This window comes from Euphorbia lathyris, chromosome 7 (assembly GCF_963576675.1).
Source record: "Euphorbia lathyris chromosome 7, ddEupLath1.1, whole genome shotgun sequence".
Classification (NCBI taxonomy): domain Eukaryota; kingdom Viridiplantae; phylum Streptophyta; class Magnoliopsida; order Malpighiales; family Euphorbiaceae; genus Euphorbia; species Euphorbia lathyris.
Window position 1 is genome coordinate 7,674,468 of NC_088916.1, and position 72,089 is coordinate 7,746,556.

The window sequence follows — 72,089 nt, forward strand, 5'->3', positions numbered from 1 at the left end:
TTCAACAAGTACTAAATACGTAAACAAATAAAAGCAAAAGGACCAAATATTGGAAAATAAAATTTCAAGGGCTTAAGTGACAAAATGTTCAAAGTAAAGGGTACAAATACTTTTTCCCCGAAAAAAGTGAATAGATGACAATGGCTTTTCTCATAGTCATAGAAAAGCAACAGCATAATAGTGATAGAAGAAGAAATCAAATGGAGCAGTTTCTACCATTAAAGATGTCCACACCTGGTAAATACGTTCTTGCTCTTAAAGTTAGGACCTATGTGGCACGGACTCTGAAACGGACATGGACACAGGAAACATAAAATGGCCTTCAAACGAAAATGGATACGGACAAGAAACAGACACAAAATGCACGCTAGAGGAGTGTCCGTGCAACATAGGTTGGAACTTGGGATGGACAATATCCAACGTAAATCAAATACATTGAAACAGTATAGCTTCAGTCACTAACAGTTAGAAATTAGGCATTGAGACGGTGCAGAGGGCAGCAGTAGTTCATCTAATAAGCAACCATGACCAACAACTTCTATGGTTAGAAGAAGTAACATATGAACATTCACATATTAGGATGTAGATGGGATGCATGAATATTGAACAGCAGCGAAAAGGGGAAAATTGAACGAATTGTCTGGGATGAAAGAAGTGTGATGAAAGGGAGATAATCATTTCAAAATACAGGTAATTCACATTTTCAATACTTGATGAGAAGGCTTAAAATACCCTTAACGCGTTTGGGCGCGCTTAATCAAATACTCAATGTTTTCCTTGGTGCAATAATGTCACAAAGATTAAAGATAAGAGTAAGCATAAGAAATAGCTACCTGAGCTATGACGGAATTTTCCGCATAGATTGTGAAGGATCTCTGGAAAACACAACCTTTCACCTTCAAATCTGAAGTAAATTCTCCTGAACTTTCTTTGACAAAAGAGACTTCAAGCTCAGTTCTACAAAACTCATTCACTGTTCTTTGAACTTTGAATACCAGTTCCTTCTCCCCTTCACTATCCCCTTTATAACAATGCCAATTTCCATTCTACAAACAACAAATACATATCATCACTTATGTCCAAAGCTATTGAATCATATCTATTGTTTTGCACTTAATCGGTCATGGAAACTCTTCTTCAGTAGCGTTAGTGTTTTCGAGTTTCATGTCCGTTTCTGTTTCCGTTCCTATTTTCTAGCTATATTTTTTTAGAAATAACATTTCCGAGTGTCCGTTTCCATTTCTGTTTCTATGCAAAATAGATCAACCACACAGGTAGATGGTTGCTTTGGCCCTTCAACTTGGTTCCAGGATTAATTTGCCACCAAATCAACTCAGGATATGAATTTACCTTAAATTGAACTTCAACTATCAATTTAGTCCACAAATTGGCAAATTTTATCAGAATTAATCCAAAATGACAGGGCTATTTCTTGCCAAATTGATGTGTAAATCACACAAAGGTCACACATGTTTGGACAATGTTTCGGTAAGATCACAAAAGTTCATTTTGTATCAATAAAATAACACATCTTTGATATTGTACCAATAAAGTCACATTGAACATTTTCTGGATACTATTTCACCAAAATTGCAGACATGAACGCTTATTCAAATCATTCGTTCCATATGGATACTCCATTTAACCCTAAAAGCTAACTCCGACTATTAAAATTATATATTTTCTTAGAGAGATAGGGATGGAACAAATTGTATACTACTTTAAGTGAATTTATGTAGCGGTTACGTGGAATGGATCACTTAATTTAAGTATCAAGCCAACAACAATTCTAGTGAGAGGGTGGCTGGAAAAGTTCAATCTACGTTGCACAGAAACGACAACTGAAACAGACACCACGAAACTTTAATTCCATAAAAATAGGGATAAGATACCAAAATAGCCTCAAGGTTTTTAGAGAAGAGGCAATTTAGTCTACACTTACAAAACATTACAATTTCAGTCTCAACGTATGTCAATGTTACAATTAAATCCCTCAATAATGGAAACTTTAGTTGTAGCATTTGACAAACATTGAGACTGAAATTGTGTTGTTTTATAAGTGGGAGCTCAGAGACTATTTTGGTACCTTATCCCGTAAACATATAAACTGAAACAGAAACACACGAGAAGCGAAAACCCTACTGAAGAAGAGGGAGTTGCAGAGAACATAGGTTCAATGTGATTATGAAAGATTTTATTGACACAAACTAACATTATTGAACATTGCCTCATATATATGACCATCTGTGCGATTTACTCCCAAATTGATACCCTATACACCAATCAGCCAAGTTGAAACCCCAAATTGACCAGCTTAATCCTCAAATCACACATATCAAGTCAATTCAAATTCTGGATAACAAGCAAAACTTTTGAAAAAGTCACTCTAAAACTGAATTTGCTAACTATCCAGCAAACATGATTACAAGTACTCAATATTCAACAAGCGTAGTTCAAACAAGTAAAAATTGAAGTTAAGATATAATAAAGAGAAACAGAATAACTCACAGGTCGGCGATGAATGGAGATGAGAGTGGTTCCCAATTGATTAATCACTGCCCACTTACGAGATGAGGAGTGCCTTGATGAGATGATTTTAACCCTGAAAAGTAAATTCCCACAGGAATCAGCGAAACCAAGATCACCGCGTGAGAGGCCTGGATGCTTTTTGGAGACGAAGAGGTCGATAGGGATTTGATTAGAGGTTGGATCACATAGAGACGAAGCATCCATTATTAATACATACCCAGTATTATGATTGACCTTCAATTCTCGAAATATTTTCTAGTGGAGACTGCTATGGAATGGACTCATTCGAAATGAATGACGGTCGATCGAATCGACTCAGGAGGCCGGCTTTGTTTGGACTTTGGACTTTTTGAAACAAGTTTTACCAAAACAAATTACAAATTAGCCAATACAGTAAAACCTCTTTATAGAAATACTCTATATAGGAATAATCTCTATTTTGTTATAAAAAAACTCGGTCCCAACTTGGGTCCGGTTATAAATAGGAATAACCTCTCAAATGTTATTTGTTATACACTTTTCAAGTCACACATTTAGAAACTATGCCTCTATATAGTAATATATATTAAGAATTCAAACTAAATTATAAAATATTAAAAAAAAACTATTGAAATTATCTATGAGTGGGAAACACCCTATTATTATTTAAGAAATATATTATTGATTGATTTGTATTAGGCATAATTATAGGGCTTGATTATAGGCATAATTATAAGGCTTGATTTTGTAAACTTAGGCATAATTATAAGACTTGATTTTGTCTTCTCTCTCTCAGATCTGTTGTCATGGTGAAGAATTTTTATGAAGATTGAGAGTTTTGAGATCTATCTCTTCTCTTTTAGATCTTTCTTTCTCTTTTAGATCTATCTTCTCTTTTTCAGATCTGGCTTCTCTCTCTCAGATCTGTTGTCATGGTGAAGAATTTTTATGAAGATGGAGAATTTTGAGATCTATCTTCTCTCTCTCAGATCTATTTCTCTCTTTTAGATCTTTTTTCTCTCTTTTAGATCTATCCTCTCTCTCTCAGATCTATTTCTCTCTTTTATATCTTTTTCTCTCTTTTAGATCTTTTTCTCTCTTTTAGATCTATCTCCTCTCTCTCTCTCTCTCTCTCTCGGCTAGGGTTCATGGTAAAGCGTGTTAGGGATAGATCTAGGGAGAGGGGGGCTGTGGCCGGCGAGGGGGGGTCGGATCTGGAGGGGATTTGCGGCAAGGAAGGGGGCGGTGGCCTGGTGGTTTGGGGCGAGAAGGGTGAGGCAAGTTTTGTTGGCGGCGAGCGTGCACCTGGTGTAGATCGGGGCGGGGCGCTTGGCGGGGTGGAGGCAGGGGAATCCAGGGGCGTCGGTAGGGATCTCGTGGGCATGGATGGTGCGTCGGCAGGGTTCTCGCGGGCGCCGCCCGTGCGGCTGGGGACGGATCTTTGCGATCCACAAGCGGCAGATTCGACAAGGTTGTCGCGGCTGGGTGCGGATCAATGGGAGATACGGGCGGCTGGGTTTTCTGATGCCGGGGGCAAGGCTCCCCCAATCTCGAGGGGAGAAGTGGGGCCGGGGGTGCCTGGCGCAGGGCTATGCGCCGATAGTGCCGGGCACTGCCCAGGCGCTGCCGGCTCCTCGGTCGGGCAGTGGGCTGGGGCTGTCGGCGCAGTGCCTTGCACGGGATCCTCTCCTCCGGGCTGTGAGGGGCAGGCAGGGGCTACGACGGGGAGGCAGGCTGCCTCGGGTCTGGATGTTTCTAATAATTCGGGAAGGGTGGGTGTTGTAGGAGTAGCTCATGGGAAGACGGTCTCCCCCAGACGTAGGGTTCAGATGAGCGAGATTGGTAAAAACTCTTGGAAGGACACGGTCATGGGGGTGGCTGAGGAAGAGCCGGTTTTAGAGGAAGTTTTAATGGTGGGAGATTCTGATGATATGTTCTCGGATTCTGATGAGGAAGATAATGGCCAGGAGGATCCTCTCTGTCCGGTCATTAGACTTTCCGCTGCAGAGAAGCGTGAGCTTAGAGAGAAGTGGAAGGTGTCTTTGATTGTTACTGTCCTGGGTAAGCGAATTAGTTTTAACTATTTTGCCCAAAGAATACAAGCGCAGTGGGCAAGGAAAGGTAAAGTCAGTATTACTGACCTGGAAAATGACTACTATGTCATTAAATTTACTAGGGTTAAGGATTATAATTCGGTTATCAAGGGAGGCCCATATATCATTTCCAATCATGTTTTGGCCTTAAGGCCTTGGGTTCCTAATTTTAATCCTCACGACTGTTCGGTTAACAGGATCTTGACTTGGGTAAGATTCCCGGGCCTTCCCATTGAGTACTACAGTGAAAACTTTCTGAGTAAAATAGGAGGTTTGGTTGGTAAGGTCCACCATGTGGACAAGACTACAATTGGGGCCATTAGGGGTAAGTTTGCTAGGGTATGTATAGATGTTGATCTGGCTAAACCTTTACTTTCTAAGTTCTATGTTCAGGATAAAGTGTTCTTTATTGAGTATGAAGGTTTACATAACATATGTTATGATTGTGGCATGTATGGTCATTCTCAGGAGGGTTGCCCTAAAAGGGAGAGGGTTGTTATAGAGAGGGTTGAGAGTAGTGTGCGGATTACTGGAGGGAACCAGGGGTATGAAGGGAACTTTGGTCCCTGGATGGTGGCAAAGAGGCCCGCTAGACGTAGGAATCAACATGCAGTGGTTCACAATCGTCCTCCTGATATCAACACAAATTCTAAGTCCCTTTCTCCTAAAGCTACTGTTATTCCAAATGTCAAGGAGAAGCCTGTCCTCAAAGCTAGAAAGGAGGCTGGGGTTTCTTCAGTAGCCTTGCCTGGGTCCAGATTTGGGGCCCTGATGATTGAGGAAGTTCAAGAGTCAGACCAAGATGAGAATCATATGGATGAGAGTAATCCAGGATTAGAGTCTGTAGATCCAGTCGAGAAGGTGGTTGAATCTGTGAACCCGCTTTTTGTCTCTAAGGATGAAGCCCAGGGGGGGACCCTGACCCTTGCAGCTAGAAGGATGAAGAATTCAAATGAGGTTAGTATTCCTGTTCATGGTATTGATCCTGGGATTGGGAAATCTATGGGAGTTAACAAAACTAATATGAAAAAGCTTAAAGGAAAACAAAAAAGTGGCCTTAACACTTTGGCGTTTCCAGATAAGAGGGGGCCCGGGGGTACCTCGGTAAGGCTCTCAGGAGCCCCTAGTAAATACCTAGCTTAGGGTAGGGGTGTGGTCAGTTGTCCTCCTTTCTATGGATTTGTTATTTTGGAATGTTAGGGGTGCGGCTAGCAAGGCTACCCGTATCCATATTAATGATCTTATTAAGCAGTTTAATCCATCTTGTTTTGCTCTTTTGGAAACTAAGATTAGTGGTGAGAAAGCAGATGAGGTGGTTAAGAAGTTTAAGAACTGGCACTGTGTTAGATCGGAGGCAACTGGCCGGGCTGGGGGGATTTGGCTTTTTTGGAGGCCAGATCGGATTCATTTTGATATTCTTAGCATGGATAAGCAGTTCATTCATTGTAAAGTGAGTATTTCCGGCAATACTTCCTTTTTTATTACCCTTGTGTATGCTGACCCTATCTTGTCTAATCGAAAACGGCTCTGGGAGGTTCTCTATTCTATGAGTGTCAGCATTTCGGAGCCCTGGTTTGTGGCGGGTGACTTCAATGATATCGCCTTTATGAGTGATCAGAGAGGGGGATCCAATCATTATGTTAATCGCTGTCTGCATCACAAGAATAGTATGGATTTATGTGGGCTTTCCGATCTGGGGGCTTCTGGTCATAAATTCACTTGGAAGCGTAATAATACTTTTGTTCGATTGGACAAAGTCTACGCTAATGTTTTAGCTCTAACTTCCTTCCCCGAGTGCTCTGTGTTGAACCTCCCGTTCCGTCATTCGGATCATTGTCCTATTTTGTTTAGACTTTTGAGAGGTAAGCATCCTAGGGGTAAGAGACCGTTCCGGTATCAGTTAGCTTGGGAGTCCCATCCTAAGTTTAAAGAGTTCGTTCATGAGAGTTGGAGACCTCATTCGTATGTACTGCAAGCTGCTGAAGGGTTCAGGAATAAGGTGCAGGGGTGGAATAGGAATGTGTTTGGGCATATTATCAGAAGGAAGAACAAGTTATTAAAGAGGATGGAGGGCATTCAACGCAGGTTGGAGGGGAGGTTTGATCATAGCCTTGAGGGCCTCCTCAGAACCCTTCAGAAGGAGCTGGAGGCTGTGCTTAGGCAGGAGGAGTTCCTTTGGTTCCAGAAGTCTCGGAAGTCCTGGATTAGAGATGGGGATCGTAATACCAAATACTTCCATCTCTCTACCCTGATCAGAAGGCAGAGAAATAGAATTGAGGCCATTAAGGATTCTAATGGTGATTGGGTTTATGAAGATGAGGTTATTCGGAACTTAGCCCTGGATTTCTACAGAGAGCTGTTCAAAGAGGAACCTGTTCTTTTGGAGAGGGCTCACTCTATTGCTACATTTCCTTTAATCAGTGAGGATTGTAGTCAGGAGGCCTTTCAACCTATTTCCCGAAAAGAGATTGACCAAGCTATCTTCAGCATTGGGGCTTCTAAAGCTCCTGGGATTGATGGTCTTCCGGCGGGCTTTTACCATAAGCATTGGGATGTAGTGAAGGAAGGCATCTATAATTTTGTCTTGGGGGTGTTCAGTGGTTCGAAGGATATTGAGCTGGTTAATAGAACCCTCCTGGTTCTGATTCCTAAGATTGATAAGCCTTCTTCCTTTTTGCATATGAGACCTATCAGTCTTTGTAATGTTCTTTACAAAACTGTTACAAAGATTGTGGCTAATAGAATCCGTGGCATTCTTCCTGCGATCATTTGTCAGAATCAGGGTAGCTTTGTGCCTGGTAGACAAATGATGGATAATGTGGTGATCGCCCAAGAGATGGTCCACACGATGAAGATTAGGAAGGGGAGGAAAGGCATTGTGGCTCTGAAGCTGGATTTAGAGAAGGCCTATGATCGAATTAATTGGGATTTCTTGATGGAGAGCCTTGAGAGAGCTAGAATCCCGGACAGCTGGAGAAGTTTAATTAAGGTATGTATTTCTTCTCCTGTGTTTCAAGTTATGGTCAATGGGGATATGTCGGAGGAATTTTCCCCGGGCAGAGGAATCCGTCAGGGGGATCCTATGAGCCCTTTCCTTTTTGTTATTGCTATGGAGAGGCTCTCTCACCTGATTCAGGATGCGATTGATAATGGGAGTTTCCACCCTGTGGCGATCAACAGCTTCTGTCCCCAGGTGACTCACTTATTCTTTGCAGATGATGTCCTTATCTTTCTTGAGGGTAATGAGGAGCAGTTGAGAGTCATTATGGATATTCTGGATTGTTTTTGTTCGGCCTCTGGGCAGAAGCTTAATATCCAGAAATCTAGGATGATGTGCTCTAAGAATATGAATCAGAGAGTCTGTAAGAGATTAAGTGATCTCTCAAGTATTCCTCTTACTGATTCTCTTGGGAAGTATCTGGGCGTTCCCCTCCATAGTGAGCATGTGTCTAAAGGCTCCTTCAAAGAGACTTTGGATAAAGCTAATTCGAAGTGTGCCACTTGGAAAGCCAAGACTCTGTCTCTCGCTGGCCGCCTCACGTTAATTCAATCTGTTAATTGTGCTGCTCCCAATCACATCATGCAGGCTTGTAAGCTTCCGGATCCTGTGCTTAATGATCTTGACAAGATTAACCGTAGGTTCCTGTGGGGGGAAGCTGCGGAGGGCAGGAAGATCCATCTTGTGCCTTGGAGTGAGGTTTGCCAGCCTAAAGATTCTGGGGGTCTGGGTATTAGGAAAGCAAAGGACAATAATAAAGTTTTATTAATGAAACTCCTTTGGCGTATGTGGCAAAACCCTTCCTCTCTTTGGGTTCGCCTCCTTTGTGGTAAGTATCGGAAAGACAAAATCTTCGGGGGCCCGAAAGAGAGAGTTGCTAATTGTTCCTTCCTCTGGAAAGGACTTAGTGCTGTGTTTGATGAGTTCTGCTCGGGAGTTGGCCTGGAGGTGGGGAATGGTAAGTCCATTAGTTTCTGGTTTGATAACTGGATTGGGGATAAACCGTTAATTGAGGTGTGTTCTTCCCCCCCCCCCCCCCCCCCCCCCCCCCCCGCCTAGTGATATACGCAACTGGAGGATTGCCGATGTGGTTGACTCGGAAGGGGACTGGATCTGGTCAAAGTTTGATACTTTCTTTAGCCTTGAGACTCTCCTTAGAATGCGGGGAGTGAAGGTGAGTAATCAAGAGGAAGACTTGGATAGGCACTGTTGGGCGCTGACTAACAATGGAGTTTATTCTTGCAAATCGGCCTTTGAAGCTTTCTCTCTCTTTAGATCTGATCCTCCCTCGGATGTGTGGAAGTCGATTTGGACCCTTAAAGTTCCTTTCCGTATTAGGAGTTTCCTGTGGCTGGGTGTTAAGTACAGGCTTCTTACTAATTCGGATAGGCACAGAAGGCACTTGACTGATTCTGGAGCTTGCAGTAGATGCAGAGGTCATGTTGAGACTTTGTGCCATGCTCTTAGAGATTGCTCTAATAGTAAAGAGGTTTGGAGGAAAATTCTCCCACACCATATTTTCTCTTCCTTCATGGCACATTCTGAGGTCGACTGGTTCTCTGATGGTGTTAGAGGAAAGTTGCTTCCATACATGGAGCATGGTGACATTTTCTTTGCTATTATCTGTCACCAAGTTTGGAAATGGAGAAACGAGGAGATTTTTGGAGATAAAACTGTTTTTATGACAAACTTAGCTGATTTCTTCTCGAAAAAACTTTTCTCTATTATCGATAGTTTCAAAGGAGAGTCCCTTGCCAGAGCCTCTCAGTGTTGTGATGTCCATCTCGTGGGATGGAGCAGGCCAAGAGAGGGGGTTGTGAAGCTGAATACTGATGGTTCCTGCCTCAGTAACGGTAAGATTGCGGCTGGAGGTGTGCTTAGAGATGTAGGGGGCGTCTGGCTTTCTGGGTTCTCCCAGAATTTAGGGTTGGGTTCTTCCTTTTCTGCGGAGCTCTGGGCTATTCTTACTGGAATCAATCTTGCTAAAAGGCTGGGTGTTAAGAGGCTCTCTGTGGAGTCTGATAATTTGGAAGCAATCAAAATGATTTCTGAGAATCATTCTATGGGTCTTAACAGTCGCAACCTCATCAAAGCTATTATAAGGCTTTGCTCCTCCTTTGAGTTCGTAGAGTTCAGACACATTTTTAGAGAGCAGAATCGTGTTGCTGATCGCTTGGCGGCGGCGGGCCATGAAGGGACGTTAGGCGTTACTACCCTTCCTGTTTCCCCTAGTTTCATCTCTCATCTTCTCTTAGAAGATAGGATTGGGGTTAGCTTCCCTAGGCTAATTCCTGGGTAGTTTGTTGTTATTCGTTTTTCTTTTCCTTTTCTACCAAAAAAAAAAAAATAAGACTTGATTTTGTAAACTTTTGGGTATTGATTATAGATATAATTATAGGAATAATTATACCAACCTCTATTTAGTAATAACCTCCCAATTGTTATATAAATAGTCCGGTCCCAAATGTATTCCTATATAGAGGTTTTACTGTACAACTTTTTTTATATATAATTTATTCCACTTTTCAGTCTGAGGTCGTTGGGCACACTTTCTCTTTACGTTAAAACTCGAACTCAATATAATTAGTTTTAATATTTGATTTATCCGTTGTTGTTTATATTTTTTTTATTAATAAAATGAAACTTTATTAATTAGAATCAGAAAGAATAACATCGCTAAGGAAGTGAGGGGTAGAATCTCATTCATTACGAACAGACACAGAACTAACCGCTCTTGCTAAGCAATGAGCTGCTGAATTTGCTGAACGCCTAACAAAAGAGACTGAAACATTTTCTAGCTCTTGTAAGATAAGAATACATTCTGCTATAATATCAAATAAATAAGAAAAATTAGACGAAGGCTGATGAATAGCGTTGACAATTGTGAGGCAGTCTGACCAGATTTCCACATTGCTGTAGTTGTGTCACTTGATCCATGATAGTGCCTCCTTAACTGCCATTGCTTCAACCATGATAGGCTCATAAAAACCTTCTAATGGACCGTGGTAGGCATAGATACAATCTCCCCGCCAATCCCGAAGAATGAATCCCAGAGAACAGTACCCAACATCAGGAAATACACCTTCGTCAACATTACAGGCTAGAGAACCCTCTACTGGGCGTTGCCAGCGAGCAAATCTTGGGTGCGTATCTGGGCTGGGTTTAGTTTTGATTTGTTGTTGTTTATGTTAGTTGTACCTTTTATGGTTCTTTCTGCTTTTTTATAATCATTTTATTGTCTTTTTTTTTGAAACTGTTAGCGATATTTTGCGAATATGCTAATTTTCAACTTTGTCACCTGTGGTTAGAGTGCGGGCGTGCTAGAGAAATTATTTCTCAATTATTAAAGACGGTTAAGTTTATGGATTTGCGTGCCAAAACTTGAAATCTAAACGAAGCGATTGACGAGGGACGCAAGGATTGAAAAAGTCTCTCTTGGGTCTCTAGCGCCGTTATAAAAACTTTGCTAGATAATTATTTTATTTAAGCTAATGCGATTGAGTAAAAGATGGGTAAAATAAAGAAATTAAAGGTGCGAAATTGACACGAGATTTGGTGAAAAAATTGGTATTTTATTGATATGGATCAAGGTTTGAATACATATGTTCAAAGAAAGCATAAAAATGAAACTAATTACAATTGAAAAATTTCTATACTAAACATATAGATAATCAATTGAATTAGAAAAAACAAATCAATACAAGGAATTTAAATGCAATAAAAATAAAAATTGAAATTCAAAAACAAACTCGGACCCACAATAACTATCTCGGCTGGACGTTGAATTTTGATGTCGGCTTGAAGTCTTTGGAGCACCGCGATCGGTTGGCACGAGCGGAATTGTTCTTGGAAATTTCTGACTTGTGGTAAGCAAAAATTGGGCAGATTTGACCTTCAACTTTGGAAGGATCGTATAAATGCTTAAGAACATGGAATTGGATAATTAAAAAGGCTAAACTTAATTTCAAAAAGTCAGGAACAGACTTCTACAAGGGATCAAAAGCTAAAACGAATTGTAAATGGACGAAATTGGGAGTTGAAAATAACTGGTCGAATCTGTAAAAATCTGGAAACAGAATATCTAAAACGATTTGGATTGCAAAGAATGGCTTGTAAACGGAGTTTCTGAACACGGAATTGGGAAAACTAAAATTTTAAATTGAACATCAGGAAGTCAGAAACAAATTTATTGAAGGGATTGAAAGCAAAAAATGAATTTAAATGGGCGAAATCGGGCTTTGAAAATAATTGGACGAATCTGGAAAATTAATTTGGAAACAGAATTCTAGCTAAGGATTGAGCAGACTAAAGGCTTAGGGATGCTAAATTGAATTAAAAAAAACTTGGAAAGAGGCTATTGGAACTTGAATTAAGGCTAAAGACAAGCTAAAAGAAGGACTTAAAGCTAAGAAAAATGAAGAACAAAGAGGAAGAACATAAGAACTAAGAACTTACATAGAGAGCATTGGAATGGACCTTAGGAAGAGGTTTTGTTGTGTTGAGTGAGTTTCTAATTATGAAGAATGAGTGGTCTATTTATAGCATTTGGAGAGGGTATTTCGAGTAATTAATCATCAACTAACCCTTATTTTTTTTCTCTAATTTTGACCACTAACTTGCCACCTCACCAACTTCCACAAACCACCACTAACTTCCTCCAACTTCCATGCGATATCACCCCACTATCTTGTGGTTAGAGAGACTTTTAAGGCTTGGACCTAGGTGTGGGGATGGGCTAGGGTTCGTAGGTTAGCTCGTGGTTGTGTTCAGGTGCATTTGGAGAAGTCGGGTGAATCGAAACAGGCTACGGACGATGACTGACCTCTAGCTCGCCAAGCTGGAGGTTAGTTTACACATATATTTATTTTTATTTTCCATTCATCTTTTTTTATTATTATTATTTTAAAAAAAATAGAAACTATACCCTAAAATTAAACATAAACTTTCTATATACATGAAAATAAAATTTATTTATTTTGGGCCAACAGAAACCAAATCATTTTATTGTCTTAGTGGATCATGTATTAAACATAGTCTATACTTATGTGAGGTTTTGTACCTTACTTTTTACGTTGTACTCTATCTTCTTATTTAATGAAATGTTAACATTATTATTTTAAAAAAAATTAAAATTTGTAAAATTTAGACTAAATTTGTTAAAATTCTCCAATTTAAAATCCAAAAGTTAATACTTAAAATTTCATATTTATTTTAAATTCATTTCACATTTGAAATAGAAAAAATCACCTAAATAATTATATAATAGGTTGAAAATAATTGACTTTTACATACGTAATGGTAATATGACAACAAAAAAAATTAAAAATTATATTTATTATTTTCTTAAGTCAAATTTTTTGAAATTTTATATGATAACTAAAAAATATATTTTTTATTTTTCTAATTTCCACAGTACATACATAAGAACATGTCTAATGGTGGCACCACCGAAGTGGTGCCACCTAGACATAAATTAGGCTTAAAAGTAACAAGCTAGTAGAATCTATGTAATTTCAGTATTTTTTGGGGCTAAAATAAAAATAAATAAAGAATAACTAATTATTAATCAGTTAGTAAAAGCAAGATAGTAATTACCAAATGATTGTCATGCAATGTTCATTAACAAAACTGCTTAAACTGTTTAGATTTCGCCTAGACACTCAAAAAAAAAAAAAAATACGCTGGGTTTTCCACACATAGATCCCTCTAAGCACTTTTTTGTCCCATAATCATTTTTTACTGCTTGGGCGTCGTTTCGACGATGATCAAAACAAAAAAAATGTTTTTTTATTATTATTTTGATTTTTGCTTTATTATAATTACTTTTGAATATTATTGACTTTTTTTGTATAAAAAAATATTATTTTCAGATATTTTTATTTACTTACGTTCTCTACTTATTTCTATGATATGATTGAAGACTTTAAGGATACTATTTCATAATTTTTAGTTAATTTTTACTAATTGTTTCAATTATATTATTGTTTAAATATTTTTTTAAAACATTTTTAAACATATATTTTACAAATATACATGTTTTCCTATATTCAATCATTTTATATTATTATTTTTAGATAGTATAATACATATTTTGATTGCATTTATATAGGAAGATACAAAAATAAAAATTCGATTAATCTCCAATTAAATTTTGCCTCAAGGGCCATGTGTGCCCGACTATCGTTCAACATTTTTTACAACTTTGTTGTCATGTTATACGTAAAAGAGTTCTTTCCAATGGATTGTGCATGAATTGATTGGAATAACTTTATTGAAATAAAATAAAGTTCAGTGTTCTTAAAATTTACATTGAACTTAGTGACCATTTGTATAATACAATATAGATACATGTAATAATCTGGTCCAATACCATGTAGATATTGTCCGCTTTGGTTCAAATCAAACACCTTAGGCCTCACAACTTTAAAATACGTCTGCATGTGTTAGATTCTAATCTTACGAATAAGCCCCAATATATTTCGGATATGGGATTCAGTTCATTCATGTCCCCATCGTCATCCCTTAGGGCCGTTCCTTGCTCATACCTTCTACCCCTGCGCCACCCACTCCGGACTGGGTCCTTACAGGCCCACCAGCTTCCTCCTGGTTCATCCCCGAACCACACATTGTATGTGGAGAATCGGCTCTGATACCAACTGTAACATCCTGGTCTAATACCATATAGATATTGTCCACATTGGTCCAAATCCAACACCTTAGGCCTCATGGTTTTAAAACGCGTCTACATGTATTAGATTCTCATCTTACTAATAAGTACAGTCACTCTCTCTCTCCATTTTCGATGTGTGATTCATTTCATTTCTACCGCATCACCATCTCTTGGAGCTGCTTTTTGGCCAGACCTTCTATCCTGGCGCCACCCATTCTAGTCTGGTTCATCGTGTAACACTTCTTCCAAAGATGGGAAATGGAAATCAAAATTCCTAGAGCAAAAGCTTACGAGCATGGCAAATCATCAAGTCTCAAATCCCTTTGACCTTGGGAAAGCTCAATTGTTGAATTAAAACATCACTTAAAGCAAACTTCTCCAATTTGGGAAAATGGTGAAGGAAATTAGATGGGAAAATTGCATATTCTCTACCTTGTGAAGCTTGTTAACTCAGTGCGCTTTAATCTGTACTATTCCATTCTAAAAGTGTTTAGTTACTTCTTTTTCTCTTTTTGTTTGCCTTTTCACTATAAAAGAGAGAGTTTTAAGTGTTTGGTTAAACATCTCTTATTTGTTTTTTATAGCTGAAAATTAGGTATTTGTAAAAACAGGGGATCCCTACTTTTTCAGAAAAGTAACATTTTCCAACAGCAAACATAAGACAAATGGTCTAGTTTCAATTCTTCTAATAGCAAAATTGCAATATGGGAAAATCAAAAGTCTTACATAGATGCACAATTCACAAACCAATAAGATTTGACTTATAATTAAGTTTTCCAATTAACTAGTTCATGCATTTGGGAGAATTAAGAGCATTATACTACTAACTGCTCAATAGTAAGGATGGCAACGGGTAGGGTGCTCGCGGGTAGTGGCAATCTCAAACTCTTATCATTTTATTTTTTTCAATTAGCCGTACCCGTCCCATTATCCCTAACGGGTATACTTTTTTCATCCCATACCCTTTCCACGGGTACCCGTGGGTATCCTTATCCGTTAAGAATTAATAAATAAAATAAAAAATTTTAAGAATTTAACAAAGTATAAATTTAATAAATCATCAATCTAAAAATTAAACAAATTGAACCTTAATCAATAAGAATAAAGTAACTTAGTAGTATCACTCAATGGTTGAAGAACAAAAGGTTGGAGTTCAAATCTAACATCTTGCGTCTAAAAAATAATAATCTTTTTTAATATATAAAAGTTATAACGGGTACCCTAGGAGGTATTCCGTCCCATTACCCTAACGGGTAATGAGTTTGATCCCGTACCCATCTTATACCCTTTTATACAGGGTACGGATAGTCCCATTAGGGTCGGGTACAGTACCCGTTGTCATTCCTACTCAATAGTTAGGACACATCATTAATATGGAACCAATTTAATAAACTTTCATTTTACTAAAATATCCCCTCCAATACATAATACTACAACCACTCAATCATGTAAAACCTACTAATTAATTTAATAATATATATTATAACTTTTTAATAAAAAAATTAAGAAAAAAAAATATATCATTAAACTCAAAGGCTTAGATATCTTGTGGCTTGGGATTCTCATCCCGACTTTAGGAATTTCGTGAAAACCAATTGGCATCCCCACTCTGATGTTCTCCTCGCTGCTGAGGAATTCAGAAGGAAGGTGGTTGTTTGGAATAAAGACATCTTTGGCCATATTATCAGGAGGAAGAATAAACTCTTGAGGAGGATGGAAGGCGTTCAGCGTTGCTTGGAGGCTCGTTTCGACCATAGCTTAAATGGTCACCTTAGAGCTCTCCAGAACGAGTTGGAAGCTGTGCTTAGACAGGAAGAGCTTCTTTGGTTCCAGAAGTCTAGGAAGGCCTGGATTCAAGACGGGGATCGGAATACCAGGTTTTTTCATCTCTCTACGATCATTAGGAGACAGAGGAATAGGATTGATGCTATCAAGGACGCTAGTGGCGAGTGGATTTTTGAGGAGGAAGACATTCGTCGCTCAGCCCTTGATTTCTACAAGGACCTGTTTAGAGAGGAAGCTGTGGACTTGGAGAGTGCCCACTCTGGTATTTCCTTTCCTCGTTTGGGGGAGGAGGCTATTAAAGATGCTTTCCATCCTATTGACCTTAAAGAGATTGATATGGCCTTCTCTAGCATAGGGTCCACTAAGGCTCCTGGGATTGATGGTATCCCCGCTAGTTTCTATCATAAACACTGGGATACTGTTAAGGAGGGCATATACAGTTTTGTGTTAGGTGTTTTTGGTGGCTCTAACGATATCAGGTCGGTTAATAAAACCCTAATTGTCTTGATTCCTAAGGTTGTTAAGCCTTCCTCCTTCCTCCAGATGAGACCCATCAGTCTTTGTAATGTTTTGTATAAAGCTATTACTAAGATTGTGGCTAATAGAATCCGGAAGATCCTTCCGGATATAATTAGCCAGAACCAAGGGAGCTTTGTTCCTGGTAGACAATTGATGGATAACGTTGTTATTGCCCAGGAGGTTGTCCATTCTATGAAGATTAAGAAAGGTAAGAAAGGGATTGTGGCCCTCAAACTGGATCTGGAGAAAGCCTATGATAGATTGAACTGGAGCTTTCTTCTGGATAGTTTAGCCAAAGCTGGCATCCCGGAGAACTGGAGGATTTTGATTGAGAAGTGTATCTCCTCTCCTGTTTTCCAGGTCATGATCAATGGGGACATGTCGGATGAGTTTTCTCCCTCCAGAGGAATTCGTCAAGGAGATCCTATGAGTCCCTTCCTCTTTGTTATTGCCATGGAAAGACTGTCTCACCTGATCCAAGAGGCGGTGTGCAAAGGGACTCTCCACCCTGTTTCTATCAACAGACATTGCCCCCCTATTACCCATTTACTCTTTGCTGATGACGTCATGCTTTTCGTTGAGGGTAATGAGGAGCAAATTAAAACAGTTATGGATATCCTTGATTGTTTTTGCGAGGCTTCTGGCCAGAAGGTTAACATCCAAAAGTCCCGTATGCTTTGTTCCAAAAATATGGACAATAGCTTGTGCAGAAGACTGAGTGAGCTCTTTGGCATACCTCTGACGAACTCTTTGGGGAAGTATCTTGGGGTTCCTCTTCACAGTGACAGGGTTTCCAAAGCCTCTTTCAAGGATATTTTGGACAAAACTAATGGTTTGTGTGCTAGCTGGAAAGCTAATTCTCTTTCCCTTGCAGGTCGCCTTACCTTGATCCAGTCAGTTAACTGTGCTGCTCCGAACCACATCATGCAGGCCTGTAAGCTTCCTGAGCCTGTCCTTAGTGACCTGGATAAGATAAATCGGCGTTTCATGTGGGGTGAGTCTGGAGATGGGAGAAAGGTTCACCTGGTCCCGTGGAAGGAAGCTTGCCAGCCTAAAAACAGGGGGGGTCTTGGTATTAGGCAGGCAAAGGACAATAATAAAGTCCTGTTAATGAAACTTCTTTGGAGAATGTGGCAATGCCCCTCCTCCCTTTGGGTCCGTCTCTTGTGCGGGAAGTATCGGAAAGATAGAATCTTTGGTGGCCCGAAGGAGAGGGTTGTTAGCTGTTCCTTCCTCTGGAAAGGGCTCAGTGCCGTGTTTGCTGAATTCTGTACGGGGATTGGCCTGGAGGTGGGTAATGGTAGATCTATTAGCTTCTGGTATGACACCTGGATTGGTGATAAACCGCTGATTGATGTGTTTAATGCCCCTCCGTCGGCTGATCTCCTTTCCTGGAAAATTGATGATGTGGTGGACTCGGAGGGAGACTGGATCTGGTCAAAGTTCGACTCTTTCTTTAGTCTGGAGACCCTTCTTAACATTAGAGGAGTGAAGATTAGCAATCAAGAGGAGGATAAGGATAGACATTGTTGGGCCTTGACGAATAATGGTACTTATTCTTGTAAATCGGCCTATGAAGCTTTTACCCCTAATAGGGCTGATCCTCCCTTGGAGATTTGGAAGTCCATATGGTCCCTCAAGATCCCTTACCGTATCAGGAGCTTCCTTTGGCTGGGTATCAAAGACAGGCTCCTTATGAATGTGGATAGGCACAGAAGGCACTTGACTGAGTCTAATGCCTGTAGTAGATGCAGAGGCAATGTGGAAACCTTGTGCCATGCCTTGAGGGATTGCCCAAATAGTAAGAAGATCTGGGAAGGGATCCTCCCTCATCACATCCTCCCTTCCTTCATGGCCTTTTCTGAAGGGGACTGGTTCTCTCAAGGAGCCAAGGGGAACTTGCTGGCCAACATGGAGCACGGTGCCATCCTCTTTGCTATTACTTGTCACCAAATCTGGAAGTGGAGGAATGAAGAATTATTTGCGGGTAAGGCTGTCCTTATTCCTGATTTACTGTTTTTCTTCTCGAAGAAGCTCTTTGTTATTACTAAAAGCTTTGAAAGAGATTCCCTTGTTCGCCCCTCCCCGGATAAAGAGATCCTGCTAGTTGGCTGGAGTAAGCCTAGAGAAGGGTTTGCTAAGTTGAATACTGATGGCTCATGCCTTAGCAATGACAGAATTGCTGCTGGAGGAGTTCTTCGGGATGCTGGTGGCAATTGGATGGCGGGGTTTACCCATAACTTGGGGACGGGCTCCTCCTTTTCTGCGGAGCTCTGGGGTATCTTGTCAGGTATTAAACTCGCCATTCGCATGGGTGTTAAAAAGCTCTCGGTGGAATCTGATAATCTGGAGGCTATTAACAGGATTTCAGATAGCCAGGCTGTTTGTCTGAAGAGCCAGAATCTCATCAAAGCTATTTTAAGGCTTCGTCCTGCCTTTGAGTACCTTAATTTCTTCCATATTTTTAGGGAGCAAAACCGCGTGGCGTATCGCTTAGCAGCTGCTGGGCATGAGAGAATGTTAGGTGTTTCTACCCTCTCTGTTCCTCCTTCTTTTCTTTTGCCTTCTCTCCTAGAGGATAGGATTGGGGTCAGCCTTCCTAGACTGATCCCGGTGTAGGTTTTTTGTTGGTTTTGTTTTTTTCCTTTCCTTTCTTACCAAAAAAAAAAAAAAAAAAAGGCTACTGCCTTTGGCAGCCTTTGAGTTGTTCATACCACTTAGAGCATCTCCAATGGAGTATAATGAATCACTCATTATACTCCTTTATTGAACTCTCTCCCATTGGAGTGAGTTTAATATATTGAGCTTTTATCAACCACTCAATGTTTATTGAGCTTTTGATTATTTCTATACATATATTTTTTTATTTGTAAAATAATATGATTGGTTTAATTAATTGGTGGATCCTTTGTGATTGGTGGATCCATTATGATTGAGTGGTTATAGAGTTTAACCATTGGAGTTAGATAGTTTAATAAAATGATGTTTATTAAATTGATGATGTGGCGTTTATATTGAGTGATTGTGAGTATAAACCATTGGAGATGCTCTTCCCAATGGATCATTTCTACTTTCGGAGTTTATAAGTTCTAATAATATATATTTAATGTGCATCAACTAATATTTCTATTGCAAATACATTTTTAGATTATAAAATTATATTCAATGAATCAACAAGTTTGAATTTTGAAAAAAGGATGGGCCAATGATAATAATAATAATAATATATGTAATTTAGTATAAAGTTTAGTGGTTTTTATATTATATATTTGAAGTTCAATTTATAAATTCAAACGAGCTTTAGAAGAAGGAGGTTTGGAGGATTCAATTAATTTCTGCTTAATCACTAGGGTTTAAGAAGAACTTGGAAATCTCTTTTTCGAAATAAGCAAATAGTAAAAATTATCTGCCGGAGAAGAAGTCATTTTGTCAAGGTTATCAAACCCGGACTGGTCCGGCCGGTTCAACCGGGTTGAACCGGGTCCGGTATGTATTCCGGTCCGGAGGTTGCTATTTTTTTATACCTTATAGAACCGCTTAAAAACCGGTGACCCGGCCGGTTGAACCACTCACCCGGAAACCCGGTCACGGTTTTACAGTCTAAACGGGTCAATGTTTGAATTGTAATTTTTTTTAAGAAAAATCAAAAATTAACTTTCAAATTAACAATAACTAATCTAATTAAAAAAAATTAACTTGAGTCAATAATTAATTAACATTAAGTGATTAATTAGCGGTAGGTTTCATATTTTTCCTATTGTTTTCTATTTCTTCCAGTTTGGTTTGCTGCTCGAAAGACATAAAACTTCAATAGTGGGGGTTCAGTTTTTAATTCACAAGTTACAACCTAGTTTTTAGGTTTTATTATTATAGAAACTTAATAAAAACAAAGCTAACTATGAATTATTTTCTCTCATGAAAATTAAATAAGTCTCTGATTCATTATTAACATTAGTAGTTTTTTTTTTTTTTTTTTGAGGAATTAACATTAGTAGTAGTTAGTGGAATGGTTGTTAAAGTTTTGGTATTCATGCTTTGGTTTGATTATTAATAAATCTATGTGAAGCAAACCATTAAATCATGTTTGATAGCTAGCTAATAAAAAAAAAATATGAATATTAATATACTAAAATCAAGTTAGTTTTATAATCAGTTATATATAACTTACGGTGTCTGCTATGGTTACTTTGTTTTTTACAAAGTACCGTTACTTGGTGTGGTTTTCACTATTGGATTAATTTTCTGCTCCATCATCCAATGGTGAAAACCACACCAAGTAACGGTACTTTGTAAAAAACAAAGTAACCATAGCGGGCACCATAACTTATATATATCCAAATACAATTCATAATCAATCAAGTTAGGTTAAGTTTAGGTTAAGTTTTTGTTATAATCAGAATATACAATTATAATTTCGTTATAAATAATCAAGTTATATATTCGAATATAAAATTTAAATTAACACTTTTATTGTGTTTGAAGGTTAAATAAAATTAAAATTATTATTTTTCAGAATTATTTGAATTTCGGTTCAACCTTGGTTCAACCCTGGTTGAACCTTAAACCCTTAACCCTTTGGCTCTTCCGGTTCTTTGACCGGTCCGGTTTTGATAACCATGCATTTTGAAACGAATTTGATATAAAGTGAAAAGTCAGAATTTGAATCGAGGAAATGTGAAAAGTCGCCTCTAAATCTCATTGTTTCACATAAATATATCAAATATGAGAATTTGAAAGGGGGCTTCTAATAAAACCTATCGAGAGATCCATTAAGGCCCATTTAATGTCCCACACATGTTGAACATATCAAACTAGTATTTTCGAAATCAGATCGGATTGGCCAGTCCGATTGCGAACGGATCAGGTCATGCTAGTTTTTTTAGATAACTATTTTGTTGTATAAGGCTCATAATATCAAAGGGGCTTATCCCGGAGTGGAGCGGAACGAAGCAGAGCCCATCCTGGAGCGACATTGACACGCTAGGATTAGTGGGTCGGGGTGCGGGGGCAGAGCCCCAGCGGTATGGTATAGGGATATTTCAGTAATTTGTAATCGCATTATAAATACATGTAAAAACTGTATCTTTCAGTTACTCGATCAATAAGAAAACCGCTCATCGCTCCCAGAGACGTAGGCAATTCAAAACTGCCGAACTTCGTTAACAAATCTTTGTGTTCGATCTTTGCTTGTTTAATTTCTGTATAATTTAGCTTTGTTTTCAACACTATTAAACCAGACGGAACCGTTTGGACTGATCGGGTTAACCATGAACCGATTCGATTGAGCAGTTTGGTGCGGATAGTTATTCAATCATGTTTAATTTAAAAAATGGTAAATAATTTATTATTCCTTCTTGAAAAACACATTATAATGAGATTGAAACTTGAACCACTAAATAACACTACACAAGTTTTACTATTATGCTAGTGTTCCACATATGACTTATAGCAACAATAACCTTTCAATTGGTAACATGTGATAGTAAGAAACTACTTGTATCGTTTTAAAAGTTGGTTTAATGTATATTTACACCCGACAATTTTTGTCTATTGGCACCCTAAACTTTTTAAATTAACCTATCACACATTTATACTTGGCATTAAAAACCTATCATACACCTATAGTTGGTTTTAAAAACCTATCACACATCTAAAGTTGGCTCATTCAGACCTCTTGTACACAAAATCGTTGATCTGTCATCTTTGAGTAACGATGTCGTTGTGTGCGCTATAGAAAAAAGAAAACCGTATTAGTTCGTTATGTATGTCACCTCATATGTCAAAGATGACAGATCAACAATTTTATGTGCAGGAGGTCCGAATGAGCCAACTTTAGGTGTATGATAGGTTTTTAATGTCAACTATATGTGTACGATAGGTTTTTAAAGCCAACTATAAGGACTCGTTCGGTTCGCGGAATAGAGGGGGAATGGAATAGTTATTCCTCCTAAAGAATAGCTATTCCTGCCTTTGGTTGGTTTTTTTTATATCAGGAATGTTCACATGCACCTTAATGAGCAAGTGAATTTGCTCATTCACCGTTAGATATAGGATTATTAAATCTAAGCCTCATGATATTTTGAATCTCCACCTTATGATTCTAATAAGCCTAGATCTAATGGTTCATGAGCAAATTCTACATGTTCATTAAGGTGCATGTGATCAAGACTGTTTTTATATAGAATAACAATTCCATGGAATAAGCTATTCCTTGATTTTGTAGAATAGGGATTCTTCATTTTAAGTGAGGAATAAGCTATTCCTCATACCATGTTTCTGTAATTTACAAATTTACCCTTCACAAAATTCCTAATATTTCTCTTTGTATCACCATTCACCTTAATTTACAAACGTTGGCAGCGGAAATGGTGGTGGACGGTTGGTCGACTATCAATGAGATGCAGAAAATGGAAAACATGAAAAAGTGACAAAACATGAAAAATAAAAAAACATGGACGCAAAAACACGAAAAAACACAAAAACATGAATAACACGAAAAAGTGACAAAACATGAAAAAATAAAAAAAAATGTGACAAAACATGATAAACGTGAAAATGCGAAAAACAACAGAAAATGTGACAAAACGCAAACAAAATATGAAAACCTGAAAAACACAAAAAAAATGTGAATAACAAAAAAAAAGTGACGAAATAAAAAAAAATACAAACACGTGAAAAAACAAAAAACAAAACAAAAAACATGAAAAACCACGAAAACGTGAAAAAAGACACAAAAAGGCACAAGTGTGAATAACGTAAAAACGTGACAAAATACAAAAAATACGAAAATGTGAATAAACGTGAAAAACGTGGAAAAAATGTGAAAACGCAAAAGAAACGAAAATATGAACAAACGCGAAAAACACGAAAACGCAAAAAAAAAACGAAACAAAAACATGAATAACACGAAAAACACAAAAACGTGACAAAACATGAAAATATGAAAAACGCAAAAAAAAAAAGAAATCGTGAGAAAACACAAAAAAACAAAAATTTTAAAAAACGTGAATAACATGAAAAAGTGACAAAATGGAAAAATGGAAAAAACTTAAAAAATGCAAAAAAAGGGAAAAAATGAAAACCGTGAAAAAGCGAAAAAATGAAAAACTGGAAAAAACATACAAAAAAACACAAACGTGTCAAAACGCGAAAAATACGGAAACATGAACAAACCGAAAAAATAGAAAACGTGAAACCACGTTAAAAACGCATTTTTTAGAGTTTCGTGTTTTTCTCTTTTTTCACGTTTTCGTGTTTTTAACATTTTCTTTTACTGTTTTGTTTTTTTTTTTGCATTTTTTCACATTTTCGTGTTTTTCACGTTTTCGTGTTTTCGCGTATTTACATGTTTTCGTGTTTTTAACAGTTTTTCATGTTTTCCATATTTTTTTTCAGTTTTTTTACGTTTTCGTGTTTTCCACATTTTTTCACGTGTTTTGTATTTTTCGCGTTTTCACATTTTTTTCGCGTGTTTTTCGTATTTTCGTGCTTTCATGGCTTTTTTTTATATTTTTTCTATTTTTGCGTTTTTATAATTTTTATTTTATCAAGTTTTTACTATTTTAAAATAACTAATAAATTAAACTTGAGGGTAATGATGTTTTTGGTTTATAAACTAGTTATTCCAACATATTTCATTCTTCTAAGGCGTAAAGCATTATTTGGCCCCTGACCTATCCAAATTTTTATCATTTGGCCCCTGACCTATTATTTGGTCACATTTGGCCCCTGACCTATCCCAATTGGTGAAATTTAACCCAATTTGCATAAATACTTAATGAAATCATTATTTCATTAACAAGTAACGATATTTTGATACTTGAACTTGACACGTAATATTTCTTAAAGTTAAATTTGCCACATTATGTGGAAATAATTAATTAGATTGAAAAAAGAAAAAATTAAAAAACAAATCCTAAACTAAAATTTATTAAGTTCAAGTGTCAAAATATCGTTACTTATCAATGAGATAACGATTCGGTTAAGTTTCAATACAAATTGGATGAAATTTCATCAATTGGGATAGATGCAAGTGAGAGTTGTTTGCAAATGTGTGTGCTATTTCATATAAAGATGAGGCACTTTTTGTTCCATTTTTTGCTCTTTTGATTAAAGCAACCCTGTTGATCATTTTAATTCGGTTGATGCAGCTCCTGGTACAGTTAGTGTTTCTTTGATTATTCTTTGAAACTGATGTTTTATTTCGATTTCTTGATACGGTGTTATGGGTGGAATACCCTAAATATGTTAGTTACTAATTGCAAATTCAGTCTATGTTTTCTAATATCATATTGAAAGGGTTATGATATATTATTACGCCTTTGAGATTAGACCTGGCAATTATCGTGTTCGAGTCGTGTTCGTGTCGTGTCATTTCGGGTTCGTGTCAAAAAGAGTAAATCCAAACCCAACCCAAAAACTTTCGTGTCAAAGTCGTGTTAACCTATTCGGGTTAGTGTCGATTTCGTGTCGTGTTTTCGGGTTACATGTAATTTTGTTATGCATATATATTAATAATAACTCTTAAAAATATAAGAAGATATGGTACTGTTTTTAAACATTTTATATCATTTTTAGATTAGTATGTTAACAATAATTATCGAAAAGTTCGATAATATCATATTAGAGGGTCATGTAATGTGTTTATAACAATTTAGGAAATTCAAATCAATATTTGCAATTAATAATTATAATTTTATTATCTTTATTAATAAAGTGACATAAAAAACACGAGAGAATGTAACAATAATTTTCAATATCCGTGTCATTTCGTGTCGTTTTCGGGTTCACATATCAACACTAACCCAACCCAAAAATTAGCGTGTCAGTTTCGTGTCAACCCAAAAATGACCCATTACCTATTAAGCTCAACACTAACACTAAAAATTCGTGTCGTGTAATCGGATCGTGTGTCATTTTGCCACCTCTATTTGAGATGGTGTTCTAATGTTAGTTGTTAATTTCAGATTATTTCATCGACTTCTATCCAGAATAGTTTATGGTACGAGTTTACTATTCCATTATAATAATTAATTTTAATGGTCACTGATATTTCTCATTAATGGAATTTCACATCTACAAACTCCAATGGTGATTTTGATTACCGTGTTTATTTGTACATTAAGGTCTGATTTTATTATTAACAAATTTGATTTGTTTTTTCATTTAAATTGCAGGAATATTAATAGTGGATGAATTTATAATGTTACTATTTTTGCTTTGGTTTTTTTACGTTGTAATTTCTCATCCACCGTCAATGAAGTTTAATATGAGGAAATATACTTTAGAAGATTCAATATAAGAAAATGGGAAGGTTCAAGGTTGAATTAACATCATCTAATCCACTGTATGCATAATGAAGGAGATATACTTTATTTAAAGCAGGCTTAATACATACCCAGCCCCCTAAAGTTGTCCATTTTATTCATTTAACCCCTTCAACTTAAGGGACATCCTTTTAACCCCCTAAACTCCAAAAAAACGCTACTTTTAACCCCCTATTTTAGAATGCCGAGATATAATGTTGTCCGTGTGTATCACGCGCGTGACACGTGTGTATCCTGAATTACCCAGCCCCCTAAAGTTGTCCATTTTGTTCATTTAACCCCCTCACCTCAAGGGCCGCCCCTTTAACCCCCTAAACTCCAAAAAAACGCTACTTTTAACCCCATATTTTAGACTGCCGAGATATAATGTTGTCCGTGTGTATAATTTGCTCTTTTCTTTCCTACTTTCTTCTTTTGAAAGTCCTTAATATTGAAAAATTGATATAAATATCATTTAGTCATCACTTCTCTTCCACTATATTCTATACTTCATATCAAATCAGATTTTAACTCTTCCTTTGTATTGCCTTCCACTGTATCTATATACACTGTGGTCATAATTCATACAAAGTTAAAGCATTTTTTACAATTTCAACGTGGATTGAGACCAAAAAAAGCACCAATTAAAAATTAGAAAGACACCAATTAAATCTTCTTTATCTCCAATGCCCGTACTTGAGTTGGAACTAAGATTTTTTTAGAGTTTAGGGGGTTAAAGGGTTGTCCCGTGAGGTGAGGGGGTTAAATGAACAAAATGGACAACTTTAGGGGGCTGTATGCATTTTTTTTTTAACGTTGGAGGCAAGAACAAAATCCTTCCACGCGCCTCCTGTGTTTGAGACACAAACGTTGACTAGGTCAATGCCACGTCGGATGATAGGGGGTTAAAAGTAGCGTTTTTTTGGAGTTTAGGGGGTTAAAAGGATGTCTCTTAAGTTGAAGGGGTTAAATGAATAAAATGAACAACTTTAGGGGGCTGGATATGTATTAAAGTACTATAACGAGTTCTCTCTGTATAAACTATTTACTTTATTTAAACACATGTTTGTTATATAGTTATTGACTGCAGTCAAAAGATCATTGTCAAATAGAGAAGAGCTGTGCTGTCTGCTTTGAGATTTGACTTGCTTATATTATACTTTTTGTTTGCTACTATTTAAGTTTTAAATTTATGCAACCAAGTGTGGATCATGATGATTCCACAAATATTGAGTTAAGCATTATTTTTTTTTTTGTTGATTAAATGACTTAATGCTTCCTATGATCAGTAACCGAACAAGCTGTGTATTTTTTTCAATTGGGAGGTATTTTTTTCAATGTATGAAAGAATCTCCGGATATCATTTAATAAGTTGAAGGAATATTGGAGAAGTCGATTTACTTTTGATAATTTGAATTTGCATTGAGATAACAACTTTTGATAGTTTATTTTATTATGATAATAAATAAAAATTAGGAAATAATCATTTTCAAATGTATGAATATTTGTTGCAAGCACATATATAATTGCATTCAAAATGTAGTATATAAAACATAGTGATGTGTTAAATTATATTTATATTAATTAAATATACTTCACAATGGGATTCAAATAACAAGCACTTTTTTATTATTATTTACTGACCCTAAAATTTAAGGCATAATACACATTTGACTTTTTAATTAAAGCTTCAAAGTCAATTATAACCTTAAACTATTAAAATCATCAATCAGGTCTCTAAACTAATAAAAAATCATCAATTGAGTCTTTATTCTAAACAAAAATAATCAATTGAAATCTCATCAAAATCCATTCGGTTGAATAGTTTTAGACATTTTTCTCTAAACCCATTTTGAACCAACAGAGAGATTATTATAGTCTATATCAAATAGTCACAGTTTTTTTTTTATTTTAGAATATGATGGAGACTCAATTGATGATCTTTACTTAGTTTACGGATCTGATTGATGATTTTAATAGTTTAGAGTTCTAATTAATTTTGAAACTTTAATTTAGAAATCCAAATAAGTGTAATGTCAAAATGTAATTATATATTATTTTTCATCAAAACATACAATTTATTGTATATCCCGTGCATTGCACGGGATTAAAGCTAGTAGAAATAGATATTCCTAAGGAATAGCTATTTTATTTTTACCTATTATATTCCTAAGAAATAACTATTCTATTCCATTCTATTCCATTCCATTCCATGAACCAAACGACACCTAAGTGTGTGATAGGTTATTTAAAAAGTTCAGGATGTCAATAGACAAAACTTGCCAAATTTAAAGATGTAAATATGCATTAATTCTTTTAAAGTTTATGCCGTCAATTGCATGTTTGAACAATTTGAGAGATGTTTGAACAATTTGAGAGAAGTGATGATGTATTACGCCATTTATATGTTATGCTAAAACTAAACGTTAAAAATTTAAAATATTATTTAGTATTTAGTTTTTATATATATTTAGATGAATATTATTAAAAAGCTAATTTATTTTATAGCATAAACAAAATTTATTATATTTAAATTTTAAATATATACAAAATAAATTTAAAAGTCTAGTAAATTTTATAATGCAAATTAAATTAAGGGTAAAGTTCAAATAAAACCTCTGTGTTTCACTAATTTTCAGATAAAAGACTGTGGTTTACTTTTTGTCAAAACGAGGACTGAGGTTTTTAACTTTAGCAAAATAAAGACTTTTTCGATTGATTCTATTAAAATCACCCTTAACAACTTCAAAAATGACATATTTTAAGAACTATTAATATTATAAGCAACTTTAATTCTCTAACTTTTTTATTTCGATATTATTTAGATGATGTTTGGTAAAGAGAGAGAAAGTTAATGTTTAGAGAGAGAAAGTTCCAAAAAAGATGATTTTCTAAAAATCGAAAATGTAGTGCCATAGAAAATATGACATTGACAACTTTAATTCTTGAAAATTTTCATTTTCAGATCGTTAAAGATAGTTTTAATAGCATTATTAAAAGTGCGAAACCTTAGTCCTCGTTTTGACAAAAAGTAAACCACAGTCCTTTATCTGAAAATTAGTGAAACCACAGGGGTTTTATTTGAACTTTCCCTTAAATTAATATATATATATATATTATTTGTGACGTCATCTGATTAACGAAACCGAGTCAACCCAATTGAACACATTGATCTTTGACCCAATTATAAATTTGGTACGACTTCCGATCCGATTTTTAAAACATTATATGTAGGACTGTAATTGAACCGAGCCGAGCTTTGGCCTGGTTAGGCTCGGCTCGTCAAAAAATTGACAAACTCGACCTCAACATTCTGTTCATGAGTTGCTCACGAGCTATTCGATAGCTTGTTTACGAGCTTTGTTTGCGAGTAGCTTATTAATTTAGTTCATGACCAAGTTTACTCGCGAATTTTCGAGCCAAATTTCGTCGTGCTAAATCTTAGCTCGTTTATAAATCAAGTTGAACACGATTAAATTTTTATCGAGTTGAACACCGAATTGTTTATGAGCGGCTCGACTCATTTACGGCCGTAATTGTGCGAAACCCATGGACCACTCTAGTAGGAGGGTAGTTTAGTATTTAATATGAGGTCACATTATAAGTAAGAGTACCCCCCTTCAAAATATGGACATTGGTTTCTTTGCATTTACTTCAAAATATGTCCAGCTTTCGAACGTCTTTTTTCTCTTTAGACGCCATCCAATCAGAAAATAATGTTTGTATTGGGATGTTTTATCATAGGGTAAATTACACCAATGGGCACTCAACTGTATCCATTTTAATATTGTGACCACTGAACTTTACGCTTTTTAACACCGTCAGCCACTCAATTTTAACTAACTCCTCAAAGTGACCGTTAACGACCTCAAAATGAAAATATTCAAGAATTAAAATTGTTCAGAACGATATTTACCATGAAACTACATTTTTTATTTTCTAAAATCACATTTTTTGGAGCTTTCTCTCTCTAAAAATTCATTATCTCTCATAACAAAACACCACCTAAATGACCTCAAAACGAAAATTTTCAAAAATTAAAATTACTTAGAATATCATTACGCTTTGGATTTTTTATTTTTAGACCGTCAATGGTCGTTTTGAGGCGTTGATTAGCCACTGGTGTTAAAAAATGTAAAGTTCAATGGTCATACTATTAAGAATTGAAGTTCAATGACCATAATATTAAATAGGTAAAGTTCAGTGGCCATGGGTGTAATTTACCCTTTTATCATATAGACCACTACATACATATATCAATTAAACAACTAAGGTGCCGGCTATCATTACGTTGTAAAAAAACAAAGTAAGTGCACTTTGTCTTCTGCACCGTTGCATTAGATAGAGCGTTTCATATTCTAAAGCTAATTTGAGTGGGTTACCTGCTATACCGGTTATCAAAACCATGTCAAATTATAGCTCTTTATTCCCATCGTTCCTTCTGTTCCTCGTTATTTTCTGTGTTTCTCGACATCAGCACCAAATTAACACCGGCAGCAGAATCGTGAGATTCATGACAGTTTTTTGGGAGGCCAATTGTATATGGGAATTAGTTCTATTGGAACTGCTCTTTTTTTTATTATTATTATTGATTGATCTTCTGGATTTTCCCCTTTCCTCTTCTTTCCTTCATTATCTATCCACGCCTCTGGTTTTTTCTTCCTTCATTATCGTGGTGGACTCCATCTTCTGAATTCAACTGCAAAGATTCTACTTTCGGAATTCAATAGGTAAGCATCCCGTCTGAATGAGGAGAGGGTTCGACAATCACACTACCTTGGGTCGAGTTGGGAAGACAAGTTTCAGGCGGAAAAGGCCACTCCTAATCATCCTCTCCAGAAAAATCAGAGGTAAGCAATGTGACCAATTTTGAAAAACCTAGGGTTTTTAATTTGATTCAAATAAACTTGGTGACTGCCTTCTTAGATCTTGATTTAGTACGAACCAGGAGGAGTGGAATTCCTGACAGAGTAATGGAATCGGCGGTAGAGCGTCGAGACTTCAGAACTTGTAAGAGTTGATATAACCACACAATAACTTGCACTTTGTTTGAAGTTCTTTTACAATAGATAGAGCCTGTAGATTTTGTTTGTGAAATTTGAACTTCATGTGAACACATATGCATCAAAATCAGCTGCTTCCTTCACCAAAAATCACACATTTAAAAAATGCCTCTGAAAATTTAGAAAATAGTAAATGAATAAAGGAAACTTCACTCTCCAGTGGACATGGATTAGTACTTGGAAGTTATTGAATGTTTTATGGTATTTGTATGTGTATGTTGTGTAATGATGATTATGCTAGCAGATGAAGTTCTTGAATGAATTTTATTTGGTTCTTGACTAACTAGTTGGCTTAAGTTTAGGATTCTGATTTCTCAAAATGGTGGTTATTCTTTGATACGCATGCTGCTATTGCTGGTAATTTTACTACTATCATGATACGATTTTCCATTACTCTAAATTCTAGTATATTTCAAAACTTAATTCACTTTATAAGTCGTGGTTCATGCCTATAATGTTACACAATCATATGTAATGAGAATATATATTAATTATGGCTGGGAATTCTAGTTATTGTAATTACATTTTCTTTCCTTTAATATAATGAGAATATAGCAAACTAGATTTTTGTCATACAATAAATGAACCGAATCCAATCCGTAGATTTTGAAAATTAAAGCAACATATGTTAGTAAATGTGATGAAAATAATAGATATCCTTCTTTTGTTTATTATTTTCATTAGTTTATGGATAAGAATTTTGATTATAGTTGTGTACATATGGGTGTTTGGGCATCCGCCATTTGTCAGCTATGTAAATAGAGTGTGAATGTTAGTACCTAATTATGCATTTAGTTCATTTCTGATAAAAAAAAAAACTCTGAAGAATAGTTGTTTACTGATGAGATCGAAACAGAGAAAAAAACTGAAACTGATGAAATTGGGACAAAATTGGATGAGAGTTCTAGTGGAACAAAGGATGAGAATTCAGAAAATGGCATAAATCTTGATGGACCAGCCAGTAACCAAAGTTCAGAAAAGATGGGGAGGTCAAAGGGAAGCTCTGGTGATATGCCAATGAATGTTACTCTTTCATTGGCATCAGAAACGGAAGCTAGTCATGGAGGTCATGTTGTTTCAGGAAAACTCAGGATTTCTGCTTGCATTGCTCTGCAGATTATTTGGTGATTTGATCTTTTTTTCTTGTTATTCTTTGTTATGAGCATGAAAATATGTTGCCTGAGTTTCTGAGAATGTGTTTGTTGCCTTGATGTTTTCAATAGAGTTATCCTATAATAAGAGTACCTTTTTACATTTTGCTCTAATTTTTCAATATTTGCAACTTCTGGTATATTAATTATATTATTTTTTAACATCTATTGCAATAGTGAAGTCTAGTAAATCAGTGCTACAAACTTGTCAACTATTTCATCTTATATTTCGATTCAGAAACATGTGGCCTCTATAGGATCCTTATATATCTTAATTTTTTTTGTCAAAAGGTCCATTTGTCTGTTTCTTCTGAGTGCAAGAAATGTTATCTTTTCATTGTTCACATTTGTGTCCAGCCTAGAGTACGTGAGGAGATGAGCTTTGAAACATGTAATTGATTGACAGGCAAGTGCATAGTTCTTGTGCTTAAGAGTTATCTTGTCTTCAATTCTTTGTTTTTCTTCTTCTTCAGTGATGAACTAACGGTAGCAAGAAACAATTAGAATCTTTCCACAAGTTTTAGTGTCCGTTGAACATCCAGACAAGCACCTCTATTTTCATATGTAGGCCTCTTAGTAGAATATATTTTTTATGGATTCCATCAGACAATAGAGACATTTCCTTTCTAAAAATAACAAAACCTGATGGCTAAGTTTGTGCTAGAGCAAATGGGTAAGTCTGTGCTCTCTACTTTCCTTCTCGGTAAGACTTCTCAATGATACTTGTTTGTTAGCTTTCCTTTTCATGCTTCTCTTTGGATTTTAAGGTTATAGGGCTTTGCTGCTACTCGTCAGCCCCTTCTTCGCTGCTTCTATGGATCTCACGGATTTGAATCCAATCGATATCTTGGAGATTTACCGTTCTATTGTTCATTGACTTTACAGTTCTATGGTTTTCGTTTCTCCATGTTATTGGGTGTTTCTATCTTGCTTTTAAGCTTGAATTCTTTTGCCTCATCTTCGAAAATTGAATTCTTGTGTATCAATTAGGGCTTCCTTTGTTAAACAATCACTGTAGAATCCATTGTAAGACTAGAGAAGAAATAATGTGCTTCATATATGTCTTGCTTTTTCTTAGTCTTTAATTAATATGGCCCTCCTTGGCTAATTGTAGCATCGCCAAAGAGTGCTGGGTGAGACTTGGTCCTAAACAAAAAATTAAAGCCTGCTCTCTGTCATGGGGTACGGAAAGTCCAAAATTACATGAAGTTGCAGGTGTGCATTATATATGTGACTTTTTTGGTTGTCTGTGTAGACAAAACAAGTCGAAACATGAAATTACCTGCTCTAGTATTACATATATAGATGTTTGATTTGTTCATGTTTTTCTATGACACTTTCAGTAGTTCATGAAAAGCTTCATGTGGTATATCAACTGATCCAACACACTTCATGGGCTTCTTGCATTCCTTCTGTTTCTCCAAAAGCTTCCTTTTCCAGGTAATAGGTTTAATATATGTGCTTCAACTATAGAAATTACTAATTGGTCGAACTTCTTTGTTTCAGGTTTAATATATGTGCTTCAACTATTTTCATTCATAAATGTTAAAGCTTCAAAATTGCTTGTCATTTTGTAGCTTGCTGTGTACTTAGACTATCAAATTTGATTAATTCTTTTAGTGAATCTAGCCCTCCTTAATATCCTTTCTTTTTCATTAATTTCTCATTATCCTCCATCGGAGAGAATCATTGTGTTATTTATGCAAATAATCTAGCATAACTAGATCTACTAGTTTCCTGTAAATGGGTTCAACAAAGATACAACTGTACAATTAAAACAACATTGACTTGTACCAAGTTTTAATGTATTTCTTAATGCAATTAAGAGTAAGAAAGTTCATGATTTTAAGAAGTACTTGAAATATGTGCTGAGATGAAAGAAGTATGTGTTGATGTCTTTTGTTATCATATGTGTATTTTTTTTAAGTTATACCGTTTTTACCAATTTTCATTTCTCTTAATGACTTAGAATTTCCTAATGTTTAGATTTGTGAATGTCATGTACTCTTTGCTTGACTAAAAGTGCTTAATATCTATGGAAATCATCTTACTGATGCATGTGGATCCTACCTTTCAACCATAGTGGAAAGTGGAGAGGTAAACCAATATTCGAGCTCCTCAATCAGTTAATTTGAACTACTTGCATCTATTTTTGTTGACTGCACTAATGTGTTATATCTTAGGATTTTGCATATTTAGTGTGTTTATACCTATAAATAAGTTTATGAAATGCTTTAGGTGTTATTTGGTATGATATAGAGAGCTCCATTCAATCCAAATATTTTTATTTTATTTTTTTTAATAAAAATTGCATCATTTGCATCGGCCCTTTTAAAGGGCCGACACAAATGAGATTGTGTCGGCCCTTTAAAAGGGCCGATGCAAATGTTGCGACCATTTGTGTCGCCTAAAAACCGGCCGATGCAAATACTCCTTTTTCTACAAGTGGGTGAAGAATAGTTGTTTAGTTCATTTCTGATACATGATCTGTTATAATTATTCTCTTTTTGAATTTTATGTTCTGAATGTTTCTCGATCTTAAATAACTTAATACTAATATGAATCAATCTTTTCATTTTTGCAGCAGCTGATGCATACAATCACAGACTCAGAATTTTTGAAATCAGAAAATAATCAGAACTGTCTCATCAAAAAAGAAAATAATCAGAACTGAGATGCTGGATCAACTGCTTCTACTTCCATCCTTGTTAGTGATGTTTACTTGTTGGGAATGTTGGAGACCCTAGAGCTGTCATATGTCATGGAGGCAACGTATGTTTAGAATAGTTATGATTTCTCGTGCTCTTGTTTGGCTACAACGTGTAATTATCAAAGTTGAAGTTTCACTTTTATGTAAACATTGAAATTTTTTAACAGTCGGAATTTTTTAACAGTTCAAAAGCAGTTTTTTATATGTTTGACGTGACTACATAGAAACCGTAAAAAACTCAGGTCAAATAAGTTATGTTCTTTTAACTAAATTTAATGTTTACAACTAATTAATATGGTAAGCAGTGATGAATACATACAATTATAATTGATTAAGGCTCAATGTGTCAAATCGAAAGATTAGGGGCTGAATTAATAAAATTTGAAAAGATTAAGGACTTAAAAGATGATTTTTTTCCTGATCTTTATTTCTACCAATGCTCTGACATTACCATGGAATTTTTCATTCTTCATTTAAAAAAAATTGTATATTGGAATTTCCAGGACTTTTAGGCTTTAACAACTGAATTTTCAGTGACTATAGAGGGAGAAAGTTGACGGCTTGCTTGACTTTCTTATCCTCACAAGCAATGGATTATGGGAGGTAAAATATCGAGTTTCATGTAAAATATTTGATTTTTACGAAGTAGTGTCAATTTACGTGAAATCAGACTTAATTTACGTCAAATTCTTAATTTACAAAGAAAAAATATCTAACTTCACGAAAAATATGAGGTTTACGTAAATCCTCGACTGATAGATTGAATTTACGTAAAGTTATTATTTTATAAAAAAAAATTAGTAACTTCCTAAAAATGCGAGTTTCAGGTAAAATATTTGATTTTTACGAAAATCATTTATTTTTATTTACTAAATTTATAAATAAAATATAAATTAATTACCAAATAAATTTATTTTTTATTAATATTTTAATGAAAATAACTATTTTACGTAAAAATTAACAAATGTTATGGAAATTTGTAAATGTTTTATACATAAAGTAGTATCAATATACATAAAGTGTGACTTAATTTACGTAAAATTGTTATTTTATGAGAAAAAAATCTCTAACTTCGCTAAAAGTATGATGTTTACGTAAATTCTATACTGATAGACATAGTTCACGTAAATTAAGACTAAATTTACATAAAGTTGTTATTTTATAAAAAAAATCTACTAACTTCCTCAAAATTGAGTTTCACGTAAAAAATTGTTGTTTACGAAAATCATTTAGTTTAGAAGAAAAAATCCACAAAACCTTGTGAAAAATAGAGTTTTACGTAAAACTTTTGAACTTTACGTAAATCTTTTATTTTTAGACATAATTTACATAAAATTTGGCTCAATTTACGTAACCTTATTATTTTAGAAGAAAAAATCCACAAATCTTATGAAAAATAGAGTTTTATGTAAAACCTTTGAACTTTACGTAAATCTTTTATTTTTAAACATAATTTACATAAAGTTAGTTTAAATTTACGTAACCTTGTTATTTTAGGAGAAAAACACCACAAATGTTGTGAAAAATAGAGTTCTACGTAAAACCTTTGAACTTTACGTAAATCTTTTATTTTTAGACATTGCGTAAAGTTGGAATAAATTTACGTCATCTTGTTATTTTAGGAGAAAAAATCGAGAAACCTTGTGAAAAATAGAGTTTTTACGTAAAACCATTGAATTTACATAAATTTTTTATTTTTAGACCTAATTTACGTAAAGTTGGAATAAATTTACGTGATATTCTTATTTTGAGAGGAAAAATCCACAAACCTTGTGAAAAATAGAGTTTTATGTAAAACCTTCGAAATTTACGTAAATCTTTTATTTTTAGATATAATTTACGTAAAGTTGGAAGAAATTTACATGATCTTATTATTTGAGGAGGAAAAATCCACAAATCTTGTGAAAAATAGAGTTTTACGTAAAATCTTTGAAATTTACGTAAATCTTTTATTTTTAGACATAATTTACGTAAGGTTGGACTAAATTTATGTAAAGTTTGACTAAATTTATGTAAATTTGTATTTTTTTTACAAAAAAAAATCAATACCTTTGAAAAAAAATGAGTTTTACGCAAAACCTTTAAAATTTACATAGATCTTTTATTTTTAGATATAAATTACGTAAAGTTGGACTAAATTTACGTAATCTTGTTACTTTAGGAGATAAAATCCGAAAACCTTGTGAAAAATAGAGTTTTATGTAAAATATTCAAACTTTACGTAAATTTTTTTATTTTTAGGTAAAGTTTGACAAAATTTACTTAACTTTGTTATTTTAGAAGAAAAAATCCACAAACCTTATGAAAAATAGAGTTTTACGTAAAACATTGAAACTTTACGTAAATCTTTTATTTTTAGACATAATTTACGTAAAATTGGTTTAAATTTATATAACCTTGTTATTTTAGGAGTTAAAATCCAGAAACCTTATGAAATATAGAGTTTTCTATAAAACCTTTGAATTTTACGTAAATCTTTTATTTTTAGACATAATTTACGCAATGTTTGACTAAATTTACGTAACTCGTTTATTTTTGGAAAAAAAATCCACAAATCTTGTGAAAAATACAGTTTTACGTAAAACCTTTGAATTTTACGTAAATCTTTTATTTTTAGATATAATTTACGTATAATTCGACTAAATTTACGTAACCTTTTTATTTTAGGAGAAAAAAATTCACAAACCTTGTGAAAATAGAATTTTACGTAAAACCTATGAATTTTACGTAATTGTTTGACATAATTTATGTAACGTTTGACTAAATTTACGTAACCATTTTACTTTACGAGAAAAATCCACAAATATTGTGAAAATTAGAGTTTTACCTAAAACCTTTGAACCTACGTAAATATTTTATTTTTAGATATAATTTACGTATAGTTTGACTAAATTTACGTAACCTTTTTATTTTAGGAGAAAAAAATTCACAAACCTTGTGAAAATAGAGTTTTACGTAAAACCTATGAATTTTACGTAAATCTTTTATTTTTAGACATAATTTACATAAGGTTTGACTAAATTTACGTAACCTTGTTATTTTAGGAGAAAAAATTCACAAACCTTATGAAAAATACAGTTTTACGTAAAACCTTTAAACTTTACGTAAATCTTTTATTTTTAGATATAATTACGTATAGTTTGACTAAATTTACGTAACCTTTTTATTTTAGGAGAAAAAAATTCACAAACTTTGTGAAAATAGAGTTTTACGTAAAACCTATGAATTTTACGTAAATTTTTTATTTTTTGACATAATTTACTAAGGTTTGACTAAATTTACGTAACCTTGTTATTTTAGGAGAAAAAAACCACAAACCTTGTGAAAATTAGAGTTTTATGTAAAACTTTTGAACTTTACGTAAATCTTTTATTTTTAGATATAACTTACGTGTAGTTTGACTAAATTTACGTAACCTTTTTTATTTTAGAAGAAGAAAAATTCTCAAACTTGTGAAAATAGAGTTTTACGTAAAATCTATGAATTTTACGTAAATCTTTTATTTTATCAATCCCTATGTTAAATATCTAACATATTGTTTAGTTCTCGTATTTTAATAATATATTGTTTAGTTCTTATTTTTTATTTTGATCAACAGTTTTGTCACTTAAATTTTTAAATTGTTAAACAGATTAGTCCCTCTATAAATGACTAAACTGTTGAATTGAGGTAAAATTAAGGATTAATTAATGTATTATTAACATATAATGACTAAATAGTGATTAGATTAAAATATAAGGACTCATATATTATTTACCTTGTAATTAATAATCTTTAAAATTACCATAACTAAATATTATCTGCTATAGCAGGTTACCTTTCTTATTAATTTTAATTAACACTATTTTTATTAACAAATGTTCAATTACTATTGGATACTAAAACAAAATATGACTACTTTATTTAACAAAGTAACTATAAAATTTACCAACAACTAAATATACATATATTAATTAAACAGCTAAATATGTTATCGTAATAAATATACCTTATTTGAATAGTAAATTTATTTGGCATAATTTCTAGTCCAGGCATCACACCATTAAAGACATATTTGTCCAACATGTAAAAAACACAAGATAAAATTTTAATTATTATTTTACGTTTATATATGTTTATGATTTAATGATCTATTACGAATAAATGATAATTTGATTCATATGATCTATCACTAATTTATTAGTGATAATTTAATGTACATATAAAGTGAAGATAATAAAATCCCGAAACTGAGAAAATAGTTCCTTTAATAATATTTTAAATTAGTCCAACTTAATAATTTTAAAAAATTAAATTTAGATCATTTTAAATATTAAGACATTATATATAAAATTGCTAAATTAAAATACAAGGATTTAATTGACAAAAAATAGCAGGTTTTGGGACCAATTTCCTTATGTAACTCCTAATTAAGACCCTAATCATTCCAATTTTGATGGCTTGAAATCCTATTTATTAGTATTTTTAATCACATTACACTTTTATTAGCTTTTTTTATATATAATTTATCCGATTTCTCGATTCAAAACTCGCCAACTCGCCAGATACCTTTAGATAAATTATCCCCCAATTAAAGTTTTTAATAACTTTTTTAATAATTAGAAAACTTAAACTTTATATATAAAACTCGATTAATAAAGATTATTCATTTTATAACATCCCAAAATTGCATTTTTAATAGTTCAAAAGTAGTTTCGGGTATTTGTATTTGATTTATTTATAAGAACACTAAAGGGCGACCCGGTCGCACTACGCGTCCCCGCTGAGCGAGGGTCCGAGGAGGGGTCCCACCACAAGGGTATACTGAGGGCAAGCTTTACCCTGCCAATTTATTTGGCAAGAGGTCACTCCTAAGACTCGAACCCGTGACCTCTTGGTATTTATAAGAACACTATTAAAAAAAATTAACTATGTATATATCATAACTAGATAAACTGAGTAACTAGTTTTTAACTAAATTAGATGTTCGCAGTCTAATGTATTGAAATTAAAGATCTGAGACTCGTTCTGCCAAAATCCGAACGCTTTTTTGCCTAAATAAAATGAAGATATGAAATTCAAAATAGCAAGCATAGCAATAACTAAGTAACACAACACAAATATTGCAATGTCTTACAAAGTTGATTCATCATACTGAGATGCTCAATCTTGAAGATAACAGATTCCATCTCTAATTTATACACACATTTAAACAACAACATCATACACCGAAGAAACCCCGGAACACTCAAACTACTACTTACAGAGCAAAGCAACAACATGATCATTAAATCTTTAAACACGTAACCGTAAAGTTTCCCCATTAGATATCTACTCCACACAATATTTTTACCTTAAAGTCATCACAGGCCATGAATTCACCCCGGATGCAGCTGGCAACAAAGGCCGTACAATTGGGACCCGTCTCACCACTGAAAATGCTTCGTTGAGTCGTGCAGCACGGCTCATGAACTGTGACACCTTCTGCAGATACAGATGAGAATGAACTTGATAATGTGCATACAGAAAACAAGTACAAGATCATAATTGCAAATCGAGAACTATCATCCAAATTACGGGTTTAAGAGCTTAGAAATTATACCCGTGTACGCTCTTTTTGCAAACGAATAAACAAAACTGCATCTTTTTGCCAAACATATTAAGCTTACTAGATGACAATGTCCCTGAGTTTCATACCAGAGTGCATTTGGACCAAATTCATAGGAAAATGTCCTTGTTTACGAGTTTTCCACCATACGAGATTGGAAAAAAGAGAATGTCCTTGCTTACGAGTTTTCCGCTCTACGAGGTTGGAAAAAATCGGAAGGACTAGACAAACAGTCTCTAGAACTAAAAATTGACTGGTTAAGGCATATAGCAAGATTGGAGGGGAAATCGGGAGAGAATTATGGTTATATTATACTAGACATTTTCCAATTCAAGTGCTACGGACCTAGCTGATGAAGCTAGAATTGAAAACCGGAGCTGCATAATCTCGCATTCCAGTGAACCTCAAGAGAAATATATCCACCGTCATGTCTTTTTACAGAAAAAACTACAAGTGCATTCATTGTCTAGCATTGTTTTTTCTTAACATTTTACAAATTCGATAACACCATGTTACTAATTCTGCAACATAAACTTAAGGGTAAAGTACACAAAAAAAACCTGTCGTTTTGCCATTTGCAAAAAGGTCCCCGAGGTTTAAAACTGTACAAACAAGGGTATGTGGTAAACACCGTTACCAAATAAGGGATTTTTTTTTTAAAGTTGTTTTTAGAAGAGATTACCAAAAAAAAAAAGTAGTAAAAAAACACGAAAAATCCCTTATTTGGTAAGGACGTTTACCACATACCCTTGTTTGTACAGTTTTAAGCCTCGGGGACCTGTTTGCAAATGGCAAAAACCACGGGTTTTTTTTTGGACCTTACCCTAACCTTAATGGTAATAACATAATTTACCCTACAAAATGATATAAAACCGTGATTTTGGTCTCTATAGAAAAAGTGGTAAGAAAATAGGAAAAAATTAATGAAATAATTAAAACCTTTTTGAGCATAACTTGATCCTCAATTTGGGCCATTCCAGTATTCCTACATATTCTATTCCTAACTTTACCACAATGCTTGTACTTCTACAGATACATTTTATTTGATACCTCACCCTTTTAACATGAAAATACTTCACTTCAGATACACTCAATTTACTTAATTGATCAGTTGTAACTCGTGACGACCCTCGAGTAACATGTAAACTTCACAATTTGGCAGTTACATCCAAAAGATAAAAAGTAGCCCGCAATTGTCACAATTTACCATTGTCCCTAGTACTTAAATTTTTGCACATTTCACCACTTGAATTCGACTTTTCCTCAAAATGTAACAATTGAGAGAATGTTCTGCCTCAAGTGTTTGCAATTGTCTACCAGTACATGTATTTAGAACCATCAATATAGAACCATCAATATAGGGCCAGTTTTTGAGGAAAAAATAAAAGACCCGAGCAAAATGTACCGAAATTGAAATAGAGGCGCCTAAATGACAATTGGTGTCAAATACAGAGGCCGAAATGTACCAAAATTGAAGCATTAATGTGAATTTAACAAACTTAAACTAGTACAAGGCAAACATTGTTCTTTGCCGGTACCTGTACCTATTCTACCACATTTCATTTTCATATCATCAGAGGCAGAGAGCCATCAAACAGCGGCCTAGGCTACCATAGTCCTTTCCAATTTCCAAAATGACCCAACCATATCAAGTCCTAGAGATATTGCTAGGTTTAAGATCATTGTAATCAATTTTACAGTAACAAACAGCTAGTTCAAATAAGTTCAGGTGACAAATTCTTGCTAAATGAAGCTGAAACAACAATCAAAATTGGTAAAGGAATCGATTTTGATAACTTAGAACCTATGTTGCACGGAAACAAATATGGATACCGGGAAACGTTATTTCTAACAAAATAACAAAAATTAGCTAGGAAAAGTTAGTGGAAATGGAAACAGAAACGGACAGGAAAGAAGAGTTTCCGAACTTGATAAATCTAACAATAAAATCAACAATTGCAATTGCCAAATAATCTGAAAACAATAACTGACCTTATCATCAACAGTAACCTTAAGTGGTATACTTCTCGCCTTTCGCTTCATCTTGTACAATCTCCGCCCCAAGATAACAAATCCCATAACAGCTGCAGCCATAGAAAAAGTCCAAACAGGACTAATCCTGAAAACACAATATCTCAACAACTCAAAAGGAACCTTCCACCACACTACCTTCCTTCTCTCTTCATCACGCCCTAATTTTCTTTCTCCAACAGTAACAGCACTCAAATTCTCCTCCTCTTCTTCTTCGGAAGCATCACCACCATTCTTTGATTCAGCCAAAACCACAGAATCCTCATTCATAACAAGAGTATCACCACCTGAATCAGACCAGAACTTGCTCAAATCCTTATCTGTACTCTGAATTTCCCCAAAATCTTCAAAACCCTTCACAATCTCCTCAAATCCCCTTTCATTTTTACCCTCACAACCCTCGAATTCCCTTTCCTTAGCAACAACTTCGTTTTTCCCGTTATCAACAACATCCAATTCATTTTTCACATCGAATTCCCTATGCTCATCAGAGCGATCGCTACCGGAATCAGACCAGAACTCAGCAGTATGCCTAGTCTGAAACCGAGTTTCATTCTCATACCCAGGATCAATCCAACTAGGATTATCAGAATCAACAGAGCCCTGTTCACTTACAGGTTTAGCAAATCGATTATCATTTTCAAGGGAAAAGTAATCTAACCTGAGAACACCTTCGGAATCAGCCTCAATTTCTTCAATATTCCTATTGTTGGAATTGGGGGAATTAACCGCGTCAGAATCAGAATTGACTAGCAGCTCCCAGTCTTGGAAATCAGGCGAAGGCTCTCCTGCCATGATTATCGATGATCGGAAAAAGGGAAATCACTTTCAGCAGAAGAGAAGAAAATGGAATCGAATAATGGAAGGGAAAGAGAGGTTAAAAGGAGAGGTTGCGTTTAATCGGTAACCCTTGCTGAGTTAGTTGGTCTGCTAAATTCCTTTCCACTCACTCTTACAGTTATAATCAGGTACAGGTGAGAACACGTGAAAACTATCATAGTACGGTTGTTTATTGGTGAATGATGAAACAATTATAATGTAGCCAATCAGAATTTCGATAATGGTGAAGCGGGATGTAGTGGATTAGATAGAGATATCTTTCTTAGGACAGGGGAAATCTAGAAGAGGAGAAGAGGACAAGTAGACACAAATGGTGTGGATAAAGTACAGAGATAAATTTATATTTTTTTATACAATAAATGGTAAAAGTGGTCCTTCAAGTTGCTGTGAATATCAATTTAACTCAAATCAATCTTTTAATATCAACTCAGTCCTTAAAGTTAGTATGAATGGTCAAATTAATCTAAGATTAAATCAGTCATTAAAGTATAATATTTTTTATACTTGAAAACGATTTTTATACCTAAACTATATAAGTTTAGGTATAATATTTTTTATACCTAAACTATATAAGTTTATATTTTGATACTTAAAATCGATTTTTATACTTAAAACTATTATATTCTCCCAAACTGCATAATGTTTTGCAGTCATCACATTACTTTATGCGCTAGTGCAGAATATCAATGCAATAATACTATTTTCAGGTTTCAGTAAGGTTTTTTTGCCTTTGTTTCGAGTTTCTATCAAAATTAATTGTTTGTAACTCGTATTTCAGTCTTGATCACATGCACCTTAATGAGCATGTAGAATTTGTTCATTCACCGTTAGATCTAGGCTTATTAGAATTCTAAAGTGGAGATTCAAAACATCCTGAGGCTTAGATTTAATAAGCCTATATCTAACGGTGAATGAGCAAATTCACTTGCTCATTAAGGTGCATGTGAAAATTCCTGCTCATATTTATATTTCGAGTGATTTTTAGAGATTTTTTTTATTAGTGCGTATTTTATTTTTATTTGGTCATCCAGGATCCAAGTGAACACTACATGGCCTGTTTGGTTCGGCTGTTAGCTAATAGCTATTACTGTTGCAGTAAGCTGTTTGTTTTTGTTGTTAACTGTTTGTTATTAGTTGTTTAATTATTAGTGTTTGGTAAAATTATATTAAAATGTTGCTGTTAGTATTTAAAATGTCCAATATGGACATGTTTTAAAGATATTTTGTGGAAATAAGAAAGATAATTTTGTCAATAATAAATAACTACAAACAGTTGTTCATGAAAAGCTCCAAAAAGGAGCTTTTCGTGAAAAGCTTCAAACTGATGCAGTTTCCAGAGAAAATGCTAAACGTCGCGGTTAAATAAATCTAACCAAACGCTATATTTTCTGCGGTTTGGAGTGAAACGCTAAACGTTCCTCCGAAAAGTTAAAACAAACACCCACTAAATCTAATTAATTTATTAGAAAAAAATAAAAAAAATACCAAAACTAAAATTCTAAATTTTATTAATTCTTATCTAAAATTGGATCTATATAAATAAAATATATTCGAAATTTATTTCTGCCAAAACATTATACGGCTGCGCAAAATATAATATTTTTGAAGTATAAAAATAGATTTCATATATCAAAATTTAAATATGATAAAGTTCGGGTATCAAAAATTTAATTTGACATTTCACGCAACTTTAAGGACTCAATTTATACTCAAAGATTGGTTTGAACTAAATTGACATTTCATTTTAACTTAAAGGACCAATTTGACTATTTATTCATTTTTTATAGGCTTAATACATCATCATCCGTCTCTAAACTTGTACGAAATTTTTTTATTAACCCCTAAAGTTTTATAATATCACGATATACCTTTTAACTTGTTTAAAATATACCCATAGCTTTCTCAATTTGCTTAAAATAAATCAATTAATCACTCGGTTGCAAAAAAAAAAAAAAAGTTGTATGTGGAATATGCATTACACTCCCCTTAAAATGTTATTACATAATTTATAAAATAAATTAAAATATATTAAATGAAGTTCTATAAAATTTTTCCTCTCTGATATTAGTAAAAACTTTTCCTCTTTGATATTAGATCATGTTACGCGACTTTGGTGGTTTTACTTTTTTCAAAGCGTCACACACCATCTGCATGTAACTTTTTTTTTTTAATAAAAGAGTGATTAATTGATTACATTTTAAAAAAGTTGAGGGAGCTATCGAGACATTTTAATCAAGTTGAGAGGGCTACCAGAACACTTTAAAAGTTCGTAAGACAATCAAGTTTTTGGACAAACGGTAAAAAAATTTCCTCTCAGATATTAGAACCACATACATACCTTGTATTCTTTGATATCAGAACCATATACCTGACCTTAGTTGTTTTTACTTTTTCAAAGTACGTGCCATATAGGTTTTGTGTGTAACTTAATTTTTTTTGTTATCGAGTGATTAATTGACTGCATTTTAAGTAATTTGAAAGTTCTATCGAAATATTTTAAACAAATTGAATGCTATCGTGACACTTTAAAAATTTAGGGGCAATCGAGTTTTTTTTGGACAAATTTAGGATACGAATATATTTAAAAATATATATTAAATTAGGTAAAGCCTATGGTAAGACTATAGTCTAATTATTTTGATAATTTAATGGATTAAGTTATAAAGTTGGATTATTTTTATGAAGAAAACTAATTAATCGGTGACTGACACTTTACCAGTGAGTCCTGTTATAATTAAATCGAGCCCACTAACGGGCGCCTCGGGGCACTAGATAAGAAAAATAATTATCATTAATTGTTATATTAAAAAGAATAAATAAAAGGATGTCATTATTGATCACTAATCTTTTTTTTACTAATTGATCATTAATCTTTTTTTTACTAATTAATCACTAATCATTTTTTTTACTATTTGATCATTAATTACTCCATTTTATTCCCATCATAACATCTCATTCCCTCTATTTTCTATTCCCACCATTTCATCTTCCCTTAGAAATTTTATAATTTTAATTTAAAGAATAAATAAAGTGGTTATTAATTCATTAGAAAAAGGTAATTAATTTATTAGTTCCTATATTTTGACAAAACACACTGTTTCGTCCCTATATTTTTAAAAACACACGGTAAAGTCCCTAATCTTTTTCTTGATGAACTGTTTAGTCCCTAATGTTTTTCTCGGTGAACTGTTTAGTCCCTACAGTTAGACTCTCATGAAGATTCTGTTAGTCAATTTGGATTTTCATTTATTTTCCTTTCCTTTAAACTCTACTGCAAATCAACTTTGAGTATTCTTCTTTTTTATTTTCTTCTTAATCGTTCAAATTCATAAGCATTGAGTCTGTTCTTTTTCTTGTTCTCCATACAAATAGCTTCTTTTTCTAAATTGGATTTCCTCTTCTGAAATTTGAAGGTAAATAGTAAAGGGTAATTTAGTCATTTATGTATTCATAAACAGTAAAAAATCTAACTAACAGATGGAAGGACTAAACAGTTCATTGAGAAAAAGGTTAGTGACCTTACCATGTGTTTTTGAAAATACAGGGACTAAACAGTGTGTTTTGTCAAAATATAGGGACTAAGATAATACAACAACAACAACAACAACAAAGCCTTAGTCCCGAAATGATTCGGGGTCGGCTAACATGAACCATCATATAAAACCGTGAAAATCAAGTCGTGTCAGCGACACAGATTCGCTCCCTCCACTCCGTCCTATCCACTACCATATTTTCCTCAATTCCCAATAAACTCATATCACTCTCGATCACCCTCCTCCAAGTTTGCTTAGGTCTTCCCCTACCCCTCACCACTACATCCCTTTGCCACTCTTCGGTTCTCCTAACCGGCGCATCAAGCGCTCTACGTCTCACATGGCCAAACCACCTTAGTCGGTTTTCTCTCATTTTATTCTCAATAGATGTAACCCCTACTTTTGTCCTAATTATTTCATTACGCACCCGGTCCTTTCTCGTGTGACCACACATCCATCTCAACATACGCATCTCCGCCACCGACATCTTATGGATGTGGCAGTGTTTCACTGCCCAACACTCCGTACCATATAACAATGCTGGTCTAATTGCCGTCCGGTAGAATTTTCCCTTCAATCTATTAGGCATGCCGGGATCACAAAGGAAACCCGTAGCACTCTTCCACTTCGACCAACCAGCTTTAATCCTATGGGCAACATCTCCATCTACTTCTCCATCCGTTTGGATAATAGATCCTAAATACCGGAAGCAATCCGAGGCCTGAACAACTCTCCCATCTAGGGTGATTGTCCCTGCCTCCCTACTCCTACGGCCGCTAAACTTACACTCCAAATATTCTGTCTTACTTCGACTCAACTTAAAGCCTCTAGATTCTAGAGTTTGCCTCCATAGTTCCAACTTCATCTCCACTCCTTCTTTCGTCTCATCAACCAACACAATATCATCTGCAAACAGCATGCACCATGGTATACCATCTTGAAGTGAACTTGTTAGTTCATCCATAACGATGGCAAAAAGAAATGGGCTTAGTGCGGAACCTTGATGCACTAAGATAATAAATTATAAAAAAATAAATAAACATGAGTTTCTCATCATCCCATTTCATCTTCCGCCAAGAAAAAAATCTCATTCCCTCCATAATATTTCCCACCATTTCACATTCCTTTTGAGATTTTTTTCTTTCAATTTCTGTAGACTTTTTTCCTTTCAATTTCTGAAGATGAAATTGTGAGAATAGAAAATAGAGGGAATGAGATGTTATGGAGGGAATAAAATGGAGTAATTAATGATCAATTAGTCAAAAAAAAAAAGATTAATGATTAATTAGTCCAAAAAATAATTAATGGTCAATAATGACATCATTTTATTTGTTCTTTCAATATACAATGACAATTATTTTTCTTATCTAGCGCCCGCTCGTTAGCTTTTGCCTAATTAAATTCATATTAAAATGTAGATGATTCTTAATTTAAATTTCTTTGACTTTATGATTAGAAAAATTCTTAATATTATTATGACAAGCAGACAAAAATTGGTGTGAATTTATTATTTTTGGTTCACTTTAATATTTTAATAAAATTAAAATTGAAATTAATGAAAGCAACACTAGGAGCTGCAGTTGTTTTATTTTCCGTCCTTTGTTCCCTTTATTTATTGATAATATAATCCATCTATTATTTTCTTTGTCAAAACCCATAATTAAGCCTTGAACTTTATCAGTTTTAAGGATAAAGGCCCTGTTTGGTAAAAAGCGTTTTTAGATAAAAAAGAGCGGTTCTGACCAACTTTAGAGGTTTGACCACTGAAACCGCTAATTGGAGTGTTTGGTGGAGAGAGGTTTGGAAGAGAGTTTTGGGATGAAAACGCTAATTTAGAAAAAGCTCTTAAAATGAGTTTTTTCAATTAGCGTTTTGCAATATTAAAATTAATGGACTTCTTTAACCCTAATAAATAGAATCCCTCTTCTCCTGCGCCAAAATTAATGCCTTTATTCGTCTTTTTGCACAAACCGCTATTACCAATCAGCTAATTTTTACCAAACAGGTCTACACAAACAGCTAATCAAATCAGCTAGTCAAATCAGCTAATGTAATCAGCTAACAGTTAATTCCCAAACAGGGCCAATTATTTTTCCACATTGAGACTCTGATTATTGATTTTGTTATGGATATTGACCCTTATTTAACTTTTCCGTAGAGTTTAGAGGATGAGAAGATCGATTTGACGATTTTAATAGGCTTAAAGCACTATTTGGCCCCTGATCTATTCAAAATTTTATCATTTGGTCCTTGATTTATTATTTGGTCACATTTGGTCCCTGATCTATTCCAAATTGGTGAACTTTCATCCAATTTGAATTCAAATTTAACCAAATCATTATCTCATTGATAAGTAACGATATTTTGACACTTGAACTTAATAGATTTTAGTTTAGGATTTGTTTTTTCTTTTTTTTCTTTTTTTAATCTAATTAATTATTTCCACATCCGGTGGAAATTTTTTTTAAGAAATATCACGTTTCAAGCTTAAGTGTCAAAATATCGGTACTTTTTTTTCAAAAGTTGTACACAATGCACTTATATTAAACAAAAGGAAGATTATATTAAAGAGAAAGGAAAACCATCAACCCACCTCGCCTCATGTGATGCGAACTCATGACCTCTAGGATCATAAGTAAGCTCTCAACCAACAGACTAAGAGTTTCGTCACGTCAAAATATCGTTACTTATCAAAGAAATAACGATTCCGTTAAGTATTCATACAAATTAGGTGAAATTTCACCAAATGAGATAGGTCAAGGGCCAAATGTGACCAAATAATAGGTCAGAGGCCAAATGGCACAATTCTGGATAGGTAATGGGCCAAATAATGCTTTAAGTCATTCTAATATTGAAAATCACAAAATGGGAGATGAGAAAATCGAGTTTGGAAGAATATACTGGAAATTAATTTCTATAATTTCGTTTTAGTTTTTAATTTTTATCTCTCCTAGTCAAGAAGTTCTTATTTTTATTTATCCATATCAACAAGTCGAATCGGCCTAACGATGTATGTAGTCCAAATTCGACAAAAACGTTAAATAAGGGCTTAATCAATAATAGAATCAATGATCAATGGCTCAATGTGGAAAAATAAATGACCAGTGGCTTAATCCTTAAAACAGCTAAAGTTCAGAGGCTTAATTATGCTTTTTGTCTTTTTTTTTATGAAAATACGTACATCATTTCATAGATAAGAAAATAACAAGTACAATAAGAAAAATAAGGAATAAAACCTTACATAAGTAACGACTATGTCTAGTACAAAATCCACAAAGATAAGAAAATGACTAGAAAGAGCAAAATAAACCATTAAATGCACAAATAAAACAAACAACAGATGAAACATATAATGTGGTGAAGCTCTTAGCTTAGTGGTTGAGAGCTTACCTATGCCTTGGGAGGTCATGGGTTCGAATCACATCCGGGTCTGGTGGGGATTTTTCTTTCTTCTTCCTCAAATAAAAGACTGCAACTCGAAAAAGCCTGCTTCCTCCTCAAATAAAAGACTGCAACTCGAAAAAGAAAAAAATCCAATCGACAAGAAGATGAATTGATGAAATTGATGAAAATTGAAGAGAAGAGGAAGAGGAAGAAGCAGTTTGAAATTGAGTGAAGAATCGATGAAAATTGAAATCCATCTATCATTACCTTTTGCATTAAGATCGCTGTTTTTAGGAATGTAAACCCGCGGGTTAAATGCAATATTAGTCACTCAACTTCGATTTATTTTAATAAAATCACACAACTTCAAGTTTTGTTGTAGGGTCCGTTTGGATACCTGTTGTTTGTTGTTTGATGTTACTATTCACTGTTAGAAAAATGTACTTTTTCAAAAAGCTGAGATTCACTGCTTTGGTAAAAAACTATTTTTTAACTGTAAAAAACAAACAGAAAGAGTCTATCCAAACACGTAAAACTCTGCATTTTAAAATGAAAAGACAAATATGAAGAAAAAAATAGGTAACTAAACACTCTCTCAATTATGTCACTATGACGATATTATGGGTTAAAAGACATCTGAATGATGACCTTGGTGACACGTCAGCATAAGTAAACTCATATCTCTGACCGAAACGACAGGTGATAGTCACGTGTCAGTAATCTTTATGAAAAATATTAAATTGTGTTTTTTTTTCATAAAAATAACAGATACGTGACAACCAGGTGACACATGCGTGGATGTCATGTGTTGTTTCAGTTAGATATCTGGGTTGACTCATACTGACATGTTACTAATATCATCACTGAAATGCTGGAGTAGTCTAATTGAAACAAAACTCAAAGTTGAGTGATTTTATTGAGATAAATTGAAGTTGAGTAACCATTTTGAGACAACTATATAAGTTCAGTGACCAATGGTGCATTTAACCCGTAAACCGGTGGAGGTTCTCTGTTCTTGACAGGGATCAGAAATCGCCGTGGGGTGAGAATGAGGATTAGATTGTCCCCCGTAAGCAGGGATGGAGCGGGACGAGGATGAGTGTTTCCGCCCTACAGAGGTCCTTGTATCTGTCGTCTCCTATATGTTTTCATGGGATCCTCGTTGATTAATTCTCCGTTTAATATTTATTTTTATTTTTTTGTATATATTTTTTATGATTTTTTTAAAGTTATTAAATTAGGTCAATTTTATTTTTTTCAATTTGTCACTTAATTCAAATTTAATATTATTATTTATCGTTATACTATGTCAATTGCTAACATAAAAAAACAAATAGAATAATTTTATATATATATTAAAAAAAACTAAAATTTACTATTTACCTTCAACTTTAAAAGTATTTTTACATTATTGTTATTTGTTTACATGGGAAAAAAAAATTAATTCTCTCATTTGGGTCAGGTTGTGAGAGAAGTACGGGTCATAGATAATAACACGTTTTATTTTCTTTTATTATGACCAAACTTCAAAATTTTGCTATTTGTCAACAATTATGGAGGGTAAATTACACCCATGGCCACTGAACTTTACCCATTTTCACATAATGGCCACTGAACTTCATTTCTTCTCGGTATGGCCACTGAACTTTACACTTTTTAACACCGGTGGCCACTTAACGTCTCAAAACGACTGTTGACGGTTAAAAATAAAAAATCCAAAGAGTTAATGATATTCTAAGGAACTTTAATTCTTGAAATTTTTTGTTTTGAGGTCATTTGAGTGTTGTTTGGTTATGAGAGATAAAGTGAATTTTTAGAGAGAGAAATCTCCAAAAAATGTGATTTTCGAAAATAAAAAATGTGGTTTCATGGTAAATGTCGTTCTGAACAACTTTAATTCTTGAATATTTTCATTTTGAGGTCGTTAACGATTGTTAACGGTCATTTTGAGAAGTTAGTTAAAATTGAGTGGCCACCAGTGTTAAAAAGTGTAAAATTCAATGGCCATACCGAGAAGAAATGAAGTTCAGTGGCCATAATGTGAAAATGGGTAAAGTTTAGTGGCCATGGGTGTAATTTACCCCAATTGTGGAGGATTCTTAAAAAAAAAAAAAATACAATGCAAAAACTAGATTTAATAAATCCAAAAATCTGTCTGTTTCGCTTTTTTTGTTTCTTGTTTGAGTCGTGTCAAAGATTGTGTGAAAACCCCAAAAATTTGTCAAATTTAAATTCTTCAAAATCAAACAACTGTGTAAAAGATTAAAGGAGTTAAAAACTTAATATTTGGAAACCCCAACGATTAAGGTAAAAAACTGATTACAATTGAATATAATTTGAATTGAAGAACTCAATTATGCTTGAATTGCTTACAACTTACAAGAATAGATTAAATGCAAAACGGGAGAAAACTTGTAGGTAAAACAAACTAACAAATGAATTTGAAAAATCTCAGTCTTGATTCTGGGTTGTGTATGTTTTTATGCGTATCTTCTTCTGGTGCTGATTCTTCCTTTTATACTGTTAATATTATGCTCATATCTCTCATAGCCTGTTCTAACAATTTAGAGACCCTAGTCAAAACAAGCTATATAAAGACCCCTTTAATATAAAATTTACCAATTAAAGTGTCATGATTGAATATGTTTTTTTTTTATCAATGGACTTTCAAAAAGAATTAGACCTCCTATATAATTTTATTACTATATATAATAATAAAAAAAAATAACTTTCATATATACATATAACACTAAATTTTTTTTTTGGGCCCCTCCAGTTCTGGACCCTAGGTCGGTGCAACTCGGGCCTAGGCCCAGGGTCGACTCTGATACCTCCCTTCTCTCTTTTCCACGTTCTAACCAAGGATGCTCTCCAACTGTCTACCTCCACTAACTATAAAGTAAGGCTTCTCTCTAACTTCCTATACCCACTACCTCCTATTGATCCCCCATATCACGGGTAAATTACACCCATGGCCATTGAACTTTATCCATTTTACATTGTGGCCACTGAACTTCAATTCTTAACAGTATGACCACTGAATTTTACACTTTTTAACACCAGTGTCCATTCAACGCCTCAAAACGACCGTTGATGGCCTCAAAATAAAATATTTGAAGAGGTAATGATATTCTAAGGAACTTTAATTCTTGAAATTTTTTGTTTTGAGGTCATTTAGGTGTTGTTTGATTATAAGTGAGAAAGTGAATTTTTAGAGAGAGAAACCTCCAAAAAAAGGTGATTTTAGAAAATAAAAAATGTGATTTCGTGGTAAATGTTGTTCTGAACAACTTTAGTTCTTGAATATTTTCATTTTGAGATCATTACGGGTCATTTTGAATAGTTGGTTAAAGTTGAGTGGCCACCGATGTTAAAAAGTGTAAAGTTCAGTGATCATACCGTTAAGAATTAAAGTTTAGTGGCCACAATCTTAAAATGGATAACATTCAGTGGCTATAGGTGTAATTTCCCCATATCACTTGCATTTAATTGGCCAAAATTGCCAAATTGACCCGACATTTACAAATTAAAACAGAATCTGGCTGGAAGAGTATTAATTAAACAAATAATTACAGCTCCAAGCCATAACCCTGATAAAAATGTACCTAATTAGCCCAAATTCCATTGAATTACATGATTTAGACCGAAATAAGTACTAATTATGAAATTGATCCAAATTAAAATAAAGGTATAATAATTACCTATCCGATTCTCGATTCGACCGTTCCGTGATCTGAAAAGATTGGTAAATATAGAGCAAACTGTAATCAATCAAGGTTTGATATTGTAACACTACATTGCAAACTGCCTGCATTGAATGATCATATGGATGTGGTATTGATTCCGATTATAATTCATTAATTTTCAGATGTGGAATCGGAATTTAATAAATTTTGCAAATTGACATTGATTGATAATCTAAAAAACTCACATTAAATTCCGATTTTGACATCTATAAATCTAAGCTTAATATATTAATTTATCATAAGTTTATTGCTCTAAAGTTTATGGATATTTAAATTTAGGGATAATGTGGAAAAATACTTCAAATATTATTCCGGAGTAATTTTATTTTTAACGTTTAAAATAGTGTAATTTTATCTCTAAAATTGGTAAATTTGATCCATTTCAGCATTATTATAAAATGATATAAAGTGCAAAAAATACTCCTAACGTTGACAGCTATGAGCAATTTTATCCCTAATGTCTAAAATGACACAATTTTACTCTTAGAGTAGACATCTAAGATCAATTTTACCCTTAAAATTGGCAAATTGAGTCAATTTGAGAAATAATTCATCAAACCGTCTTCTTAGTTACAATTTTTTTTTATCATCTACGCTTTACATATGCATCATTTTATTACTAATTAGTAAGAGATCACAAACACATGAAATAAAATAAATAATAAAAAAATTATAATGTATTTTGTATGAGGTGGACAAAAAAAATCAAATATTCACCGGATTTGAAAAATTAATCTTCAATTCTATTATTAAATCACAAAACTGATATGCAATTGGTACAGAATAATAAATAAAATATCGGTATTTTATAATAATGTATGAAATTGACCTAAATTGTCAATATTAAGAGTAAAATTGCTCTTATCTACCAATACTAGAGTACGTTAAATATAAAATTACTCCTAACTATAAATGATAGAGATATTTTTACTTCCTATTTTTTTAAAATTATATCCATTAAATGAATAGTAATGATATGGGACCAATGAAGCTTATTAGTCAGTATAAACTTCAAAACTTTGATAATGACTCCATTTTGATAACCTATTTCATATTTAAAATATGTTAAGCGTTTTGTTGGTTTTTAACTTATTAGTTTGATAATACACTTACGTCTGTTTGTTTTACCAGCTGCTTGCTGATGCTGTTTATTGTTTCCTGCTACGGTTTGCTGTTTGAAAATGCTGTTTTAAAAAAAACAGGGACTCTCTGCTTTTATAAAAAAAAAACTATTTTTCAGCTACAAAAGGCAAACAAGAAATGTCTAACCAAACACCTAAAACTTTCATTTTCAAAGTGAAAAGGCAAATAAGAGGTCGAAAAGCAGCAACCAAACGCCTCCTTAAAAATTTTAGCTTGTTTGATATTTGAGATTTTCCAAACCCGGCATTAGTTATGTCGCTTGACAACTAAGGGTCGGTTTGGCAACGGTACATTCTTCATTCCGCTCTCAATATTTAGGCAATTTTCGGAGCATCCCTAAATAATGATTCGGAGACTTTTCGCCTTCACCTCCGCCCTATATGGGTGTTAGAAATTGTACCCTAGGCTAATAACAAATTATGTTATTGTGGTTGTATTTGTTAGAAATCTTTTGATTTTATCGTAATATTAGATAAACATTAATCGTCCGGATGTTCGAATAAGATGATTTGCACAAATACGTAATGACAATTAAGAGAGCGTATCTTGATCCATGACAATAATAATCGAGTTCTTCAGGAAAGTACCAAAAATTATGTTTCTCTTGCTTAACTCTTAACTTGACAGATTTTCTTCATTCGCTTGTTAGAAATTGTTCCCTAGGCTAATAACAAATTATGTTATTGTGGTTGTATTTGTTAGAAATCTTTTGATTTCATCGTAATATTAGATAAACATTAATCGTCCGGATGTTCGAATAAGATAATTTGTACAAATACGTAATGACAATTAAGAGAGTGTACCTTGATCCATGACAATAATAATCGAGTTCTTCGGGAAAGTACCAAAAATTATGTTTCTCTTGCTTAACTCTTAACTTGACAGATTTTCTAGATGTGGAGAAAATAACTTTAAATAGGTTAGAGTGATACCAATCCTGATTTGTGTTTTTTAAATATAGATTCTATCAAGGTATCTTTTCATCCATAATATACTTTTTCATTAATGAATCAATAGGTAGAGACGGATCTAGAGGAGGGTTTGAGCACCCACTCATCACCATAAAATGCTAAGTTTTTATGGAAATTGTGTACTGGTTTTTAAGTTTTTATGTGAATCATAGATCTGTTACTGCCAATAGGATTCAACGTACCTTTTCGTTAATCAATCACGATGATTAGGGGCGGAGCCAGGAGGCGGGGAGGGTCAGCCGACCCTCCGGCCCCGCCGAAAACCCCCTAGGAGGGAGTTTTCAACCCTGGCTCCGCCAAGGGCCGCCATGGCTGGAGTCCCTCCAGCCATGACGGCTGAAGAAGAAGATGATGATGATTCTTCTTCTTCGTTTCATACTTACAGATGGAAAGGGTAAAATTTTCCTTTCCATCCTTAATTTTTTTTAACTTAACCTACACAAAACGACGTCGTTTTGTGTAGGTTAAATTAAAAAAAGAAAATTAAGGATGGAAAGGGCAATTTTGCCCCCTTTCTGTTGAAACACCTTTCCACAAGATTTTGATTTGACAAAATCATCCATGATTAAGAGACAATTAAATTTAAGTGCTTTATTTTAATTGTACTAATCCGTTTGTTCAATGTTGAGTATGAATATAAATAAAGATAAATATAAAAAGTAAGACAGGAAGAAGTCAGCATGAAATGAACAAAACAAGCTAAGTAGAATGAAGGTCAGCATAGAAGCCTAAAGTATCAAGCTGAGTGGAATCAACCTTAGCATTAAGAGACTAAGACATAAAAGTCCAACAAAGAGAAGCGAAATGCAACTCAGCATAAGAAACAGCAACAACAACTGTCTTACGAAGCTGAGCTGACTAAAAACATACTTAGCCTAGGAATTGCCAAAGACAATGATTTACGCAGTAGAAGCTGAGTGATTCTTCAGGACGGCATGAAAAAGTCGTTCGCTAAAAGACAATGATTACCGCCCCTCTGTACCAATAATTGAATCCTTGGAAATACGCAGAAGACACATTCCGAGATGTATGGGTCAATGGATTATTGGTAAAGGACGACTGGCACAAAAAGACAAGCCAGACGCAAGAAGACAAACCTGACGTCTGAAGGAAAGCAGAGAAAGGGAATGGCCGGAACAGTCTGAAGCTGACCAGAATCTGTCCCCTAAAAGAGCCGTTTTAACAGCAACGGCTAAATCATTTCAAAATGATCCATCATAGATTTTCCCTATATAAGGACAATCAAACTTCTTGGATCATTTGCCGATTTACAAAAAGATAAGTACAAGAAGAGAAAAGATACAAAAGCACTTAGATACAAAAAGAGATCTTACGCCCATCTTCCATTCTTTGTGTAAATGCTAGAGTGATTACTTGTAATCTTCTAAAGTGTTCTTCATTTGAAAAGGAACAAGAGTTCATCAATTGTAACATTGAGAGTGTTGTGCTGAGTGTTTGGTTGTAAACATTCAGTGGTAGAGAAATCTAGGTGCTGGGTTGTAGCACTTAGTAGGAGTTGAGTAGACGAATAGAGGAAGGTACTCTTGCATATTCAACTGCCTTGTAATCGGTTTGTGCTCTACCTTTAAAGAGCTCAGTATTGGATTCTAAAAGCCCGGAGGACTCTGGGGACTGGACGTAGGCGGAGAGGCCGAACCAGGATAAGTGATACCGAGTAATCTCTAAACTCTCTCTCAATATATATATTTGCATGTGTTGTGTGTTAAGTTTATTCAGCATACAAAATTGTTTTAAAGTTGATTCTGAGTTATTTCAAGTGCTGAGTTAGAAACTGACCTCCAAGAGTGTCAATATCTAACTTACAAATAAAACAGCCTTAGTCAATATCTGGCTGAAGCTGTCTTGTAACATATCTGGCCAAGCTGACCAAAAGCTGAGTTGACAAACTCACCAAATAACTAAGTCAACATATTAATTAAACGAAAAAGTTATATTAGTTCCTAACCCCCCCCCCCCCCCTTAGAACTAAGCACACGGGACCAACAAGTGGTATTAGAGCCTAAGCTCACTACTCAAAGATATAACTATCTTGAGCGGATCCCCATAAATGGCTGAGAACAGCACTCGTTTCCTTCCAGGGAACCAAACTACACAGATACTCCCTGAGGGATTGTCAATCACTAGACCTCCCCTATTCTTTGGATCTAATTATACATTCTGGAAGAATAGGATGAAAAACTTTATTCAAGCCACAAACATGAGTGCATGGCTTGCAATTCTTCAAGGTCCACATGTGCCCTATAAAACTGTTAACAATGAGAAAATTGTTAAGAGCGAAGCTGAGTGAATAGAGGATGACCTCAGAAAATTACAAAATAATGCTTCGGCTATAAATATGCTTCATTGTGCTTTAGATGCTGCAGAATACAATAAGATTTCAGGTTGTGAGTCAGCACAGGAGATTTGGAAAAAGCTTGAAGTAACCTATGAAGGCACTAGTAAAGTTAAGGAGTCAAAAGTCAATCAGCATATGAGACTCTACGAGCTGTTCGAGATGAATGAGAACGAAGACATCTCTGAAATGAACTCAAGGTTCACAAATATTATAAATGAGCTTAAAAGGCTTGGAAAGAACTTCACTGAAGAAGAACAAATGAAGAAGATCTTGAGAAGTTTACCTAAGAGTTGGCAAGCAAAGAAAACAGCTGTAGAAGAAGCTCATGACTTGACTAGTTACAAATATGATGAGCTAATCGGATCCCTGCTGACCTACGAGATCTCTATGAAAAATTTTGAGGCAAAAGAAAAATCTGAAGATAAGAAACAGAAATCTCTAGTGATGAAAGCTGACTCCACAGAAGTTGAGTCAACTGATGATGAGGAAATAGCCATGTTCACTAGAAAGATGAAGAAGTTGTTCAGAAGAAATGACAGGAACAGCAAAAGGCCATACAAAAGAGGTGACAGGTATAAAGCTGAGCCAAGTGACAACAGATATAAGAAAGATAGCTCCAAGTCTGTCACTTGCTTCGAGTGTCACCAAACTGGGCATATCAAGTCAAGCTGTCCTAATTTAAAGAAAGAAAAGAAAGGAAGCAAAAAGGCAATGGTGGCAACATGGAGTGATAGTGATGAGTCAACCTCATCAGAGGCTGAGCAAAATGAAACTGCCAATATATGTTTCATGGCAGATGATGGAGCTGACCAATCTCAATCTGAGCAAGCTGACCTCTCTGATGAAACTGACCAGGAGGAACACAACAATGAGGTAACATCCCTACTTTTGCTTAGAAACGAAATGGTAAATGCCTTGAGTGATTTATATACACTAACTAAAAAGTGCAACAAAAAAATCAAATCACTCAGCAGGCGGTGTGACGAGATTGAAGAGGTCAAGCTGAGTGACCTCCGATATCTTCTCCAGGACAACTCAGATTTACATACCAACATGCAAATAATGCATAAGCTTGTCACGGAGGTTCAATCTGAGTCAAAGAAACTTAGAAAGGATGTCACAATATTACAGAGTCAAATAAAAGGCTCAAAAAGAAATAAACTCCATGCTAAGTACGCAAGTACTAGTCAGCATATGCAGTTCACCCAGTGTGAATGTTGTGGAAAAAGGGGGCACACAAAAGAGGTGTGTTGGTTCAACAAGCGGATTGTCCAATGTGACTTCTGCGGAAGAAAAGGACATACCACTAAGGCATGTTGGCATGCTCAGCATAACAATGCTGACCACACACAGCATCACCCTCAAAGGGTAGTTTATTGTGACTTCTGTGGTAAACATGGGCACACTATAAAAGTATGTTGTCACAAACTAAAATATGATTTTGCACCTGTTTATACTAACAAGAAAGGACCCAAAAAGAATTGGGTACCTAAAGATGAATAGTTTAAAATGCAGGTCAGCTTGACATGCGTGGAGAAGTCAAAACTTTGGTACATAGACAGCGCATGCTCAAGACACATGACGGGTGATGAAACACAATTCATCACACTAGAGCTTAAACGAGGTGGAAGTGTAAGCTTCGGAGACAATAAGAAGGGTAAGATAGTCGACTCAGGTACTATCGGAGGTAACCCAACTATTGAGTCTGTCTCCTTAGTCAAAGGTCTCAAATACAACCTACTGAGTGTAGCTCAGCTTTGCAAGAGCGGCAGAAAGGTTGTATTCGATGACACTAAGTGTCAAATACTTGAGGGGAACACAAATGAATTGATTTTAACTGCCCCTCGTGTAGATAATGTATACATGCTAAATTTAGAAAAACAGTTTTCTAAAAACATATGCTTAGTGTCTAAAGAGGATAACTCCTGGCTATGGCATAGAAGACTTGGGCATGTCAGCATGGACCTTCTTGCCAAATTAGCTAGAAAGCAATTAGTTGAAGGATTACCCAAATTAAAATTTGAGAAAGATCAATTATGTAAAGCTTGTCAGCAAGGGAAACAAACCAAAAAGTCATTTCAAAGTAAAAATATTGTCTCAACCAAGAGACCATTAGAATTACTACACTTGGATCTTTTCGGACCTATCCAGCCACTCAGCTTGGGAGGTAAGAAATTTTCCTTGGTCATTGTAGATGATTTCTCTCGGTACACTTGGATCATCTTGCTGAGTAGCAAGGATGAAACTTTTGAGATGTTTACTACACTTATTAAGAAACTTGAAATTGACAAAGACCTAAAAGTAGCTCATATTAGAAGTGACAACGGTGGAGAATTAAAAAACCAACAGTTTGATGAATTCTGTGAAACCAGTGGTATTGACCACAATTTCTCTGCTCCTAGAACACCTCAACAGAATGGGGTTGTTGAAAGGAAGAATAGAACTATCGTTGAAATTGCTAGAACCATGCTGAGCGAAAATAGGCTTCCAAAGTACTTATGGGGTGAAGCTGTCCACACAGCATGCTATATACTGAATAGGGCTCTAGTAAGACCTATACTTAAGAAAACCCCATATGAACTTTGGAAAGGACGAAAGCCCAACATTGGGTACTTTCGTGCTTTTGGATGTAAATGCTTTATACTCAATACAAAGGACAATCTTGCAAAATTTGATGCTAAAGCTGACGAAGCGATCTTCTTAGGGTACTCAACTAACAGCAAAGCATATAGAGTCTATAATAAACGAACTCAGGTTGTAGAAGAGTCTGTCCATATTGAGTTCGATGAAGCTGACCCTGCAGGAAAGTCAACTCAGCTCATTGAAGATGAACCAAGCTCAGCTTCCGCTGATCAAAATGGAGCCTCTGAATCATCAATACAAGGGCTGACCAAAGGTAAGCAAGAAATTGAAATAACATTCACTGACCAATCTATTCCTGTAGAGATTGTAGAAACACCTATTCCAAACGACTCAACATTGCCTAAAGAAATAAAAATCCCAAGAGGACATTCAGAAAAGTCCATTCTTGATGCTGCTGACAACAAGCTGATGACCAGAGATCAGCTTAGGAAATACCTCAGCAATGTTGCATTCGTCTCAATACATGAACCAAAGAACTTTGCTGATGCTGAGCACGATGAATATTGGATCAATGCCATGTAAGAAGAGCTTGACCAATTCACCAGAAATGAGGTATGAGATTTAGTGCCTAAACCTAGGAATCAAAAGCATATAGGAACTAAGTGGGTCTTTAGAAACAAACTAGATGAGCATGGAAATGTAATAAGAAACAAAGCTCGACTTGTGGCTCAAGGCTATAGTCAGCAAGAGGGCATTGACTATGGGGAGACATTTGCCCCTGTTGCTAGGTTAGAAGCAATACGTATATTGTGTGCCTATGCCAGTTTCATGAATTTTAAGTTATACCAAATGAATGTTAAAAGTGCATTTCTTAATGGTTTCATAAACGAAGAGGTATATGTTAATCAACCTCCTGGGTTTGAAGATCCAAAGTTTCTAAACCATGTTTATAAACTCAAAAAGGCCCTGTACGGCCTGAAACAAGCTCCAAGAGCTTGGTATGAGAGGTTGACCAACTTCCTGCTAACCAGAAACTATGTCAGGGGAAAAGCTGACACAACCTTGTTCATTAAGAAAAAGGGGAAACATACACTACTTGCACAAATATATGTAGATGATATGATATTTGGTGCTACTGATGAATCTTTGTGCAAAGAATTTAGCAAACAGATGCAAACTGAGTTTGAGATGTCTATGATGGGGGAACTCAACTTCTTCCTTGGACTCCAAATCAAGCAAGGGAAGAATGGCATCTTCATAAGTCAGTCCAAGTACACCAAAGAAATGCTAAAGAAATTCAGCATGGTAGATTGCAAACCCATATCAACCCCTATGGGTACTGATACTATCCTATGCAAAGATGAGAAAAGTAAGTCAATAGATAGTAAACTCTATCGAGGTATGATAGGTTCCCTACTTTATCTCACAGCTAGTAGACCTGATATACAATACTCAATATGTTATTGTGCGAGATATCAAGCTGACCCCAGAGAATCTCATCTAACGGCTGTAAAAAGAATTTTTAGATATTTGCAGAGCTCAATTGATGCAGGTCTATGGTATCCAACTTCAAATGACTTCACACTCATTGGATATACTGATGCTGACTATGGACGAGATAAGCTAGAACGTAAAAGCACTTCGGGAGGATGTCATTTCCTTGGAAGCTGTCTAGTATCTTGGTTCAGCAAGAAGCAATCATCTGTAGCCTATCTATAACTAAAGCTGAGTACGTGGCTACTGGAAACTGTGTTGCTCAAGTTCTATGGATAAAACAACAGCTTGAGGAATATGGAGTGAAGACTGATACAATAGAGATCAAATGTGACAACAAGAGTGCCATTCATCTGTCCAAAAATCCAATCCAACATAGCAGGATGAAGCATGTCAGCATAAGGCATCACTTCATTAGAGATCACGTATTAAAAGATGAGATCAAGCTGACCTATGTGCCAATAAATGAACAGCTTGCAGATATCTTCACCAAGCCCTTGGCACGTGAACAATTCAACATACTAAGGGAGGCTATCGATATGTCTAATCCCCTTCAATAATTCTCTAGTGAATGTTGAGTGATTGCCATGCTGAGTGAAAATTTGAACGTTGTGCAAATGCCATGCTGAGCAAAATAAGCAACCACTACTTACTGAGCTTGAAATGTAGAAAAATCACCCCATACTGAGTTGACATACATGTTGTGTGATTATCCTAAGTAAGTACACATACTGAGCAACTATCATATACTAAGTTAGGAAATTCACCTTGATTAGAACTAGGTTCTTAGTATCACAAACGGTTCATTTTCTAGGAAAACTGCGCTAAAACCCACTTAATGCCAACACATGTAAATAAATGGCACCTGGAAAAGGCAAACAATTATGAAACAACCCATGCGCCGGAAATGTCATAAATGATAGAATCTCTGTCAGTTGAACGCCCCAAGGAAAAACGGCTAGTTCAATTAAAATGACCGTTTTAGATCTATATAAATAATGGAAGAATTACTCCTCAGAACTCCTCACGTGTAAATCCTTTGGTATTTAGAATCTCTCTCTCTCTCTCTCTCAAAATTTCCACAAAAATCTCTGAAAATGTCCAACACTCAAAACATCTCCGGTGAAAATTCCGGCAAAATAATCACCGATGAAAGCCCCAGATCTACTCCTAAATCTACTCTAACTCCGAGCAAACGCCGTCAAGCTGACCCAGCAAGCTCCTCAAAACAAAAACCCAAGGCTAGAACCATGGTAAAAGTTCACATGAAAGTCAAAAACCTAGAAGTCCTAAAATGCCGCTGGTTCTCTCACAGCTTCATTACCGCCGAAAAGCCATTCTGTGAATGGATTGAGAAGAACGAGTGGACAGGCCTCTTCTCTCTCCCCGGAACCACCTATCCTCGGTTGGTTAGGGAATTCTACTCCGGTCTTCGTGTTGATAAGGACGATGCTGACTATCTGGAGACGTACGTTAAGGGTCACAAGATTGTAGTCACTCCATCCTACTTGGCAACCTTACTCAACTTACCTACCAAAGGAACCGAGTTCAGAACAACAAAGGAAAAAGTATCAACAGAAAAGCTTGACTAGATAAAGGGATTTTGCAAACCCAAAAATCACAAGGGAGAAATACCCAGCACCAGTATGGGGCAAAACCAGAAGATGGCGCACTACATCTTGACAAACTTCATCTTCCCTAAACTCAACTCAGCTTCGTCTGCCTCTAATTTCGAGCAGTGCTTTATATGGCACATGCTAACCTATTGCCCACTCAATATGCCTGTGTTTCTGGTTGGTGCACTCCAATGTGGAGGTAAGAAACTTCGACTAGGTTCTCTAATCACCAAAATCCTTGAAGATCACAAGATCGAGACAATCTCTGAGACTAAAAGTTTGGGATCAGAGATCACTGCGGCTCTGTTATTTGGGTTACTATTCAACCAACCTTTAAAGGGAGTTGAAGATGCTGAGGAAGATGAGGAAGAAAACGATGCTGAACAAGAAATCGAAACTGAGCTAGCAGCAGATGATGCTGAGCCAGAAGTTGAACCAGAGGAAGTTCCGGCCGAGTCCCCTAAGGCAAAGAAGAAGAGAAAGACACTTGCCACTTGTGCAAAGGATATTGAAACTGTGCCCAGAAAGAAGAGGGCTATGACCAGAGGAAAGAATGTTTATGCTGACCTACCTCAGGTTACACCTAAGTCAGCAGAGAAAAGGAAAGGGCAAGCTAAGGCCGAAGAAGAAAATGAAGAATCCCCAGAACAACCTCTAAAGAAGAAAAGTAGAAATTCTGGGTTGAAAGTTGTTGAAGCTGATCCTATTGATTGGGTTGTGACACCCAAATCTCACTGCACTCAGAACATTGGGATTGATCTTGAGAAAACTCCAGTTGAGCAAGCTGATGAAGGGGAAGAACAAAGACAGGTTGATACTCAGCCTAATACTGAAGAGAAAGATCATGCTGAGCCGGATAATGTTGAGCAACATCAGGAAGCACATGTTGAACAAGAAGAATAAGATAATCAAAGAGAGGATCTGAATGTTGAAGCTGAGGTTGAGGATATAAATGTTCAAACTGACCCATCACCTCCAAAAACTAAGTCCCTAAAAAGACTGAAAAAGAAAGCTGTTAAAACTCCTCTCATTGATCTCTTGGCAGATTCTCCATCTTTGGAGCAAACTACGGATCCATCCAATATCTAGTTCGAGTATTTTTCCCACCATGTTGAGTCTCCTCCTAAGGAATCGGAGCAAAATCAAGCCTCTGTTACTCGCACTGAGGAACATGCCAAGACTCCACAGAATCCAAATCCTGCCGAGCAAGAGCTCGAAGATCCAGCCACTCAACACGGGGAGAAAGCTATGGATCCACCTGTTCAACCTCAACATCCTGGTATTGCACCTCATCAAGAACCAATTACTCAAGCTAGTAAGCACCCAACTCCACCACCATCCAGCTCCACCTCCATTCCTGCGTCTGAGCCAAATTCCACTGATCAACTTGCATATCTTAGTGCAACTCAGTCTGGCCGTCGAATCATAGAATCGGCTCAATCTCTTCTCCAGGAGTTCACCACTTCTGATGCTGCTAGGTCTGCTCATCCTGAGTCAACAAATATCTCTGCCATCACTCAACTTCTTACTGAAATTAAGGGACTCAAGGATCTTATCAGTGTTATGACCACCGTCCAATCACAGCAACCTAAGCAAGATCACATTGCCAAGCTGACTGAGCTATTCCTTCTGATGATAAACCACATGAACTCCCTTGAAGGTAAAATCAACAATCTCTCTGCACTTAATCCAGGATATGCAACTTCGGCTGAGTTAGATCAATAATTTGCCAAACTGAGAACAGAACTACCCAACCTTGGGACAACGGCCAATCCTGCGTATGCCACATCTGCTGAGCTGTATGACTGCTTTGCCAAGCTGACTGCCGATCTCACATGTACACGAGAGCTCGTTTCCTCCACTTCTCAATGTACAATTGATCAACTCAGTGAAGCCGTGAGTCTTCTCAGTGTCAACAAAGCTCAGATGGATGTTGACCCCATCCATGATAATCTGTCAAAAGGTATTCTGCAGGCCATTCGCTACGACAATGCTCAACGCATCTTCTATGACTCTGCTCTACTGAAGATGTATCATCAATCCTTTGCTCAGATTACCAGCTCCCTTACTTGGCTTAGTAAGTCCCATGAGTGTATTATCAACCTGATCACTGGGTCCATCCCAGTTCCTTGAAATGTTCGAGATGATTGTGTTCCTGTGATAGATGGATTGAGTGAGAGCACAAAGAGATTACAACGCTATTCAAATGTTCTATCCTCTGCTGCGAGAAATGACACCTTTGTCTATAAACCCGATGCTGGCAAAACGGGTGAGAAAAGAAAAGGTAAGGCTTAAGAAGAGAGATTAAGAAGAGAGACTAGTGAAACTTTTTTTATGATTCTATTTTGTGTGGGCACAAGTATTTTGCATTTGTATGTTTTATTCTGAGTTCCAATGAACTGTGTTTTTCATTCTGTTCAAATGTCATGCTTGTCAATGCACATTACCATAAGCAAATTGAACAAACAAATACTCAGTATACATAATAACGAGTAAATCAAACTGAGTATTCAAGCATTTCTGAAAGCTGTCCTAGACTCAAAATAAATTAGAACTGAATCTAGTCAGTACACACATCCTTAGTTTGTCTGAAAATAAAATCTTGGAAGGTTTAAGAGGTAAATTAACAGATGCAACCCTTACGGGGGAGAAATTTCAGAAACATGAAAAATAAATCAATCATGGGGAATTTCAAAACTGAGTTCCATAATTATGCATTTTGCCAACATCAAAATGGGGGAGTTTGTTGAAACACCTTTCCACAAGATTTTGATTTGACAAAATCATCCATGATTAAGAGACAATTAAATTTAAGTGCTTTATTTTAATTGTACTAATCCGTTTGTTCAATGTTGAGTATGAATATAAATAAAGATAAATATAAAAAGTAAGACAGGAAGAAGTCAGCATGAAATGAACAAAACAAGCTAAGTAGAATGAAGGTCAGCATAGAAGCCTAAAGTATCAAGCTGAGTGGAATCAACCTTAGCATCAAGAGACTAAGACATAAAAGTCCAACAAAGAGAAGCGAAATGCAACTCAACATAAGAAACAGCAACAACAACTGTCTTACGAAGCTGAGCTGACTAAAAACATACTTAGCCTAGGAATTGCCAAAGACAATGATTTACGCAGTAGAAGCTGAGTGATTCTTCAGGACAGCATGAAAAAGTCGTTCGCTAAAAGACAATGATTACCGCCCCTCTGTACCAATAATTGAATCCTTGGAAATACGCAGAAGACACATTCCGAGATGTATGGGTCAATGGATTATTGGTAAAGGACGACTGGCACAAAAAGACAAGCCAGACGCAAGAAGACAAACCTGACGTCTGAAGGAAAGCAGAGAAAGGGAATGGCCGGAACAGTCTGAAGCTGACCAGAATCTGTCCCCTAAAAGAGCCGTTTTAACAGCAACGGCTAAATCATTTCAAAATGATCCATCATAGATTTTCCCTATATAAGGACAATCAAACTTCTTGGATCATTTGCCGATTTACGAAAAGATAAGTACAATAAGAGAAAAGATACAAAAGCACTTAGATACAAAAAGAGATCTTACGCCCATCTTCCATTCTTTGTGTAAATGCTAGAGTGATTACTTGTAATCTTCTAAAGTGTTCTTCATTTGAAAAGGAACAAGAGTTCATCAATTGTAACATTGAGAGTGTTGTGCTGAGTGTTTGGTTGTAAACATTCAGTGGTAGAGAAATCTAGGTGCTGGGTTGTAGCACTTAGTAGGAGTTGAGTAGACGAATAGAGGAAGGTACTCTTGCATATTCAACTGCCTTGTAATCGGTTTGTGCTCTACCTTTAAAGAGCTCAGTATTGGATTCTAAAAGCCCGGAGGACTCTGGGGACTGGACGTAGGCGGAGAGGCCGAACCAGGATAAGTGATACCGAGTAATCTCTAAACTCTCTCTCAATATATATATTTGCATGTGTTGTGTGTTAAGTTTATTCAGCATACAAAATTGTTTTAAAGTTGATTCTGAGTTATTTCAAGTGCTGAGTTAGAAACTGACCTCCAAGAGTGTCAATATCTAACTTACAAATAAAACAGCCTTAGTTAATATCTGGCTGAAGCTGTCTTGTAACATATCTGGCCAAGCTGACCAAAAGCTGAGTTGACAAACTCACCAAATAACTAAGTCAACATATTAATTAAACGAAAAAGTTATATTAGTTCCTAACCCCCCCCTTGGAACTAAGCACACGGGACCAACACTTTCAACATAGTAAAATTAATATTTTAAGTCGCGTACACAGTTTATATATAATTTTTAATATTTTTCCGCGACCTGTGGGTGTTCAAGCCCACCTAAATCCGTCCCTGCCCATGAAAATATATCGGGGAGGGATACAGAAATCCCACGAGACGGAGATACCTATTACTGTCCGACTCCATCCGGCTTGCGGGAAGACAAAACAATCCTCACCGTCCTGCAAGAATTCTAATCGCCATTCCCGTCGAAGACGGGGTCTCTACCCGTTTACATCCTTAAACAGCGACCTTAATGCAAAAGGTATACAAGAAAATTATTTGACATTAGATTATCGATAAATAAAGGGAACAGAGGACGGAAAATACTAAGACAACTGCAGGTTCTAGCGTTGCTTTCATTAATTTCAGTTTTTCAATTTAATTAAAATATTAAAGTGAATCAAAATAATAAATTCACACCAATTTTTGTCTATTTGTAATAATATTAAAATCAAAATAATAAAAGCATAATTGGGGTTAATAAAAGAAGAAGATTGTCACATTATCTCTGTGGTTATACTAATGAGAATAATGATTTCTAATCTCTTTATATTAGGAATTACATTTAGAACCGGAGTAGATTGATTGAATAGTTCTTACCTCAGGAAGTCGACATTATTTCACTTTTCACCCTTTATCTTCGCAACAACCTTCACCAATCTCAATTCTTAAATTGTCGATTAACCTTAAGTATTTTGGAGATGTCAGCTTAGCATACAATACGCTAGCTCCTCTCAAGCTGGCAGGGTCGGCCCAGGATGCGCCGGCCTAGGGTCCAAGGTTGTAAGGGGATCAAAATTTTTTTGATAGTGTTATATGTATATATGAAAGTTTTTTTTTTTTTAAATATAGATAGTGATAAAATTATGTATGAGGGTCTAATTTTTTTCTGAAAGCTCATTGATAAAAAAAAATTAAAAAGTCTGCCCAGTCTTTACACTTTAATTAGTAAATTTTATATTAAAGGGATTTATATTACTTATTTTGCCTAGGGTCTTAAATTGTTAGAAAACAGTTTTCCCGCCAATTCTACAACTAGCTCTAACGGGGCGTTTGGTATTCTATTGGGATAGAGATAAAGATAAAAATTGGGATAGTAATAAGGATAAAAATATGATAGTCGAGAATTATTATTCAATGTTTGATATGTGGGATTGAGATAGGCATCAAATAATACATTTTACTATTTTAACCTTATTTAAACTACATAACATTAACTTGAGGGATAAGATAAGCTTTTTCATCCTATTAAAATCGCAAGAGCTTATACCACCACCCTTTTCGGGGTGTTTGTTAGAAGGGATATATGAGGTGGGATAGGGATAAAAAACACGAGATGAGTTATCCCGTGTTTGTTTGGGAGATAAAAAAGTGAGACATATGAGGGATAAACCTCTTATCCCTCAAATCCTATACCCAAGAGGGAGGTGGTATAAAGAGGTGGGATAAGATCATGCGATTTTAATAGGATGGAAAAGTTTATCTTATCCCTCAAATTAATATTATGTAGTTTAAGGGCCTAATGCTTCCCCAGCCCCCTTAACTTGTCCAAATTGGTCATTTTACCCCATCAACTCATTAAATGTCCTATTTACCCCCTTAACTCCATAAAAGTGGTATTTCTCACCCTCTCAACTTGTCCATTTATCCCCACAACTTATAGAATATTCTATTTACCCCCTTAACTCCATAAAAGTGGTATTTTTCACCCCTTACAATCCGTTATCGAAGCCTAAATTGATAACTTTTTTTAAACGTTAAACCTATATTTATGCTATTTTGTAAGTGGAACCTAAATTGATACTTTCCTAAAAATCATAGGCCTATTTTGGTACATTATCCCTACATATAATGTATTTAAACTTGTTTATATTAATGTTCTTGTTATTTGTATTTTTTATTCGTTCTTTCTCTTTTTAACTTTTTTGACTACTATAAAGGGATAAGAAATACCATTTTTATGGAGTCAAGAGGGTAAATAAGATCATAAGTGGTGAAAAATACCACTTTTATGGAGTTAAGGGGGTAAATAGGATATTCGATGAGTTGAGAAAGGGGTAAAATAACAAATTTGGACAAGTTAAGGGGCTGAGAAATACCATTTTTATGGAGTTAAGGGGGGTAAATAGGACATTCGATGAGTTGGAGGGGTAAAATGACCAATTTGGACAAGTTAAGGGGGCTGGAGAAGCATTAAGCCTAGTTTAAATAAGGTTAAAATAGTAAAATGTATTATTTTTATCCCTATCTCTATTCCACATACCAAACATTGAATAATAATTCTCGACTATCATATTTTTATCTCAATCCCAACCGTTTATCCTTGTCCATATCCCAACCTTTATCCTTATACCTATCCCAATAGAATACCAAACGCCCCGTTTGGGTATAAGATTTGAGGAAAAAGACTCATATTCCTCTCTTATCTACCTAACCTATCTCTAAAACAAACATGGGATAACTTATCTCAGTTTTTTTTATTCCTATCTATGTGTCTTTATCCCCTCTAACAAACACCCTTAACTGTATTAAGATCTTTTCTTTTCTTGATTTCGTTTTGTATAAAGACTGAGCTAAGCTCGTTGTATACTCGATGATTCAATAATAACCATTTTTTCATACTTTTCGTAGACTTAATGATGGTTTTAGAAAGTTTGAGACTTAATGACTTTCAAAATGTAGATTAGAGATCTAATGAGATCTAACGAGTTAAATGTGCCATTGATCACTAGATTTATATGGTTGTCTTAAAATGGTCATTCAATTTCAATTTGTCTCAATAAAATCACTAAATTTTGAATTTTATCTCAATTAGGTCATTCCGTCGATTTCAGTGGTTAAAAGACATCAAAATAATGACATAGGTGACACGTCAACATGAGTCACCTCAGATCTCTGGCCGAAATGAAACGTGATAGCCACATGTCGGTTATTTTTATGAAAAAAAAACTAAATTCTGTTTTTTTCATAAATATAACCGACAGGTGATAGCTAGATAGCGCATACGTGGATGTCATGTGTCGTTTCGGTCAGATATCTGAGTTGATTTATGTTGATGTGTCACCCATGTCATCATTCCTATGCTTTTTAATCACTAAAATCGCTAGAGTTACCTAATTGAGACAAGGCTCAAAGTTGACCAATTGTGCATTTAACCCCATATCTAATTGAACTTTAAACCTTATTATTATTATTATTATTATTGATACAACCATAACACACGTAACCCATTATCAGCCTAAATAACCGTACCCACGTTCAGTACGGTATCTTCCTCCCTTATTTCTATAAATAGGTTTAAGTTCGAAGGAGAAGAGGTTAGCTTTTAGAGAGAAAAAAGAATATTATATTTTAAGAGATCTGACTTAAGTATCGGAGCGTTTGTGGGAAGATCGCTTCCCACACTGTAACAGGCTTGATCCTCAAAGAAGACGTTCAACCTTCATCCAGAAGACATTCAACCTTCATCCAGAAGACGTTCAACCTTCATCCAGGAGGATCGATCCTCAAGGAACGCCGACGGTCATCATCTTGATTGGAAGGACCGCCTTCCTTCAAAAGTTCAACGATTGGTCTCCCATCTTACAAAATTATTGTTTAGTTCAGGCTACAACAATTGGCGCCGTCTGTGGGAAATCATCGATCAAAAAGCCATTCATTCTACGTCATCTACTTTTCATAATCAAAAGGGATGCCTCCCAAGAGATCTCAAGTTCCACCTTCTCAAACATCCCATATT

At 35.1% G+C, this 72,089-nt stretch overlaps 3 protein-coding genes across 5 annotated transcripts in view; 1 reads left to right on the forward strand and 2 right to left on the reverse strand.

Annotated features, from left to right (window-relative positions):
* LOC136201238 (protein LURP-one-related 7) overlaps nt 1–2,854 on the reverse strand; it is a 5,514-nt gene extending 2,660 nt beyond the window's left edge. For all 3 annotated transcript variants that reach the window (XM_065991859.1, XM_065991860.1, XM_065991858.1), the window contains exons 1-2: nt 2,509–2,854; nt 834–1,046 (exon numbers count right to left, since the gene is read on the reverse strand). In XM_065991859.1, the coding sequence (XP_065847931.1) occupies nt 834–1,046; nt 2,509–2,733 (438 nt within the window). In that variant the 5' untranslated portion in view covers nt 2,734–2,854. The remainder of the gene's footprint in view (nt 1–833; nt 1,047–2,508) is intronic.
* Nucleotides 2,855–30,375: 27,521 nt separating this feature from the next.
* Nucleotides 30,376–34,957, forward strand: LOC136200950 (uncharacterized). Its single transcript, XM_065991454.1, has 4 exons — nt 30,376–32,065; nt 33,207–33,307; nt 33,436–34,189; nt 34,680–34,957. Exons 1-3 carry the CDS (start codon nt 31,923–31,925, stop codon nt 33,534–33,536), a joined length of 345 nt encoding a protein of 114 aa, XP_065847526.1. The 5' UTR covers nt 30,376–31,922; the 3' UTR covers nt 33,537–34,189; nt 34,680–34,957.
* Nucleotides 34,958–39,858: 4,901 nt separating this feature from the next.
* Nucleotides 39,859–43,335, reverse strand: LOC136235595 (uncharacterized). Its single transcript, XM_066025387.1, has 2 exons — nt 42,382–43,335; nt 39,859–40,265 (listed from the first exon to the last, which is right to left on the reverse strand). The coding sequence occupies exons 1-2, from the start codon at nt 43,213–43,215 to the stop codon at nt 40,131–40,133; spliced, it is 969 nt and encodes a 322-aa protein (XP_065881459.1). The 5' UTR covers nt 43,216–43,335; the 3' UTR covers nt 39,859–40,130.
* Nucleotides 43,336–72,089: the final 28,754 nt, after the last annotated feature.

Coding starts and splice junctions, on each gene's coding strand:
- LOC136200950 (XM_065991454.1), top strand. CDS start 31,923: ATGGGGAGGTCAAAGGGAAGCTCTGGTGATATGCCAATGAATGTTACT. Junction 32,066..33,206: donor ATTGCTCTGCAGATTATTTG/GTGATTTGATCT, acceptor GGCTAATTGTAG/CATCGCCAAAGAGTGCTGGG. Junction 33,308..33,435: donor AAAATTACATGAAGTTGCAG/GTGTGCATTATA, acceptor TGACACTTTCAG/TAGTTCATGAAAAGCTTCAT.
- LOC136235595 (XM_066025387.1), bottom strand. CDS start 43,215: ATGGCAGGAGAGCCTTCGCCTGATTTCCAAGACTGGGAGCTGCTAGTC. Junction 40,266..42,381: donor AGGTTACTGTTGATGATAAG/GTCAGTTATTGT, acceptor CTGTATCTGCAG/AAGGTGTCACAGTTCATGAG.